The sequence below is a fragment of the Helianthus annuus genome, chromosome 4, assembly GCF_002127325.2.
Source record: "Helianthus annuus cultivar XRQ/B chromosome 4, HanXRQr2.0-SUNRISE, whole genome shotgun sequence".
Classification (NCBI taxonomy): domain Eukaryota; kingdom Viridiplantae; phylum Streptophyta; class Magnoliopsida; order Asterales; family Asteraceae; genus Helianthus; species Helianthus annuus.
Window position 1 is genome coordinate 203,362,097 of NC_035436.2, and position 72,089 is coordinate 203,434,185.

Consider the following 72,089-nt stretch of genomic DNA (forward strand, 5'->3'; position numbering starts at 1 on the left):
AATTCACACCATTCAAAAAAAAAATGCATATATAGACACACACACATTAATAAACCATTAATTCATGAATATATACACACACACACTAATAAACCATTGTATGACAATTATAGCAACGAATACAAAACATGATAATTAATAACTTTCCAAAAATCCTTCGTATCCGATACACAAGAATCATATACTACCAGTATCTCCAAAATTGATATGATTAAGAAACTACTTGTCGGTTAACCCTCAGCAGCACCATTAATTTAACCGAAAATGACAACCCACTAACTATCCCATCTCATCTCATCCCATCTAGATGATACCTACCTTCCCATAAAGTGTGAACCTCTTCAATCGGTTCACACGGTTTACAAAAACCAAAACAGAAGCCACCCCTTCATCCATCACAACACCAATTACCCTAAATTCATCCCCTTTTCTCCATCTTTCTCCCTCTGTTTTCAGTTCTTGTTCTTGTTCTTCACTGTTTCTTGTTTTTTTGTTGATCATACTGACCCAATTGTCTTTATTATGGTTAAAGATTGAAAAGGGTATCATAAATTAGCTTTCTTTTTTCTTGTTCTTCAGTTTCTTGATAATCTTGATTCTGATTCTTGACCCATATAAAAAAGCTGCCACTATGTGTTGTTAATTGTACCCAATTGTGTTAAAGATTGAAAAGGGTATCTTAAATTAGGTTTCTTTTTTCTTGTTCTTCAGTTTCTTGATAATCTTGATTCTGATTCTTGACCCATATAAGAAATCTGTCACTATGTGTTGTTAATTCTACCCAATTGTGTTAATTCGGGTTAAAGATTGAAAAGGGTGTCTTAAATTAGGTATCTTGGTGTTGGTGTGTTAGATGGATCGGCAGTTGGTTAGAGTTTCTCATCGGACGGTGTTGAACATCCGAGGTGGTCTTTTTACACTTGTGTTTGTTGTGTTTTGCTTTCACAATCTGACCCGGTACTGGGGCTCCATGGGTAAAACTCGGGTCGGGTTTGTTAGTAGCTCCGGGAGACTATCTATCAAGACTCCACCAGATTGTACTGGACTGAATCAGCATGAGGGTTTTGCAAGTGAATGTGAGTTCTTAATGGCTTACCCTCAATGTAATTCTGATGGGTTTTTTAATTACTTGAATTTCTTTTACTGTTCTTGTGAGAATTATGCTTCTGTTGGTTACATTGTGTTGGTTCTATGGCTGGCTGCTTTGTTTTATCTTTTGGGGAATACTGCTGCTGATTATTTCTGTTGTTCGCTCGAAAAGTTGTCGAATTTGTTGAGGTTGTCTGCTACGTTAGCTGGGGTGACCTTGCTTCCGTTAGGGAACGGTGCTCCGGATGTGTTTGCGAGTATCGCGGCGTTTGCGGGAACGGATAATGGGGATGTTGGGTTGAGTAGTATTCTGGGTGGTGCGATTTTCGTGACGTGTGTGGTTGTGGGGACGATTTCGATCTGTGTGGCGGATCAGGGAGTGAGTATTGATAAGAAGTGTTTTGTTAGAGATGTTTGTGTGCTTCTGTTGGCTGTTGTGTCGCTTGCGGTAATCTTGTTAATTGGGAATGTTAGTATAGGTGGGGCGGTCGCGTTTGTTTCGATCTATGTTGTTTACGCTACGTTAGTTGCTGCTAACGAGTTTTTTAGAAACAGAATGGGCGGTTTGAAGTTAGACGCTAGTGTCCCATTGTTATCTGTTACTCAATTAGACGGTCCCGAAAATCTTGAAAGTAAAGATCTCGAATCCGATGATATGTCGTCTTCCGCGTCTGATGACGTTCCACATTTGGTTGAATCCAAGGTTCCACATTGGATGTGGAGTTCGAATGTTGCGATATATTCGGAGGTTCATGGACACGGTTCAGAAGATGGCTCGAACCCTCTATGGGGATGGAACGAGGACGTGTCGTCGGTTCATGGAAATAAAGATTCATCCTTTTCGTGGTCCAAGTTGTTTTCATGGTTAGAATTACCACTAGTACTATCAAGACGGCTAACGATTCCCATGATCGAGGAAGAAAGATGGTCAAAAGGTTATGCGGTTGCCAGCGTTACATTTGCACCATTGCTTCTAGCGTTTCTTTGGAACACCCAACACGAGAGTCAAAGTCATGTAGTCACATGGCTTATCTACCTAGCCGCAGCGGTTCTTGGGTGTGCGCTTGGTGGTGTTGCATTCATATGCACCAGACCGGACCAACCACCTCAAAAGTGGTTGCTTCCATGGGTTCTTGGTGGTTTCTTTATGAGCATCGTCTGGTTCTACATGATAGCTAACGAGTTAGTTGCGTTATTAGTGGCGTTTGGTCTAATGTTCGGGATCAATCCATCGATTCTTGGATTAACTGTATTAGCATGGGGTAACTCGATGGGTGACTTAATGTCAAATGTTGCACTCGCGATCCATGGAGGTGAAGGTGTGCAGATAGCCATGTCTGGATGCTACGCCGGCCCTATGTTCAACACTCTTGTTGGTTTGGGGATTTGTATGTTAATTGGGTCGTGGTCAAACAGGCCCGAATCTTATACAATGTCTGGAGACGTCGGGCTTTTCATTAACATAGGATTTCTGGTACTCGCCTTGCTTTGGGCGCTAGTAATGCTGCCTAGAAACCGTATGCAACCAAACAAGTCGTTTGGGATAGGGCTTATGGTGATTTATGTGACGTTTCTTGGAACACGATTAGGGATGTCTATAGGTTCTGGATCACTTGACAATGCTACCTGATCAGACGTTCGTAACATATGACTTATTAACGGTCTCGCAAAGGTGTAGATTATGTTTATAGAGTTTAGGTTTGTATACATAATATTTGCTTACAAATAGGAGTCCATTTGTAGTTCCTTTGATTTGTATAGTTAAGTTGGATGGTTTTACCTTATAATAGACTACTAGTGATGTTTTACTTGTACTATTTTCTTAACTAAAATGAATATGTGATTGCATTTTTATAAAAAAAAAAAAATAATAATAAAATAAGATAAATAAGAACCAATCAAAATTAACCCAAAATCCACCAACCAATGAAAAATCGTCACCTCACCACAACTGCCTCACGCCAGTGGAGATCTCCCCGCCCTTGCCACCACGCCACCCTACGGGGCGGTGTTTCCGACGTGAAGATGAAAACCGAATTCATAATTCGATATGTGAAAGGGGATATTTCGCGATCTAAACTAATATAAATTTTACACAAAACTAATAATTAATACCAACTTTCATTTTACACTTCTTTCCTGTGAAAACCATCAACAAGATGTTGAAGCTTCAATAAACCAAAAGATTGGGCATATTTACTTTATGTTATCTTCTACCATCTACCACATAATAATAATAATAATATATTGATTCTATAAGTTATCTAAATTATTAGTGGTCCAAATTTCAAAACAATAACGACATGTGAAGTAAATACAAGACTGTGGATGACAATTAAATAAGAATAAGAAAAAAGACATTAAAGAGATCAAAATTATTGTCTTTCTTATAATCTATCTTCCTTGCCAATGAGCTAGTGGTGGAGTGGTAAGGGAGAGACCTTGTGTTCCAAGTGACCCAAGTTCAATTCCTGCCCCTAGCACTTAGTTTCTGCGGCACCTGGTGATGATGGGAGACTAGGCGAGTAGGCGGCGATCGCTAGTTCGATCCTTGAACTGAGCGGGTTTTACCTCACCGCACTGTCGTGCCTTCGGGCGAGTGTTCACGGGTTTCGGCCCTAGGTGAGGGTTTTCCCCGGTTCGGAAGGCGAGTGTATCCCGATGTGGTGAATTTCGCCAGTAGCCCATTTGGAGGATTCGTTGGCCGTTCAAAAAAAAAAAAAATCTATCTTCCTTAATTAAACAAATAAGAAAAAAGACATTTTAGGGATCAAAATTATTGTGTTTCTTAACCTTTCTTATAATCTATCTTCCTCTATTATATCACATTTTGGGGTGTTTGGGGTTGAGTTTTGAAAATAGATTATGCGTTTTGAATAATCAGAATCAGATTATTAGCTGTAACAAAACGTACTGCAGAAAGATAGTGTTTGGATTTGATTATGTTGTTTGATATCATAATAATCAGATAATCAACATTGTTTGGATTTGATTATGTTGTTTGATATCACAATAATCAGATAATCAACTATTTGAGTGTTTGGCAAGTATATATATTTCAAAAAAATAAATAAGTGAAAACGTAAAAAATCAGTTTTTGATTATCACGTTTTCCTGCAGCAAGGGGTGACCTACTTATGGATTATCACGTTTTGAACTCTACAAAACGTAAAAAATCACTTTTTATTAATCTTTTACCAAACACTCAAAATAGATTTTTTGCGATTTCAAAACACAATAATCAAATAATCAGGTTAAAAACGCAATCCCAAACACCCCAAATATCCAATTAGGATTTCACCTTTTGATTTGTTTTAAAGTTTCTCTTGGATTCATTGAATTATTGCCATTGTTTATATTCCTATATTAAGGTAGAAGTAAAAAACTATGGAAGTAAAATTGGATTGAGTTAATTTTCAAAAGAATAAAAAGTTAAAGAAATCGCAAAACAACAAAAGAATAAAACACCAACGACAATGATTTTTTTGTCCACGAGTTGATTGATAAGAGTGTCGGTGCTAAAACGAAAACTCAGAGCTTAAAATCCAAATCGGTGGGGCCCGGACTCTTAAAAAATCCAATATTTTACACTACATTTTTTACCGGAAATTTTCGGTAAAACTAACACTGTGAGCGAAAAACCAGTGGGGTCGGGACACCCCCAGGCCCAATAAAGCTTCGCCAGTGTTGATAAGCAGGCCCGCATGATATGTTGTATTGGTTTCGGTAAACTAAACAACTTCTTGACCACAACTACAACTTCGACAAATTGTTGTACCTGCCTAAATGAAGCGCCAATCTATATGTCTACCCTATGAAATGCGAATATGCAATTGGGACTCGATTTTGTTAGTATGTGGATCTATGGCCAAATGGCCAATCATGACTTATTCGTGTTTTTTTTTTTTTTTGCATGATTGTAGCAAAAGAAAATCACCAAGTATGAAGATATACATATACTTAAATAGATGGCTAATTTGAAAAATGGATGATAAGTATGAAAATTTACATATCAAAAGGGGCCATTTCCCCGCTCACGTGCGTCGCCCCCGTGTGGCGCGAAACAACATCAAGAGGCGGCCGTTTTTTCTCCCACCCACGCGTCGCGGAGGGAATCACTTGTTTTAAGCCCTCCAACCTCTTCGTATACTTATGTACTTCATTCTAGGCCAGTAGGCCTCGTTTAACACCTGTTTAACTTGCAAAACCTGATACAAAACAAACCGATACAATATAAGTACAATAAACCCATACAAAAAGACAAGATAAAACGCTAAAACATGTACAAAACTATTACAATTACAACGTGTTGTTACCAACACATCAGTTACCTGTTGGGATTGAAGCCAAAAAGTGATTGATGTAACTACATCAATCCAAAGATAACTAAGATTGATTGATTATTGTATATGACCTTTAGCCGTCTGGTTGTTGTCTCCGGTTGACACATCGCAAAAACAAACGTCATATCTTAAAATAATCTGATTTTAAGGTTTTTGCGCGTCTGGTGCTAGTAATGGTCGTGCCTGCTTCAAATGTGCCACGACGCTTGAATCTTTGTGGGTTGTACTTGGTGTTCTAAAGGACCCAAGTTTAATTCTTGCTCTCCTTATTATTTTTTGTGGCACCTAATGATGATGGGAGACTAGGTGAGTAGGCGGATATCGCTAGTTCAATCCTTGAACTGAGCGGGTTTTACCTCACCGCACTGTCGTGCCTTCGGGCGAGTGTTCACGCGCTTCAGCCCTAGGTGAGGGTTTTCTCCAGTTCGGAGGTGAGTGTATCCCGATGTGGTGAATTTCGACAGTACCCCATTTAGAGGATTATTAGTTCATCGTTAAAAAAAAAAAAACCACTTGTTTGTACCACCTTTTTCTGGAAAAACAAATGTGGTCAAGCGGCTTTTTTACCTTGCAACCACACAAGTCATTTTCGGTATGTTTTGTTGTAACTTGTATGTGATTTAATTTGAAGATATGTTTTCATCCATTTTTGTTTTATACTTTTATCTGCATTACGTGTAATTCACACATTCGAAAACAAGAAAGATATTTTGAGTAACAGACAACATCAACCGAAGGATTGGAATACGTGTAGCATATGTGTAATCCACACATAGTTTTTTTTTTTTTAAATTTTATTTATAAAACTGGTGTCAAATCGAGAGTAACTAATTTATGATTTTGCCATAGTTTGAGATAAGGATCTAGATTTTGGGTTCCACTAAATTTAAACACTCTTTATCGTACCTGTCTCTCTTTTTGTGTTCCAGAACAGGGAGATTTTTGAAAAATTACAATATATTAAAACCGATGGATGATTTTTCTTTTTCTTTTTTTTTTATTACTTGTAACATTGCTAATGAGTACCAAGTTTTCGGTCTCACTTTTGTATGTATATTACTTTTAATTAACTTTACATTTGGTCTTTCTGTTCAGAGCAAAGTTGGGGTCCTTTGAATTTCTATAATTTCACAAAAAAAAAATTAAAAAAAAAATAAAAAAAGCTATGCAAACAACAACTAAAAATACAAACTAAAAACCCTTCTTCTTTACCCGGCTTGAAACCAACAAAATTATAAAGTAGAGAGTTTACAGTTGACATATTAATATTTTTTTAAAAGTTACATGTTTTGTAAAAATATAATATATATTTAGATAAAATTTATTTTTCTAGCTTTAATTGGTGCAAGTTGGACACCAAATCATATGAAAAAAGATGCTTATGTGAAAAAATAAATTAATTAAAATATGTATTTGCAAGTTTGAGAACTGATATTTCCAGATTTTGTGTATAAAAATAAGTATAATGTGTCAAATTAATACTTATTGAACGATTAGACATTATTGATTGCGTTAATTGGAACAATTGGGCTTTGTGCCTCTCTTTAAAAATTGATAGCATTAATTGGGGCTTTTATTTAAAAACTGGTTTAATTTTTTTCACTAATTGGGCTAATCCACATACTGTATATAATTTTTTTTTTTTTAAATTGGAGGCCCTTATTTTATGTTTTGTGCCTAGCCTTAGAAGCCCATTGGGCCCGCCCTGGATAGTGTCAACTGTCATTGTGTGCAACTAGCAACTACATTTGATTAATACATGCACTTGTGTGTGTGTATATCTTACAGGATGTGATAGCTGGTGGAACTGAAACAGCCTCAACAACTGTGGAATGGAATGGGCAATGTCTGAGCTTATTAAACAACCTGATCTAATAAAGAAGGCGACCAACGAGCGGGACAGGGTGATTGGTAGAGAAAGATGGGTCCAAGAGACCGACTTCCCGAATCTCCCAATCATAATAGATGCAATACAAAAGGAAATCACGAGGCTGCACCCGGTGACCATCTTACTACTTTACTAGCACCGCATTTAGCAGTGGCGAAGCTTGAGATTTTCGACGGGGGGTCGAAAACGTATATACCCAAAATTTTCTATAGAACCAAGGGGTCGAAAACGTATAATTTCTATACGAAAACCACATAAAATGAATAGGTAAATGAACATAAACAAATGAATATAAATGAATGGACATAAACACAAGTAAATGAACCAACATAAACGGACATTCGCATACGTAACATATAGTGATTTGTCACGAGAATAGATATGTTGCGCCAGAATTGAAATCAGGTATGCGAGTATGGAAAATATATAAACAAGTAAATGTATAATTTAAGACAATACATACTAAATATGTTTTTACATATCTGTACATTTATAAATTCCGATGCATCGCCTGAGTCGGTATGCATGTTCTAACTGTTACCTAATTTAGTACCGTTGTTAACTACTCCGGTGAATTCATCCTAGTATTGCGGTTACTGCCTAAACCTGTCTTGTGGTGGACTTCGCCGGCGATGCCTCCTATCATGTTGATGATGGTGATGCCCATTGATGTCTTTCTTATCATCTTTATGCTCTTCCTTACTTGGACTCTCTGTGGGTGATTTCTTGCATTCGGTCGGGGCTGTGTACACAAAAGTTCCAACTGGCATGTCGTTAAATTCCGTTAAAGGCTTGAGGATGTCAACAATCATTCTCATGGTTGGCCTTGACTTTGGCCTATGGCTAAGGCAATCATACGCCAACTCAGCCGCCTTCTGGGCTCCAGTTTCTGAGTACTGGCCTTCGAGTCTTGGGTCCACTATTCTGTTGAGTTTTCTAGGAACCTTGAGATGTGGCCTAGCCCACTCTGCTAGGTTTTGCTCTCGGTTTGAGCGTGTTCTGTCCATTGATTTCCGACCAGTTAAAAGTTCAACAAGTACAACTCCAAAGCTGTAAACATCACTTGCTGCAGTCAGATGACCTGTCATGAGATATTCGGGAGCTGCGTAGCCATGTGTGCCCATTACTCGAGTCGAAACGTGTGTATCATCCCCCTCAGGGCCATCCTTTGCAAGACCAAAGTCTGAAAGTTTCGCAGTGTAGTCCTTCAAAATATACAAAAAAAAATAACAATAACTTCAGTACTAAGAACATACATTAAAATCATGGGCGGACCTAGCCTTTGGCCAGGGTGGGCGGCCGCACCCCTTGAAAAAAAAAATTTAGTGTATATTTTAGGTAAAAAACCCGATCGCACCCCTTGAAAATATGGTTAAACACCTCATCCGCACCCCCAGCAAAAAATTTCTACGTCCGCTATTTAAAATGTACTATACAAAGACTTGATACATATAACTAAGAGCTTACAGAGTCAAGTAGAATGTTGGATGCTTTAAAATCACGATATATGACCGGTTGTTTCGCTTCATGAAGAAATGCAAGCCCTTTTGCGGCTCCTAGAGCGATTTTCATCCGTGTGGACCATGGGACCGAGACCGAAAATCCTGTAAATCAAAGCCGGTGATAATTCATATATTTTCAACTTATTGTATAATCTTTTTTAAGATAAACAGTTATTGTATAACTATCATGAAAAATATAAAAAGAGTTAAATGTCATTTTAGGTCCTGTGGTTTGGGTTATTTTGCCAATTTAGTCCAAAGGTTTCATTTTTCTCCTGTGGGTCCAAAAAGGTTTCACTGTTGCCATTTTAGTCCACTGGGTTAACTGCATCCATTTTTTCTGTTAACCAGAAGAGCAATTCGGTCATTTTATATGTAATTCTGTTAACTAGAAAGGAAATTCGGCCATATAAAATGACCGAATCGCCCTTCTCGTTAACATAAATAATGGATGAAGTCAACCCGATGGACTAAAATGGCAACAATGAAACCTTTTTGGACCCACAGGCGAAAAATGAAACATTTGGACTAAACTGGTAAAATGGTCCAAACCACAGGGACTAAACTGGCATTTAACTCATATAAAAATAAACCGATTGACTGATTCATCCATTTACTAAAATAATCTTGAAGAAAGATTCAAATCTAATAAAAAAAAGTATGACTATATAATAACATGGAATCTTATTTGTCAAACTGAAAAAGTCTAAAGTGGGAAATTAACAAATCCTTGAATTTTTATAATCAAACATATATAATTATATATATTTGTATGTATACTAAAAAGCTGGAAATAAGTTGTGAATTAAATTTAGAAATATATTGAATAATTGGAACTCACTTCGAAAGAGTTGATTCTCTAAGCTGCCACGTGGCATGTACTCGTACACCAGTAGTCTATGTTCATCTTCAAAGCAGTATCCGATCAGCTTCACCAAATGTGGATGTCTTAATTGTCCAAGAAATACCACTTCTGTCTGTCAAATTATTCATGCAATTAATTTTTTATTAACATTTCACTTTAAATAAAATAATTTATAAAACGGGTCCTGTTCGCGAGTTGACGGGTTCAACCCGACCTGAACCCGAAAATCATATCATATATATGAACCCGAACACGACTCGAAGTTTTGTTGGTTGACCTGAACATGACACATTCAACCTGAATTTTTTTATTATTTTTTCTGAAATTAATATATTAAAATTAAAATTTACTTAAAAAACACAAATGTATATAACACAATTATATTTTAATTATAAAATCTTATGTTAATTTCACTTTATAAGTTATAATTATGGCATAAAATACACATCTCATTTAATTTATGACATAAAATATAGTGTAAAAAATATAATATAATATAATATAAATTTGTTAAATGGGTCAACTCGCCAACCCGACCCGTTAACCCAAACGGGTTCGGGGGTTCAACCTGAAATTGATCCGAATTCGTTTAGACTAAACCTAAACCCACGAATTTCGTGTTAGGTTCATGTCATGTTTTCGGGTTGTGTCAGAAATTCACACCCCTGCTTACCAGCCATTCTCTATGACCCTGTCCACCATCTAGGTTCAGGAGCTTAACAGCCACAGGTTGAGCCTTCAAACCGGGTCTAAGCTTGTCATCAATGAACCCTTTGTGAACCGGTCCAAACCCGCCTTCACCTAAGAAATTGCTTGATGAAAAGGACTGGGTGACGACTTTAAGCTCCGGGAGGGTGAAAACATAGAGGTTTGATCCGGCTAAAGAATTCGATAACTCCTCGGGTAGCATCGCGCTACTTAAATCGGTATACGAGACTCTCTTGGCAGACTTCTGTGATGCAAAGGGATGATCAGGCTTCTTTTCGGGTTTTCGTTTGTTCACAGGAACTGCTTCTTGAGTCATGAAACAATTAAACCAAGAAGATTTTGATGATTTCTTGATTGCCATCTTGAATTAGGAAAATTAAATAAAGTTTTAAAGAATAAATGAATGAAAAAATGATGGTTTATGGTGGTGAGTTTAGAGAGGAAAAAATGTATGAAATGAAGAAATGGTATGGAGGGTGGATTTATAAACAAATATGAAGTGGGGAAAGGAGGCCACGGCTATGAAGAATAGTCAACAAAGGTAACTACATATTTTATTTTTTTGTTTTTATGTGAAATGTGTTTTTTTGGATGTTGCAGATATAATATAATATAAATATAATATAATAATAGTCTACTTAATACCACTTCAACTTTAATGGTTTTGTAACCTTAAGGGTAAATTTTGACTCTTTTCTTTATTTTTTTTTATTTTTTTTAATGGTGTGAATTATTCGAGAATGTTGGGAGGTTTAGCATACGTTGTTTTGACTGGGTCTGTGTTAGAGAGCACCTTGCACAATAAATCTCCAATTTAAAACTCTCAATGAGAAACCCTTATTATCCAGACTCAAACTTAAGACCTGAAAAAAAAACTCACTCGAGTCCACCACTAGAGCAGCAGTGACGGTTAACTCGTTTCTTTACTAACATGTTGAAGGTGGAATGTTCTACAAATGTAAACCTTTTGATGTGAGTGGATACATACTTTACTAAGCGGAGTGGGGGTGGTATCACTTGCAAAAATTTTATCACTCACAAACATCCAATCAAGTTCCGTCATGTCATCAACCATTTTTCCATCACTCACATCTTTTTTTAGTAGCAATGGTCATCACTCACCACCACACCCAACAATTTCCCCCCAACCAACAATTACCCTCACAACCTCAAAATATCACGCGTTAAAAACATCACGGAAACTGAATTTGTGCATGCCCATCACTCGTGAACATTCTAGTGGCGATGGATGTTTGGTTTGTTTCACGCGTGATAAACGGTGCATCACGCACCACCCGGCCTCCTCTAAGTGGTAAATGGGTATTTATTAATTTGTTTGCACGTGGTGAATGATTTTTAAGGAAAAGAAGCCATCTAACACTTTTTTAACCATTAAAGATGTTATATACTTGATTTTTTTAACGGTAAATTTGGATTACTAACGAATTTTTTGAGTATTATCGCGTCATCAGCGGACCACTCAATCATATCCATCTGTACTAGGCAATAATGACTATACATAAATTCAAGAGAAAACATAAAACATATGAGAAAAACCCCCATTGTGAGAATCGAACCCAAGACCTGATGTTCCGTAAGCCTTAACAAATAGAGAGTAAGTTTATTGTACAAATGAGTCTTAACATACAAATTGACTTCACGTGAGAAGTGAATGAAGGAATTTTTTTTTATCTTATTAAGCATGTGTTTTTACAATAGTAGAGTTTAATTACTATAGAGTAATTATAATTACTTTAATTACTCTACTAGTAGAGTAGAGTAATTATAATTACTCTATAAAAATTACATAATTACTCTACTAGTATAAAATCAAGATTTTTTTTTTTTAATTTTGTAATTAAACATCATAGTTAAATAGTTAGAAAAAATCAAATTTCCTTTACTTCTCATGTTAAGGCCATTTTGTATCTTTTTTTGAAAGGTAAATTTCATTCAAAAAACACCACAAGCGGTCCTCAAAACAAAGACCCCCGGCAAAAAAAAAAAAAAAAAAAAAAAAACATTATATCAAATCCAACGTATATTTACACCAAACATTCCAATCTATACCTTCCAATCTAGATCCATACCGAATCCAAAAGTACTACGTCGATTTTATGTTTTCCATCACTTCAATCGCTCTACGAGACTTGCCTTTAAAAATACGAGCATTACGTTCATTCCATAACGCCCACATTGTAGTAAAAATGATACCTCTTAAAATGTATCTAAAAACTTATTTGTATTTGATCATTACAAAATATATATTAAAACAAGTTAAGACATGCTGAAACCAGCTTCAACTTGATTCAGTATTTTAATAAAATAGATTTAATAAGTTTATTAACATTATTTAATTAAGTCAACTAGAAATATAAAATAGTACATGAATTTTATTAGGCATTTATTAGTACCTTGCTCAAATATGAGAGTTGTTTAATTGGGAAACTTTCGTTTTGACTTGTTAATTTACTAATTTAAATAAATAAATAGGCGCATTTGAAGGATTATCGAGTGGGTAAAAAAGTTGGTCCAGAGAAAGCCGCCCATAAACTGTTTCCAAGCGATTTGTAATTGTGGCGCGTTTCAGAATCACTTAATTTGACCCAAGTTAAAAGGATATATAACAGGAAATGAGAAAAGTAGTTCTTTTTTTTTTTTTATGTAAAAGTAGAATCGGATGATTTTTCTCAGCGTTTTCTTAATCAAGCACATTGTCAAATGTTCAAATAGTAACATATCACTTACAGCCTTTTATATATAAACATAATGCATTGCATACATAGTGGCAAAGTTTGAACGAAAACTCAACAGGGGTCGGACTCTTAAAATTCACATCGATGGGGACCGGACTCTTAAAAATTCAATATTTTACGCTACAAAAATATTTTATTCGGAAATTCTCGTTAAAATTCAACATTGCGAGCGTAAAAAACGACAGGGGCCGAGGCAACCCCAGCCCCAAAGAAGCTCCACCAATGTGCATACATATATCTTACGAGTTATGATCATACCTTATAAATTAGTACCGGTGGTTGTGACACTTCTTACAACCTTGTAAGCCCAAAATTTTTTTGCCCACTTCCTTAATGCAAAAAAGTTAGTTAAAATACTTATTTACATGTAATTTTAGTCGTATTTTATCTTGAAATATCATTTTATGATTATTAAATCTTTACTATTACCTATTTAATATTTTATTTCTTTAACCCGTATTAATACACAAGTTTCTAACCGAATCAACTCGAATTCGAACATTTTTAATCGAATTCAAATCAAGTGGAATTTCAAATTTTTCGAATCCAAATCGAATTCTGAACACCACTAATAGTAGCCACTTGAAATTAACAGTTATCTTTTAAAGGAAGCCCAATTGTGTGTTAGAGCATTCACATTCTATCCATCAAATTCTGAGATAATGGTTTTCTGTTTTTATATTATAAAAAGTGGTTGTAAGTTGTTGTGAGTAGATGAGAGAGAAAAGTTACTTTTCATCTGTATATTTGAGGGGATAATGTTTTCTACTTTTCCCTTTATAATTTTTTAACATATTTTGAAAGTGATTGTGAGAGAAAAAGTAATGATAAGGGTATAAAAATATTATTTAATTAAAAGGAAAGAGAAAATATAGTTGTTTTTAATGTAATTATATGATAGAAAATAATAGATAGGAGATGAATACTCTTATATTATAAAAAATATTGAAGCTATATTGTGATGAAGTGAAACATCATGTGCAATTTATTAGTGTATTGAAGACACTCACACAGTGGTAGTATTTTAGTTATCTTACCCACATGGCTTAAACCACTACACTAAAGACTTGGTCCGCACTCGATCATAACTCGAAGCTTGTAAGTGGGGGAGATCGACAATGTCTAACAACATATCAAACGAGCATGAAAGATTGAAACTCATGGCTGAGAAAAGAATTCATACCCGTTTGGGTACGGGGTGTGGTTGTTTGTTTGACATTTTGCCCGTTTGGGTCAGAGTTGTGTTTTAGTGAAGTTTATTTTTCAAAAAAAAAAATGTAAATCCTAATATATTTAAACTCAATTAATTAGTTTAAGAGTGATTTTTATCTCAAAATAACACTTTTACTATATAGTATTTTCGATGACATGAAAACCTATGAAAGATTTAATATTATTTCTATTATTATGATTATGATTAGTACTAATATTTATTAAATTTTAAGTACGTGATTGCCACGTGTTTATCTTTAGTTACATTTCTATATAATTATACTCAAAACATAGTTGTGAATATTAGGGTATGCGGGGCACCCGCGGTAACTCCCTTCGGGGACCATAGTTGCCGCGCGGTATGGTGCTGCCAACCAAAGAGGGGAGGTAGAGAGAGGGAGGAAAACGGTGGGAGGCTACCGAAGAGAGGGGGAGGAGAGAGGGATGAGTGACCAATCAAAAGTTTTCCTTTTTTTTTTTTTTTAATAAAAAACCAAGTCACCTAAGAGGGGAGTGCCGCCATCAATTTAGGGTGTTAGAGGAGTTTAAGAGGGGAGTTGACATGGCACACGAGGATTTGTTTGGTGTAAGAGAGTGGACTCACCTCTTAGGTGAGCACCCCTTACACCCTTATAATTTTAATATACAATAGAACTAGGTTAGAACCCGTGTATTACACGGGTTGAACAAATGTAATTTTATATATCAAATAATATATATATATATATATGTATATATATATATATATATATATATATATATATATATATATATATATATATATATTTAAAAATCTCGTTTATTACACGGGTTAAATAAATGTAATTTTATATATCAAATAATAAAACAATATATATTTAAAAATCTCGTTTATTACATGGGTTGAATAAATGTAATTTTAATATTAAATAATAAAAAATATTGTATTTTTATGAACCCGTGTATAGTACGGGTTGAGTAAATTTAATTTTATATGTTAAATAATGAAAAAGGTTACATTTTTAAGAATCTCATGTGTTATACAGGTTGAGCACACGTAATTTTATATACCAAACAATAAAAAGTTATATCTTTATAAACCTTATGTATTATATGCATTGAATAAATCTAATTTTATATACTACATAATAAAAAAAGTTATATTTTTAAAAGCCACGTGTATTACACGAGTTGCATAAATGTAATTTTGTATAGTAAAAAATAAAAATGTTATATCTTTTAAAAACCTCGTTTATCACACGGCTTGAATGAATCTAATAAAAATTTATATCTTAAAAAAAACTAACGGATATACTCGATATACGATGGATGAGGTGATTACGGTGATGGTTCTTATAGATGTCACGTAAACATAGTTATTACCGTGTTTGAGTTGAGAGTTGAACACGAAAGTAAAATATAGAACCAATAAACATTGATTAATATTTTTGTTTACCCCTTATAAACATGTTTGAAATAGGCTCTATCATTAACTACTTTAGTTTAATAAAATAAATAAATCATTTACATTATATTAGTTTATATTTAGCGTACATAATTTGTTAATTTCAGAACAAATAATTTTGAAATCTAATAAATATTTTAATATATTAGATTGTCTCCTATTTATAAACCTTATGTATTATATGTATTGAATAAATCTAATTTTATATACTACATAATAAAAAAAAGTTATATTTTTGAAAACCTCGTGTATTACACGAGTTGCATAAATGTAATTTTGTATAGTAAAAAATAAAAATGTTATATCTTTAAAAAACTTCGTTTATCACACGGGTTGAATGAATCTAAAAAAAACTAATGGATATACTTGATATACGATGGATGGGGTGATTGCGGTGATGGTTCTTATAAATGTCACGTAAACATAGTTATTACCGTATTTGAGTTGAGAGTTGAACATGAAAATAAAAGTATAGAACCAATAAACATTGATTAATATTTTTATTTACCCCTTATAAACATTTTTGAAATAGGCTCTACCATTAACTAATTTAGTTTAATAAAATAAATAAATCATTTACATTATATTAATTTATATTTAGCGTACATAATTTGTTAATTTCAGAATAAATAATTTTGAAATCTGATAAATATTTTAAAATATTAGATTATCTCCTATACGAATTGTTTAAATTTATATTAAATTTAATTTTATAATTATCTTTTAATTGATATTAATTATCTTTAAAAAATAGACGGCTTCAATGAATGATATGTGTCCTCCCATTGGTTTCTTTTATTATATAGTATAGATATAGATATAGATGAGTTATAACTTATTTTTTTATTAAACCTAAATTACAACAATAAATTAAGATATAATTTAACTATTATATATAAATCAATTTAATTTAATTCAAAAGTATATATATTATTTTAAATTATCGGCAATTATACCTAACAATTTATTAGTATATACTTGTTAAATTATCATTAGCTACATTTATTATTATTATTATTATTATTATTATTATTATTATTATACCTAAATTACAACAATAAATTACGATATAATTTAACTATTATATATAAATCAATTTAATTTAAATCAAAAGTATATATATTATTTTAAATTATCGGCAACTATACCTAACAATTTATTAGTATATACTTTAAGTATGAAAATGTAGGAAATTACAAATGTAGACATCTTCAATGAATGACACGTGTACAAAATCAGGTTTCTTTTATTATATAGTATAGATTCCGAATGGTAACCAACGAGTGATTGAAGTACAAAGGTATTATCTATTATTATAATTACTTTTGAACATATTTTATGTTTCTATTATAATTTTTTAAAACGAATATTTTGTAAAATTTTTGAGTATTCAGTTTGATGTACTTATGTTTCTATTATAACTAGAATTACAACCCGCCGCAATGCGGCGGGGATTCTTTAGTTATAACTAAGTCGATTTAAGACGCGCACGTTATGTTGAACCTGTCAAACGGGAAAAAATAGACGATGTAAAAACGTTCACCCACACACGCACGTTGCGTCGTGTTAACTCGTAAAATTTAGAACGAAACATAAAAACGTTAAACCAAAGACGCACGTTCCGATGTGTTAAGTCACAAAATTTAGAACGAAGTATAAAGCAAAAAGTTTGCGGAAAACAAAAACTATAAAGGACCAAAGCTGAAAATAAAAAAATTTGTGAGGATAAATTGCAAAAGATAAAAAGTTTTGTGTTAAAAGTAAAAAAAAAAAACAAATAGTTTTGGGTTAAAAGTAATTTATAAAATACTTTTGGGTGAAAAGTAAAAAAAATAATTTTTTTTAAAAACCCCCAAAAGCCAAGGTTTTAACAACCATATGCATAACCATTTTTTGTTTAAAAAACCTCCAAAGCCAAGATTACCACACATAAGTAAAAAAAATCAAAGTGGTTAAATTGCAAAAGATGGAAATATTTGAATTAGAAGTGAAAAATCAAATTAATCAAAGTGGTTAAATCGTATAAGATAGAAACTTTTGAATTAGAAGAAAAATCAAATTAATCAAAATGGTTAAATTACCAAAGATTAAAACTTTATATTTAAATTGTCAAATATTAAAACTTTAGGGTTAAAAGAAAACAAAGATTAAACTTTAAACTTAAATTGTTAAAGATAAAAACTTTCGAGTTAAAAAGGAAAAATCTAGTTTTTTTTTTTTTTTAAAACTCCCTAAGCACATGTTACAACACATGTATGCATATTCAAGTTGCTTCTTTATATGTTAATAATTACTTTTGAACATATTTTATCTACGTTCGGATGTTAATTTTACATAAAGTTGTTTTGACATTAACCAATACCTGTAGTCATTTTTATGGTTTTCAATTCTTTCTTGATTGTTATACTACGTGTTAGCACTATAGCGAAATGAAATAATACCGACCTAACTCCTGCACGCATAGTGCGAGATATCACGCTAGTTATGACTACAAATTTTTACACAAGTTTTAGACGTTCTATCGTGTACATCATATCATTATCAGTAGTTGACTGGTCAAAGTAACAGTTACAAAATTATTTGGACATGCATAATAATAATAATATTTATTATATACCTAAGTAATACAATATACATACGCGTATACTACCGTTCTGAGGTGCACATTGTGTCTAGAATGATTTGATAAAGAAGAGAGAATAGGTAAGTGGGGTCGACACCTCACTTGTTGACTTCTCTTTTTGTTTATTTCAAAGTGAAACATAAAAAAGTCAAATAGGTTTTTGAAAACCATTTAATGTATTTCCATGGTTTTGGTTGAAGAAAGTCAAAGAACCCACACATTGGAGTAATTAACTATAACCATAAGTAGTCCTTCCATCTGCAGCGTAGTGATTGTGACATTCGGGTGAAGACTTGGCTTGGGATTCAACCTGGGTTCGAGTCTAACGGGGGGCGAGAGTTTACCTATTTCACGGGGTTCTCGCGCATCAGGGGTGTGCTACGCTTTCTAGCGATGGTCGAGTAGTCGGCCTTTGGATATAGCTCCGAAAGGATGAGTTTACACATGAAAAGCAGTTAGCCGTTAAAAAAAAAAACTATAACCATAAGTAATTATTACACTTTCTTATGGTGTTTTTATAATGTTCAAAACAAACAAAAAAAAAGACAAAGAATCTAGTTATAATAACCCCACTTAGATGGAAGAAGTCGATTTTTACCGGCACATTCATTTCTAAGAATACATATTGTGGCTCACCTAACAACTTGGATTCATCCTTTAATATTGTGACACATGACGCTGACTAGACGCCTCCTTATCATCTTGCCCACTCGCTCCTCCCCTCATTTGAGTCTGTTGTGGTTAACCTCTGCTCGCCCAAGCTACCATGCCCCCAAACACCCCCAAAACAACCGCTCACCCAAGCGACCGTGCTCACACTTCAACGCTCGTGCCCCCGCTCGCAGCACCCCGTTGTGGTGCTCATGAGCCACATAGACGACGACGTGACTCAAACTACCCTGCTCACGGTCCACAACATATCGTATAACACTCTCTCTCTCTCACATTAACATTACATCATTTTTTTCTTCTTTTGCTACACCATATATCTTTAAAGTGTCTCCAAAGTCCAACCTTGAAAATGATCATCTTTCTCATCCATTTCATTCCTAAATCTTTTTTTTTTTTGTTAAAAAATTAATAAGATAAAACTTTTAAATACAAAACAATTCCTTAATTAAAAAATTACAAGACTAACCTTATAAATGGCTTTCCCATCCATTTCATCCATATAACCATTTGTAAACAACTAAAAACCAATACATAAACATATAAATAAAACTTCTTTTATAAAGAAAATTACAAGACTAGATGAAGACACACACTAATTATATCTTAGTTTATAATGAGTTTGTAACACTCGAAATCAATCTCATATTGGGTATGGATAGAAAGGATACATAGTTAACCATGCTCTCTTGTGGTTAATTCAAGCATGTGTGACACTATGAGAAGATTAACAAATGCTACATTATTCAACTTGTCATAATAGTTATTTATCTAGTTATATAAAAATTAGTGAAAAATACAATGCAAATGCAAATTAAATATACAAATGAATGAATGAATATATACAGAGAGAGAGATAGATAAAGGAAGGTGTGGATGGTGAAAGGTTCAAAACCACTTTCAATCAAAAGTTCAAAACCAAAGGTGTACGGTAGAAGTAAACGTGTGTATCAAATAGTGACTAACAAATTGAGGGCTGACTTTTCCAAAGTCAAAGGTACGACTTGAACAGAAATGGATGGAAGTTCACAAAACTGAATTGCTTCTAGAATGTTTAAAAAAAGTCAAATGCACGTAATTAAGTTCACAAGTTTCGACGTAAAGTAGGAAACATAATAGATAAGAGTATGTGTTAGCGTAGAATCTGAATAACTGAAAGTAATCAAGAAATTGTAATCGAATAAGTTGACAAATTCAGTTATTGTTTTCATTGGTAACCAATCTCTATGGTTCAGTTATTATCATTAAATTTATATATTGTTTCATAAATATTGTATGTTATGTTAGGAAACTTTGTCGCATTTTTTTAAATGATGTATTACTCATTTCCTCAATCTCATTTAGGCTACTTGGTGTGGGGCAATGCCCTACCCATCTCAGCTGGGTGGCATCCCCACCTCCATCAAAGGAGGACGTTATCTGCTAGCCCCTTAACGGGCATGAAGGGTTTATTCAGACTAGAAGCTAAAAGAAATGTAAAGTGAGCAGCAGGTTCATCACGAGATGGAGTAGATGGATCCCCTTGAAATGCAATATCTTCGGGTGGCGTGTAGAGATAGACAAAATTCCTACCGCGTGGCTTTGAGGAGGATGAATATTCATATCGAAGACATAACTCGTCCGCTATGCAACTCTGAGGAGGAGTTGGTCGAAACGTGAGTTATTGGTGCAAGATCCCTAATATTTTCATTTCATGTATTTATACCTTAATTTCAATTATTTCTAAGCAAAAGTTTTAGCCCAAGTTTTGTTTTTACTATTAACTGAAATTAAATGAACCAAACCGAAACCGTCAATCTTATCGAATAAACCGAAGTGATTAACCGAAAACTGATTGGTTAATAAAATAGACTAACCGATAACTTTGGTTTTGGCTTCCGAATTCCGATTGAGGATAATAACTGAACCGACCGAACTATACACAACACAATGAAATGGATTACCCGAATACTTCGTTTTTTATGTACATCTATCGTAATAATGCTACAATAGATATTACATGAATAAGAAAACTACTAAAAACAAGTATCACAATGCAATGTGTCACTCCCGTTATATCGCACGGACATCCTGCTAGTATAGCATGATAAATAAACAGCAGGTAACCCTTACCCCACTTCTATAGGAACTGGATTGCTTAAAAGTTTACTAACTGTCATGGATAAAACCCCATGTCTCCACTTTTGTAGATATCCTTGAGTTAAAGAGTGCTAAAATTAAAGTTAGACTATAGGGTGGGGAAGACGGTAGTTTTAAAAGGATGTTCCTAGGATGTGGAAGATGGGCATATATATATATATATATGGAAGATGGACCTAGGATGTGGAAGATGGGCCTACATACATACATACGTATGTATGTATGTATGTATGTATGTATGTATGTATGTATGTATGTATGTATGTATGTATGTATGTATGTATGTATGTATGTATGTATGTATGTATGTATGTATGTATGTATGTATGTATGTATGTATGTATGTATGTATGTATGTATGTATGTATATGTGTGTGTATAAAGAAGAGAGAGAGAGAGAGAGAGGCATGGCGTGAACAGCGAGCAGACGACGTTGAGGACGGGGACGGCCCTAGGGGGCGTCGTGCCGGGGCGTCGCCGGCCCTAGGCCGCTCTCCACACCGAGTAGCCTTAAATTGAGTTATTTTTTGAAGTTTACACGGCTAGGATTTGATCTTGAAGACATCGGACTGTCATGATTCTATCTGCTGGTTATAAGCATCCACCTTCTATCACCATTGCCCAATATTCACTATCCCCCAATTTATTAAAATGTCACTATGCAATATGCAATAATATTAAGTAGAGTTGCATAAAAGTTTAAATCAAATAACAAAGAGCAAAATTCTTTTAACATCAAGTCAGTGGGAAAGAAAACAAAATATGTTACGATTGAGCAAGAACTAGTAGAAACAATATGCTTCGCTTCTAAATTCATTTCTTAAAGTTAGAAAGAAATGATGAAATTTCAAGTAGTATACTACACTAAGACTATTTGTAGTGATTTGGCGTCCCTCACAATATACGGTATTTAGCGCCTAAAGATTGTTGAAGTAATGAAGTATAAATGAGTGTTAACTTAATACACTCTGGCTAAGGGTTGTTTGTTTAACTTTTAATGGAGCTTTTAGTGGTTCATATTTCTTAATGGTTCAGCACTTAATGGTTCAAACTATTTGTTTCGCGAGCAGATGTATGAATGGTTAAAACATTTGCCTCTGAATGGTTAAGCATTATACTGAGTTTGATTGGTTAAGATCTCTAATCCGAATAGCCTCTGAACAGTTAAGCATTATACTAACTCTTAACGGTTCAGACATCTTACTGATTCAACACTTAATGGTTCAGATCTTTTACTGGTTCAACACTTAATTATTCAGAAGTTGTCAAACAACCCATAAATACTAAAACTTTTTAATGGTTCAGATCTTTTTTACTGGTTCAACACTTAACTATTCAAAAGTTGTCAAACAACCCATAAATAGTAGGTCTTTAATAACAAAAAGACAATTTTGAACTAACCTATATGATAATTAGTAGTAGGGATGAGTGTGGTAGTTGTACCGTACCGAACCGGTATCAGTATCGAAAATAAATACCGATACTGAAATTCGCCAAAACTGGGTAACAGTATTCAAATACTCGGTACAGTACGGTAAGGCACCGATATCGGTACGAGACCGGTATTTGAAGGTAAAATTTGATATTTTACAAGTACCGTACCGATACCGAAAGTACCGGTACCGAAAAAATTTGGTACGGAAAATTCGATACCGGGACCGATACGATACCGGTACCCAGTACCAAATGCTTCTAATATGGCTTTATAGCCTAGTGACATCTTAGGGTGGGATAAGGTTTTGGGACCAATCGGTCCTAGTTCGATTCCCACAAGGGGGGGGGGGTTTCCACATTTATTGGTTCCTCCTGAATTGGTGTATAGACATTATGCCTAGTGGAGATGAATATGATCGGGTGAGTTCGCTGGTGCCACGATAATACTCCAGTAGTCGGTCAGTGATCCAAATTTGCCGTAAAAAAATGAAAATAATTTAGGACTTAAACATTTGGCAGCTAAAAAAATTAAAAAAAACTAGGATTACGACCCGCCGCAATGCGGCGATTCTTTATTTATAACTAAGTCGATCTACGACCCACACGTTATGTTGAACCTGTCAAATGGGGCAAAAATAGACGATGTAAAAACGTTCACCCGCACCCACACGTTGCGTCGTGTTAACTCGCAAAATTTAAAACGAAACGTAAAAACGTTAAGCCAAAGACGCACGCTGTGATGTGTTAAGTCACAAAATTTAGAACCAAGCATAGAGCGCAAAATTTGCGGAAAATGAAAACTATAAAGGACCAAAGTTGAAAGTAAAAAAAGTTATGAGGATAGATTGTAAAAGATAAAAAGTTTTGGGTTAAAAGTAAAAAACAAATAGTTTTGGGTTAAAAGTAATTTATAAAATACTTTTGGGTGAAAAGTAAAAAAAAATCAATTTTTTTTTGGAAAACCACCAAAGCCAACGTTACGACAACCATATGCATAACAATTTTTTCTTTGAAAAATCCCCAAAGCACACCCCGCGTTGCGGCGGGGCGTAAAACGGTCTCAAATAGTACTAATGTCACACAACCGTCATCGACAACCAACACTGACTCGACCTATAATATGTGTATTGCGACGAACCTGTCAAACATGAAAAAATAGAGGTAAAAACGTTGAACCACACATGAACGTTGCGTCGTATTAACTCGAAAATTTTAGAACTATACGTAAAACAAAAATTTGCGAAAGATGAAAAGTATAAGTGATAAAAGTTGTGAAGTTAAATTGCAAATAATGAAAAATTTTTGGTTAAAGTTAAAAAAACAAATTATGTAGGGTTAAAATTGGAAAATGTACAAACCTTTGGGTCAAAACAAAAAAATCAAGTTTTTTTTTTTGAAAAACACACAAAGCACAACTTACAAGTCCTTATGCACAGAAAGTTTGCTATAGTTTATGTAGGTTTTAATTTTAATTAATATTGGATGAGACATGATTATTTGAACACTGAGTTTTGTGAAGCGATTTGGGGGTAAATGATAAGATCATAATAACAAACACCTGATCCTCACTCGATCATCTGAAGAAACCAAAATCAGGCGTTGAATCGGGTCATCTTCAACCCGACTAAAAGCAGCCGTTTAATTCTCTAATAATCATACATATCCCGATCGACTTCTTCATCATCAATCTATTGAAAACACCCTGCAAACTGGAAACCCTAGTTTACTTTCACAGATCATGTCTTCCGATCGACCCGCTGCTTCTCCAGAAGATAATTATTTGTAAGTATTCTCATAATGCTGACTGAATCATCCAGTTATGATTTTGTTTATTAAATTCTTCATAGGTTTTCTTTCATAAATATTTAGTGTATTAGACACCCAGATTAGGTTAAATTATCATGACAATTGTTTTGCTTTAGTGAATGCTTAGTGAATGATTAGGTTAAATGTTTATGACAATTACTCGTTTCGGTGCATACCCGAATCCGGATCGGTATATTGCATAGTTACATATGGAACTGTAGGGCTGCAAACGAACCGAACGATGTTCGTTTGTTAAGAAATATATGTGTCCGCGAACCGTTCATGAACACTTATCGAACGGGATTTTATGTTCGTGTTTGTTTGTTAAGGAATGAACCTGTTCGTGTTCGTTTGTGTTTGTTTGTTAATTTTAGGCAACGAACGTTGACGAACACAAATGAGCACAAACTAATGTTCAAGAACACAAATGGAAACAAATGAACGCAAACAATCATTTATGAACAGAATATATAATACATCGGCACTTATTAGATATTTAATTTTTCGGAATTTTAAAGTATATAAATAAATATAAAAACTAAAAACACTAATGAAGTATCGAACACAAACAAACACGTTACCGAACGTTCACGAACATAAACGAACACAACCTCTGTTCATGTTTGTTCATTTAACTAAACGAACGAAATTTCTTGTTCTTGTTCGTTCGTTTAGTAAACGAACGAACACAAACGAACTTCCCGCCGAACGGTTCATGAACTGTTCGCCGAACGTTTGGTTCGTTTGCAGCCCTATATGGAAGTCTTGTTGTTTCTATGTAGAAGACAGTTGATGCATCTTAGTATATAACTATAACTAATATAAAGCTAATGGTTTATGTTAACTTTTTTTTTTTATTATAGATTTCTTGATATATCAAATGAAGCGCCTTTAAGTGGGCACCGGAAACGTACAAGCATCGTTGGTAGCATTTTGTATTGTTTACTTTTGGCAAGTCTCTTTTCTTGTGTTTGTTTCTTCGCTACGATATTAAAGATTTTCGAACGCTTGTTTAGCTATGATTATGTATGATTTTAGTCAGGTTATGCTGCATTGGCGATTGGAGCTCCGTGGATATTCGAGTCTGAGAAATACTTGACGTTACAGATACTCTGCACCTGTGACATCATTTTGTTGATCATCACTGGTATTTTATTGTTTTTTTATGTTCTGTTTGATCCGGTAATGATACGCATTTCCGCTTTATTTAGTGTTCTGGTATCCTTTGTCAAGCCAAAATTACTTTTCGTGCAGGTATCTTCCAGCAATATATGGTTTACCAAGTCCAGAAAATTAGATTACAGGTAATGTTTTACGTTCTTTAGCTTTCATTGATCATCAGCAATTCATCATTATACTCAGTAAATCCCACTAATAGCAAAGCTAAGGTAGGGTCTTGGGAGGGTAAGATGTAGACAGCCTTACCCCTATCCCGTAGGAACAGAGAGGTTGCTTCCAGTGAGACCGTTGGCTCGATAGTAGTTTTGCATCAAGCCTTGGACATAAGGCACATAACACTCAGCAACAATCAGGACAAAGGCCGATTAGTGCATGTACCCCTTGTCTTTCGGCTGTCAACGCCACCACATGATGCATGATTAACCGTTTGCCGCTTTTAACGTTATTTTCACGAAATTAGTAAATTAACGTTAAAATTAGTGCAATTTCACTCAAGGTTTAAAAGAACGGAAACGAGTTTCGAGGCGTTTTCCCTTCGCCTCACGAGGCGTAAGCCTCGAGGCGAAACGAGGCGTAAGGCCGAGGCGGTATTAATAAATAAATATAAAATTATATATATTATAAAAATAATAATACTAAATAATTTCATCATCAGATTCATCAAAATCATCAAAAACACACTTAAAAAAGACATGAAATGCTTGAAATTAACACAAAAAGTCAAAAACATCAAAAACAACTATCAAAATCCCCTGAGGCGCAGCTTTCTTAGCGCCTCAGCCCCTCTGAGGCGTATATACATTAAAAACACCATGAGGCGCGCCTCAGACTCGTTTTTTGGCCGTTTCGCCTCGAGGCACGCCTCAAACATTTTTTAAAACCATGATTTCACTTTTGCCCCCCGAGGGCCCACACATATGCTATGCAGTTAATGCGGTAAAATATCGGATATCGGTCAAGGACCGATATTTGAGATATAGGTTATCTCGGTGAGATATCGGTGGGATATCGGTAATTTTAATATAATGCAAAATTTACATATATAGCAATTTAACAATAATAATTCAGTGATATATCGGTGATATATCGGTTATATCGGTCAAATATCGGTGAGATATCGGTCAAATATCGGTCAATATCGCCGATAATATCGGTACCGATATACTCACCGATATTTGACACCGATATTTTACTAGGGGACCGATATGACCGATATAACCGATATCTCACCGATATTAACTGCATAGCACATATGTACATTATATGCGCACACCGCAAGCGGGGCGTATTGCATGCATTTCTGTTTCCCTTTAGGTTTAATCATTTATGGACTTTATGTAATCCTGATATAAACAAGTGAATGATTCTACATTTCACACTTTGAAAACATATAACTGGAAAAGTTCTGAAAACATATAGATGTATTTTTCAAGATTTCAAACTACGTTGGGTATAAGTACAAAAAAATCCCTTTGAGAGCTGGAATCTATGTTTATCACTGGTGTGACTCGTAGAAGACGTGCTTATAGGATGGGATCATAACATTGATTTATATTATGTAGGGTTACTATATTTTCAGTCAAAAGTTAAAGCATATTGTTCGCTTGCCCTTTGCCAGTACATCATATGGTATGTGTATTTTCATTACAGTTTTCTGTTTCTTAGACAGGGAATGAATATTTCTGTTTTCAAAATAACTATTCAGTCGCAATCGTGTATTTAAAACTAGAGTTAACTTCCATTTTGCTCCTTGTGATTTGGTCATTTTAACGGTTTTGCCCCAATAGTTTAAAAATAGCCATTTTCCTCCCTGATTTTTCTAACTTATCGTCATATTGCTCCCCGCCTCTAACTCCATCCAAAAAATCCGTTAACTAGAAGGGTATTTTGGTAAATTTTATAGATAAAAGCAAGGGCATGTAAGTCTTTTCACCTAAATAAACCTATAACTTGTTTATTTACATGTATATAAGTAATTCTTTTCTGATCTCACATCTTTCCAACCACTCTTTCTACCGGCCACACCATCCACAACCATCCACCACCACCTGCAACTAGCACCTGCCGACCACGACTACCGCGACTTTTAACTAAACGTTTTAATTGAGTTAGAGCCAGGGAGTAAACTACCGAAATACCCCTACTTAGTCGAACGTTTTAACTGAGTTAGAGCTAGGGAGCAAACTGGCGACAAACTCGAAAGATCAGGGAGGAAAATGACTATTTTTAAACTATTGGAGCAAAACCGTTAAAATGACCAAACCACAGGGAGCAAAACGAAAGTTAACTCTTAAAACTATAAAAGGGTATTTAGTAAGCCTTTTATGAATTTGAATTTGCTACTTCAAAAGGCTAGGGAAACTGCATTTGTATTTGTTTATTGGCATCCAACAAAAAGTTAAATTCGTATCGTATTCAAGGTACCGGGGTGATGCTGCTAATTATGGTCTGGGAGCCAAATATTAGAATTCTTCCGATTCCTATGATACTCAGGTAACTTCTTTTCCGGTGTACGATATTGAAACTTCAATATTAATATTAGTCTAATTTGCGTCATTCTTAATCATTGTATATTAGCCTATGAATCCTACGGTTGAATTGATTGATACTCTTTGCTGACATTTCCTTAGCTCTTAATTTTCAGGATTATCATGGTGGTTGAAGCTATCCTTGCTGGTTCTTTCATGAGTGTATATATTGGTAAGTTATAATATCGCCTGCCTGCCCATGGCTTTATAGCCTAGTGGCATCTTAGGGGTGAGATAAGGCTTTGGGACCAATAGGTCCTGGGTTCGATTCCCACAAGGGGGGTTTTCCAATATTTATCGGGTTTCCTCCTGAATTGGTGTATGGGCATTATGCCTAGTGGAGATGGATATGATCGGGTGGTTCCGCTGGTGACACGATGATACTCCAGTGGTCCGTCAGTGATCCAAATTTGCCTTTCAAAAAAAACAATATCGCCTGCCTAAGAATGAAGTTGATTGTGGTGGAGGTGTATCCTACTTTTGGTTCTCATAGTTTTATTACCATGATACCATCTTCTTAGTTCTGTATGCATATATGAGATTTCAAGTTTATTTGCCAGTGAAATCCACTTGAAACATCTTTCATGTTTGGACACAAATTAATTACAGTTCAGTGTTGTATGGTGTGCAAAAAACCGAATTAATCGACCCATAACCGAATTAACCGATAAAACCGAACCATATAAAAAACCAGTGGGTTGGTAATTGGTTAATTGTTTTTGTGAAAACCGAAAGTAGCGGGTTAGTTATGGTTATCAATGTTTCTATAACCGCCATAACCGAACCGACATGTAGTATAATCTTTGTCGGATATGGACTTTTCACCATTTTTACACCATTTGATGTTTTTGATTGAACGTTTGTTAAAATTTATGGGTTATATCATGTCATTTTGGTTTAATGTTTGTTTGAATTTATGGATTATATCATATCGTTTTGTTTAAATATTCGGTAATAATGGATATTAATAGTATAGATTATATGTACTCTTTAATACTATGTAAAATACTAATATATAAAAATGTGTAATAACAATTTATTGCACGCTCAAAAAAACTTTTTGAGCTATTTTTAGCTAAGCCTAAATTCATGGTTAATCGACCCATAACCGACCCGCTATAACCTTCAAAACCGATTAACTGAGACCGCCATAACCGATCGGTTATGGTTATGGTTATCCATTAACCGACATCGCAGTTATGGTTATGATGATTATAAGTTTATGGCAGTCTAAGTAGCACTGGAACGGGTACGGGATCGGGGTACGGGGACCATACGGGAACGAGGAACGGTAAAACTCAAAATTCCAAGATACGGGTACGGCAATAAAAAATATAAAAAAATAAAAATACATTAAACAAATTCCAAAAATACTACATCTTCCAATGGTAATTAATTATCAATAATCAAATCATTTTCAAATTCCGGTTCATCTAGTGAGAGATCGGCAATCGATAGAGAATTAGAGATGATGAGACTTGAGAGTTTAGAGATTAGAGAAGCCGAATATGATAGGTCTATTTATTTAATGACCGGTTGTGGAATTTGAAAGGGTAAAAACCCTAAAAACAAATGGAAACGGGCTGGATACTTCTACCAGATACGTCCCCGACATGGAAACATTTAGGAAACGTCCCCGACGAATACCCATGGAGTTTCCGTCCCCGACAAGTACCCGAGACGGGTACGGCCACATAAATGGAGTCCCCGTGCTACATAGATGGCAGTTCATTATATGAATTAATCAAGTATTCGACGCTTGGTAACGCTTGCAGGTAATGTACACCAATACAACACGTTGGAATCCCAGCCCGATGTTTTGAAGTCTTTGTACTCTCCCCTTCAACCGTCAAGCTCTCTAGAAGGGTTAAGGTATCACACTACCTCATTAATCCTCAATTAACTTGCTTGATTAGTTAGCGTAAGAAACTACTGATTACTGAGAGATGTTGCGTATCACAGGTATAATAATGATGGTGGACGGTTATCTGATCAGCAGATGGCTTTGCTACAGTATCAGAGAGAGAATCTTAATTTTCTGAGTGAGGAGGTAATAATAATTATTGATGAAAAAAATAATCACCAATTGTAATATTCAGAGAATTGGGTTAGATTGGTGATTTTGTGTAGGCCTGTAAATGAACCGAACGAACATGAACATAGGCATGTTCGTGTTCGTTCATTTAACTTTAACCGAACACGAACACGAACATATAATCGAACACATTTTTTTTGTTCGTGTTCGTTCATTAAGAAATGGGGCATGTTCGTGTTCGTTTATGTTCGTTCGTTTAAAGCCTAAACGAACAGTTCACGAACATAAACGAACATAAAAAAATTACTAAACATATTTGAATAAACATAAATTAACATGATTGAAGAAACAAGTCTAATATATTACATTTCATCCGAAAACACATCTAAATAAGGGTTCCTAGATATACTAATTAGTTATATTTATATAACTAGTTAGAAAACCTAATATTTATATAAATAGAACTATTTATGTATTTAATAAAATTTAAACGAACATAAACGAACGTTCACGAACATAAAAGAATGTTAACGAACATAAATGAACGAACACAAGGTGTGTTCATGTTCGTTCATTTAATTAAACGAACAATTTTTTGTTCTTGTTCGTTCGTTTATTAAATAAACGAACATAAACGAACTTCCCGCCAAACAAGTTCATGAACGTTCGGTTCGTTTACAGGCCTAATTTTATGTGCTTTTCTTGATTAAAAATATTCATAAGACCATTTATATCGCTGTAGATTCTTCGACTGCAAGAATGTTTAAGCAAATATGAGAAAGCTGGTGATGGGATGGCACCTCAGGTAGAATACGATTTTATAACATTTTTAGTTTTATGGCATTTCTAATTCGTTGTTTTCTGTAGGTTGATCTTGCTCATCTGTTAGCAGCTCGTGATCAAGAGCTACGAACACTTTCAGCTGAGGTAATAGTGTAATGATCGTATCAGCTGGTTTTGTTGTTTACTATATGATAGGCAGTTACGCACCCTTTAAATTATATTTTGGAATATAAGTTTGTATAAAAATTGCATAAATAGTTTAATTTGTATCTGCAGATGAATCAACTACAATCTGAATTACGTCTCGCTCGATCCCTGGTTGCTGAGAAAGAGACTGAAATCCAGGGTGTTCGTAACACGAACAATCAGGTATTTCTGATACCGTCAAATGTCAACTAAAGATTGTTACGTATAATTGACCCGGTATAATAATTAGATAAACATACATAGGGGCTGTTTGTTTACCTCTTAATGAGGCTCTTAATGGTTCAGACCTCTCTTACTGGTTCAGCACTTAATGGTTCAGACTGTTTGTTTCACGAGCAGATGTCTGAATGGTTCAGACATTTGCCTCTAAATGGTTAAGATTTATACAGAGTCTGAATGGTTAAGACCTCTAATCTGAATTGGTCAGACATTTGCCTCTGAACGGTTAAGCATTATACTGGCTCTTAATGGTTCACCTCTTACTGGTTCAGCACTTAATGGTTCAGACCTCTTACTTACTGGTTCAGCACTTAACCATTCAGATGTTGCCAAACAGCCCCATAGTTATCTATACTTATGTTCTAAAGCTTTCTGTTGGTAATGAAACATAGTATATGGAGGAAAACGAAAGGCTGCGAGCCATACTAGGAGAATGGAGTACCAGAGCCGCAAAGGTATTTTTTCTGCAACACATTTTAATATTTATTGATAAATACGCTTGTGAAACATTTCTTTTGTAGCTTGAACGAGCACTTGAGGCTGAGCGGATGTCAAAACTCGAATTGCACAAGAAGATTTCAACATCAAGAACCCAACAAAGCTGAAAAAAATAGCAAAATCTGTGGAATATTTTGAACATTTGCTCTTGATACAGATACAAACACGAAACAGTTTTTGGTTCATTTTACAGTAGGTTGTTTCGTTTAAAAACATGCAACTGAAAACATAGTTATAGAAAGCTTGAGTATAACTGTGTAGATAAAAGAGGAGATAGCCGCCGTAACACACTCGTCTAACCTGAAACAGTACGAAACTCAAAAGATACAGATCGAGAAATGTGTTTCGAGATTATAGATAGGCTAAAACCATTCTGGAAATCCATAAGCTTGTATAAGTGACAATAGGACAGGTATGGATGAGTTTTAAAAGTTTTCACAGGTTCTGAGCGGGTATGGTTTACGTGACACCCATCCGATTACTTGAAACCGTTTATCCACATTAAAACCGAATATATTAGTATATTATATAATTTTAATAAAAAATAAACAAACGATATGTTAAAGTTGTTAAAAGGTTGAAGTTCTTCTTCTTGTTATTGTTGTTGTCATCGTCGTTGTTATGGTTACGACATAGTTGTTAAAATGTAGTCGATTATCTTTATATATAATAAAGCAACAAAGGTTGGGACACTTGTCCCCTTCACATTCATTTGAGACACATGTCAACCACTCCTTTTATTTGCTACCGTGTTCATCATCTAGACTATCCACGCCTCCTTATTCCCCTGAACCGGGTTTTTTTTTGTGTTCCATCTTCCTAACCCTAATAATTGCCCCAAAATTTCAGTCGTTTCTCTATCTTGCCTTTCTTCTTTGTTCTCAATCGATTGTAAGATGTTTCTCCTACATCAAAGATCTACTTTTTTCCTCATCTTCATCGCAATCTAATAGCTATCTGGAGGTTCGATTTCTGTTGATTGACATCGATTTATTTGGGGTAAAATCATTGCAAGCTTGTGTTTCACAAAAAAGATATATTCTCTAGGGTTTTCACACAATCCAAAAGGACCCGCTGTCGCATACCACCTCTTTGATCCTGTTCTTCATGTAAGATTTCTTTCATCTCAGATCTATTAATCTCATTACAAAGGATGATAATTTTGGTGTTGTTGAAGAACTTAATTGATCGATTATGATGAATTTCATATGATTTGCTTTATCGAGGATGAATTTTGTGATGTTTTTGAACTTAATCGCATCAGATTTGGTGAATTTTATATGATTTGTGCTAGCTTTGATGAGTTTTGTGATGTTTATGAACTTCATCGCCTCAGATTTGTGCGTTTTTTAGTTTTATTTATGTATGACGTGGTATTCTTCACATCTAATTGTTGTGTTGTTAGTTTGTATAATTAGAAACTGTGGTTACACCTACTGATGATAATACATATTTAGCCAAAACTCTTTCAGGTGAACTTGGATGCGTTTACAATGTTTCATTTGAGTCAGATTGCAGGTTTTTTTCTCAGCCAAAACTCTTTTTTTACATGATAACTTGGGTTGGACATATTTAATGATATACTATGTAATTATTTCCTATATTTGAGTGCAGAATTATCGTTGAACTTGCAATTTCGTGTGAGAAACCGGGCTCACGAGTGTTTGAAAGATTCATAGTGGGCTATCATCCACGGTCATGGGAAATTGTAAGATAATATATAATATATTATACTCCCTTTCTGCACCATTAGTTGGAAGTCACATTAAAAAAATATTATTTAAACTTAATCGCATCAGATTTGGTGAATTTTATATGATTTGCGCTAGCAATTTTATGACATTTTTATAGTTGTGGGTCTGATATTATTGTACCTTTCGTTCTTATGGTAGTTATGGATTAATGTTTCAGGTTTTGATTAATTATGCAAGGTCGTCTAAAGAGGCATAAGAAGTTTGTAAAGAGGTGAATTTAAGAAGTACAAAAGCGGTTAACCGAATATCTTTTTGGTATTTAAAATTAACAGATACATAAGTTGTAACGGGTTATACATGTATGATTTTTGTGACTATAGATTCATTATAACCCATGCTGATTGATTACTATTACTTTTTCCGTCTAGGTGAACTTGGATGCGTTTGCAATGTTTCATTTGAGTCAGATTGCAGGTGTTTTCTTAGCTCAAACTCTTTTTTTTTCTACATGATAACTTGAGCTAGACATATTAATGATATAGTATGTAATTATTTCCTATAGTTGAGTGCAGAATTATCATGGAACTTGCAATTCCGTGAGAGAAACCGGGCTCACGAGTGTGTGAAAGATTCACAGTGGGCTATCATCCACGGTCATGAGAAATTGTAAGTTAATATATAATATATAATACTCCCTTTCTGCACCATTAGTTGTAAGTCACATTAGCAAAATAGTATTTATCATTAATCCACTACTAATGACTCATAGGTATACAACGTTATGACTCAATGCGGTTACGAAAAAGCTTACAAGGACTACAGGTCTTGCCCCCTGTCTAAGTCAAATATATGGATGAACATTTGCTATAATCCATATTTCATAAATATTATTATTACTTTCCATGTTTTTTTTCTAGAAAATTGTTACCTTTTTTTATTGCAGCTTTGACACGGACCAGAGTCGTGTATCTCTTTGTATATGACTGCAGTTGCTTCTCTTTCTCATTTACTTCAAAAACCAACTGTTACGGTATGTTCGTGTACATAAACTAATTTTGTTTAAATTGATTAGCTTCAATTTCACGATAGTTTTCTTTTTTGTATTTTTACTAGGTTTCTCCCAAGACCGGGTTGGAGGTTACTTTGTCTAACTCCGCTGCAACAGGGAGTCCACTGACAACTTTGTCTCCACCGTTGTTGAATATCGATCACAAATGTACAAAATCTTCTATTGCTATATTTTAGAGGTTAAAACGGGTTATTACGGGTCGAGGCGTGGGTCGAGGCGTGTTTCCCAGACACTTCTCTTAAAGTATAATCATTTATAAACAAACTGTGTGTAAAATAATAATGTAATATAGGAGCCCTTGTGCATTAAAAGCTCACTTTTGGCGAATCTTGATCCATATGACCAATTTGATCCATTTTAGCTGTATTTTTATTTGACCCTTTTGACCCGTTCAAGATAACGCACAACCCGAGTTTGGTGAATTTTATATGATTTGCGCCAGCAATTTTATGACGTTTTTATGGTTGTGGGTCTGATATTATTGTACCTTTCGTTCTTATGGCAGTTATGGCTTAATGTTTCAAGACGTGATGGCCTCAAAGTTGTTATTCTGAATAGTGATGGTAATCTTTCAAATATAACATCAAATGTTGTATACAAAGAAGTTTTTAGAAATTTGTAATGTAATTTTATAATTTTTTTTTACACTTTCATTTCAAATTACTTAGTTTGTTATTTATTTACTTATTTTTGTTATTTTATTTTAGATTAGCATTAATTTATGTTATTTCATAGCTCATACTCTAAATACACATTTCATAGGAACATTTTAAAAGATGGAGACGTCGACTTATATTCCTGAACAATTTACTAAACTAAAACTTGTGTTCATAAAATAGAAAATGGAAAATGGAACTGACAAGTGTCAAAACATTATTATTTTAAATTACTTGGTTTCATATTATTTTGATTTTTTTTTTAAATTCATACATCATATTTATTAATATGTTTTAAATTTAACCTTTTTAAACCCGTGTGTCACACGGGATATAAGCTAGTTTACTATATATTCGGTTTTGAGGTGAGTTTAAGATAGGTTTTTTTTTTTTTTAAATTTCACAAGTACAGGGCCAAAAATGTAATTTCTTTTTAAACCTAAATCCATCACCCTCTGCTTTCTCTGTCTACAACCTTCAAAACAAACCATCAACTACCACTCACACCGTTACTCACCTCCACCGTGTAATGCTCATAAATAGATATAAAACTAAGATGTATCAACCAGTACCCATCACTATATGCCCTTCAACGAAACCTTTTATGTATCGACCTGTGTGTAATGAAATAAATTAAACTGAACATATTAGCTGAACTCATACTACAGTTGGGTAGATCATAAACAAAAAACAAAAAAAAAAGCTAAATGGGTTTAAACTGCCATCGCACTGCAGCTAAATGAAGTGGTTACCGGTTTCAGCCTTTCACGTTTTTGGGATACACGCATACCTCAAACAGAAAAAAACAAGGAAATTCAAAGTAACTAACAGAAACCATGAATCAAATGAAAATTCCAATAATACTAAGACTACCTAGGACACGATTATATTCGGTTTCATAAATTTGTAAAATTAGCATATGATGATATTTTGTTTACAAAATATAATGGAGAGGGATAAGAGGAAACAGAGGAAGTAGACATGAAACTAAGAACACTTGGAAGGTGATGTTCACATGTTTCTTATCAATAAGCAAAAAGGATAAATATGTTAAAAATAGGCATATGACTATAATACTCCAGAGCATATAAGTATAATTCATCAAAACGGAAGTTAAAGATACCGTAATAGGCCTATATTATATAATTCTACAATTTGTTTTACATGTAAATCTTTACTTTTATAAAGTTAAAGATTAAAAAGAAATTACATTTCAGGCCCTGTACTTGTGAAATTTCAAAAAAGAAAAAAAAAAAACTCATCAAATGGTTGTTTCTAACCCAGTTAGGCATTTGAATGAAAATGGCAAAAAGTTACAAACGTGGGGGGCTATTTGGTACAAAAAAAATCAGTTTGGACGAAAATGACAGACATGCCCAAACCTCATGGACGATTTTGGCAATTAACTCTAATTATTATTTAGTTTAATCTCCTTCTCATTTATAATATTATTTATTTGAATTAATTATATTTGAACGTTTTGTGTAGTTTGGTATCAAATAGATTTTACGAAACTTTTTATGATTTAGTACAGATATAAAATTAGATTTATTATAGATATAACTTTTATTATTAGATATATAAAATTAGATTTATTCAATTCGTACAATACACGGGGTTTTTTAAGGATATATATTTTTTATAATTTAGTACAGAAAATTACATTTATTCAAACCGTGTAATGCGCATATTTTTAAAGATGTAATTTTTTTATTATTTGGTATATAAAATTACATTTATTCAACCCGTGTTATAAATGAGGTTTTTTAAAGATGTATTATTTTATTATTTGGTAAACAATTGTACATTTATTCAACCCATGTAATACACGTGGTTTTAAAGATATAACTTTTTTATTTGGTATACACAATTACATTTATTCAACCCGTACAATATGGTTCTTATAGATATAACTTTTTATTATATAATATATAAAATTATATTTATTCAACCCGTATAATAAATGAGGTTTTTGAAGATATATTATTTTATTATTTAGTATATAAAATTTATTTATTTAACCCCGTGTAATACACGGGGTTATAATCTAGTTTACTATATATTCGGTTTTGAGGTGAGTTTAAGATATGGTTTTGATTAATAACTATTCCAATGGGTAATTTTTATTCGCCTAAAAGGGTAAATGGGTATACCCGCAAACTTCATTTAAGTAACTCAATTTTACGTAATTCAAAAGAATTTTAGAACAATCTATATCTATCTATACTATATAATAAAAGAAACCTGTTTTGGGACATTTGTCACTTTCTGGTGTTTTCTCACCTTATTTTCCTATTTATCTCTTATATTAAATAATAATAATTTTAAACAAAATATTAGATAAGTATAAATATTTAGATAAGAATAAACACTAATATAGTAATATTATAATTTATACTTAAAAGACTTAAAAGGCTCTAACTACTTGTATACATCAACAAATATCTTTTTGATTTACGTAGCTTATTATTTGATATGGTACAATCATAATTAAAACACTGTCAAATTCAAACACCCGTCTAAGTCTTTGTTATGGTTTTTTATCATTGTAATATGTGGGTTCATATTCTTTTATGCATTTATAAATGAACTGAACTAATACTAATAGAATTCCCGCTCCATATTAATCATTTTATACAAAGCAGTAATACAAAATACACAGTTAGCCATACAAAACAATAATACGAAATGGATGCTATACAAAAGAAAATAGGAAAATATTATAATATACATAAAAGACTTAAAGGGTTGCAACTACTTAGGCTATAGGGTGTGGTCATGACCCTCATGATCACCATGATCTTCCACGTCAGCGCCATGTCACCCACCTCTAATCCACCATTCAAAACCACTACCTTAAGGGTATGGTTACGACCCAAACCACTATCTCCTTATTTATTTTAATTTATTTTTGTCTAAAGAAAAAGAAAATGAAATCTTGGAAAATTGAAAAAAGGACCATGATTGTCATGGTTTAGTCCATGCAAACTATGGTGGATCAGACAAGTGGGTGGTGCAACCTTTCATTCATGTTTCTATGTGGCAAATCATGACTCAACCATAATCCACACACACTTCAGCCTTATATACATAAACAAATGCCTTTTTGAGTTAAGTAGCATATTATTTGATATGGCACAATCATAATTAAAACAATGCCAAATTCAAACAATCGACTAAGTCTTTGTTATGGTTTTTATCGTTATAATATATGTGTTCATATTCTTTTATGCATTCGGTTTTTCTTTTACGATTGTTATAGTTATAGCGAGTGACGGTATCATAACGAACCGAACTAATACTAATAGAACTCCCGTTGCCTATTAATTAAATTATTCGAAGCAATCATACAAAATACACAGTTAGTCATACAAAACAATAATACGAAATAGAAGCTATACAAAAGCAAATACGAATGAAAATCGTTTTCGAACACGTGTCACTTCGTTGTGCTTTCTCACCTTATTTTCCTATTTATCTCTCATATTAAATAATAATAATTTTATACAAAATACTAAATATGAATAAATATTTAGATAAGGCTAAACGGTTGTTTTTATTATAATAATATTAAACAATAATAATAATAATAATTTTAAATAAAAAATTAGATAAGAATATAAATAATAGAAAATAATAATAATAGAAAATAATAATAATAATTTTAAACAAAAAACTATATATAAAAACGTGGGGATCGATCTCCACCTTTTTGTATCATAAACTCTCTTGAATACAAGTTTAAGACGAGTGTCTCATGAATGAAATAAACAAATAAGCATGAAGGTGTATAAAACTAACTAAAATAATTGTATCTCATAATTTGGATGTATCATAAAAACGGGATTCAACCCCATGCAATACATGCGTTTTTAACCTAATAATAAATAAAAAACAAAGTAAAATGTTATAATAAGTAAATAGTACATCAAAGTTTATTTTTAAAGATAAATCTTGACGACTTTATGTGTTAACATACGACATTATATTTATTCGACACATGTAATATACGAATTTTTTAAAGATATATCTTTTTTTACTATTTATTATATAAAATTACATTTATGCAAAATAAGAAAATAAAGTAAAATGTTATAATAAGTAAGTGTTTGTTTTTAAAAGATAAATCTTGATGACTATTTGTGTTAATATATGACATTATATTTTATTCAACACGTGCAATATTTGAGTTTTTTTTAAAGACATATCTTTTTTATTATTTATTATATAAAATCACATTTATGCAACCCGTGTAATACACGGGGTTCTAATCTAGTATAACATAACTGATACTTGAGTGCTTTTAAAATTTAAAGATAGAAAATCTAGAAAGATTGATGAGTTTATCAGAGACATATATACCTGTCTCTGTTAAACCACCTCGGCTAGGGGTGTTCAGAACTATCCGTATCTGAAAATTCGATCCGAAATATCCGATATCCGAATCCAAAATATCCGATATCCGGATCCAAAATATCCGATATCCGAATCCAAAATATCCGAAAATTCGGATATCCGAAATTTTCAAAAATCTAATTTTTATTTTTTTCGGATATCCGAAAATATCCCGAGTATTCGAAAATATCTTAAATATCCGAAAAATATCCGAAAACTTATGTTTAGATATCCGAAACTATCCGAAATATCCAGTTTCGAATATGAAAAAATAATAAAAAATAAAAATTAAATAAAAAGTTGGATTTTCGGATATCCGATTCACTATCCGATCGGATATCCGAATTTTCGGATATCCGAAATTTCGGATGCGGATTCGGATAGTGAAATCTGGTATCCGAAATTCTTCGGATATCCGGTTTTGAACACCCGTACCTCGGTTATCCCTACAGTTTGTGCCCTTCCTGTGGATGAAGGGCACAAGATTAGTGATAGTTAGAGGTGTCACGTAAACACTTATTGCTTTGGTTTTAATGAAGAAAACTCGTTAAATGAATGAATTTTTTTTTGAATGACAAGGAACGACGTGCCAACCACCGTGACACCGGACACTGTGGCCAAGGTCGACTATTCGACCGCCGCAAACCCCTGTAAAACCTTGCCTCCCATCCAAGACAAACCGGCGCCGCCCATATTCGCCCTTCACCTGGTTGCCGCATAAAATCATGGGGAGAGTGAGAGTCGAACCTGGGTCACAAGTAACACCAAGTCTTTCCTCAACCACTCTACCACTACCTCATTGGCATTAAATGAATGAAATTACGATTTTGGTCCCTGTGGTTATATCACTTTTACCCTTTTAGCCCAAAAAAGAATTTTTTAACATCCGAGCCCCCAACTTCTTTTTTTCCAACCCTTTTGGCTCCTAACACCAACCCCATCCGTTAATGTTAGGGGCCAAAAGTGTTAGAACAAAAGACGTTAGTGGCCAAAATGGTTAGAAAAATACGTTGGGGGCTCAGATGTTAAAAAAATTTTTTTTAACTAAAAGGGTAAAAGTGATATTAATCACATGGGCTAAAATTGTAATTTACTCTAACAGATAAAGATAAGATGTGAATATTTAAGAGATAGGTGGAAGGCCAAAGGTAAGAAGTTGTGGGTGGAACCAATAAATGTAAATAATCATCACGTTATGATCCGGGGACGGTTTCATCTTTACAATAGGAAGAGTGACTATTTTTAGTAAAATAGTGATATATGTAGCGTCTACAATGCACCACATTTTCTAAACTAAGTAAAGTTTAATATAGGCTCGGTCATCAACTTTGTGATAGTGGCCCATTTCAATGTTTTAGCCCAGAAGAAGATATCATACCATTCACATTTCATGCAATCTTTTTTTTTTTGAACGGCCAACAGAAAAAAAAATTTATTACCAAACTAGCAAGATGCTAGACACCAAATTTACAAACACCAAATACAATTCACAATTAATCCAAGCCAGCTACATAACAAAACTAAAATTCCTCCACTCATTCCAAGACCAACTCGAAGCTTTTTGCCTATTTTTAATCCACAAGTACGACATAGATTTTGTTTCTTCTATCACCCTTGACATGTTTGGGTCAACCTGTCGGAATATGACCTCGTTTCTCAACCTCCAAATACTCCAAATCACCACTTGAAAAATGGCATTAATAATCTTCTTTTTTCTCTTCGACCCCGAGACAGCGTAGCGAATATCCAATACGTCCTTAAGGCTAAACATGATCAAAGGAGCGATTTTGCACCATTGTGCAATCCCGAGCCAAATTGCCTGTGAAAAGTGGCAAGCCACAAATAAATGCTCACTGGATTCGGAGTGTTCGTTACACAGTGGACATCCAGAACTCCCAATATCTATATTCCGAGCCGCCAATGCCGATTTAGTTGGCAACCGTTCTGACAATGCTCGCCACGAAACAATACCCACTTTTTTTGGCACCAAGTTATTCCAAAAAAATGAGAATTCGGGAACGGACCTGTTAAAGGTTGCCGCTGCATTTTTTATGGCAGCCACCGAGAAACCATAGGTAGGCATCGGTTTCCATATCCACACATCTGGCCCAGCACGCGGACGAAACAGGTTAAGCATGTCAATAAGGTTTTGTAGCTCATATACTTCATCATCTAAATTCAAGGATCTTTTCCATAACCACATGAAGCTGGCACCCCAAGATTCCCAAACTACCCTTTGTGAAACTCTACACAATTTATCAACTTCAAGAGCAAATAAAAGTGGAAACATGATATAAAGAGGCTGTGTACCAATCCAGTAATCCAACCAAAACAATGCCTTTGATTCAGAGCCCACTTCACACCAAATGAGATCGGGGAGACTTATACCAACTGAATTAAGGGGCGTTTGGACGCTAACTATTTGTTTCCACGGACCGGGAACGGAAATTCTTGCTGGGATAGGAGACCATGATCTCTCACTATGATGAACCGACCATATGACTCTTCTCCAAAGACCGTCTTTATCCGTTTTAAACCGCCACCACCATTTCGACAACATTGCTAAATTGGCATCACGGAGTGAACCAAATCCAAGACCACCATATTCAATAGGGGCGATAACCTTTTCCCATGCCATCCAACTCGTGTATGAGTTTTCATCCGATCCGCTCCAAAAGAAAGATCTTCTAATCCTTTCCAACTCATCGATTACCTTCGCCGGTGCTTTGTACAACGAGAAAAAATACGTTGGTAAAGAGTTCAACACTGATTTAATCAATGTGATTCGACCACCGTAAGATAAACTTTTGGCCTTCCAAATGGACAACCGGGACTTAAAAATATCAATCACCGATTTCCAGTTACGAATAAGATTCATGTTCGCACCTACGGTCAATCCCAAATGTTTGAACGGAAGCGATCCTTTTTTACTATTCATACAATCCGCCATTAACTCGACCTCTTCATCATTTATCCCCACACCGAACACGGAGCACTTAGCTAGATTCACTTTTAAGCCCGAGACCAAGAAAAAACATCTTAGAATTCTACGCAGATTTAGTGCATTTCCAAATGACCATTTACCGAGGAAAATGACATCGTCCGCATAGATAAGATGTGAAAGGAGTGGACCGTCGTTCGTGCACCTAAGGCCTTCGAAAATACCTTCGGATATAGCCTTTTTCATGATTCCTGTGAGTGCCTCCATAGCTATAACAAATAAGAACGGGGACAACGGGTCCCCTTGACGTAATCCACGAGCGTACTTGAATTCCATCGTCGGTGACCCATTTACCAGTACCGAGGCCCTTGCCGAATCAAGAGTAGCCATGATCCATTTTCGCCACTTAACAGGGAAATTCATTTGTATCATCACGGATTCCAAGAAATTCCAATTTAACGAGTCATACGCTTTATTAATGTCTACTTTAAAAATCATACCCGTTTTTTTCGCCTTTTTCATCCATGCTATGGCTTCGTTCAGGATTAGGGGGCCATCCGTAATATTCCTCCCGGCCAAAAACGCTGATTGTTCTTCCGAAATTAGCCTCCCGATAACCATTTTTAATCGATTAACCAACACTTTAGAAATTGCTTTATTAATAACACCGATCAAACTGATAGGACGGAAGTCCGCAGGAGAAGCCGGGTCTTTAACTTTCGGTATCAAAGCCAAAAAGGATGACGTACAGCATCTGCTAATGGACTCTTTGGTGAAGAATTCCTGAAATATCCTGATAAAGTCATTTTGAAAAAGATCCCAATTCCTCTTTATGAACTTAAAGTTGAAACCGTCTGGTCCAGGCGCACGGTCCCCCACGCAATCCCAGATAGCTTTCTTAATTTCCTGGTTAGAAAACGGTGCAACCAATGAGCTTGCTTCAGATTCTGTGAGAGACGCCAGATGATTGCAAATAATGGGAGGCCTAGAAGACATAGGTTCCACGAATTGTTGAGAAAAGAACTCGAAAAAATTTTCTTTGATCTCCACCGGGTTAGTCACCCAAACTCCATCAATGAGAAGGCCATTGACACGATTATTACTAATATTCGAGTTTATAATATTGTGATAATAGGCTGAATTTTCATCTCCTTCGATTGCCCACCTAACCCGAGATTTCTGTCTTGCATCCATTTGTTTCCGTCGATCCAAATCCAAAACGACATTGATACAATCAGCTCTTTCCGTAAGTTCTTCGTCGCCCAAAGCCCTCTCCTCCGCAATTATTTCAAGGCATTGGATCCTATTCTTTTTTTCCAGATACACACCATTGGTCCGCTCCCGCTCCCATTTCAGCCAAACCTTGATGTTGTTTTTAAGCCATCTCAACTTTACTGATAAAGCCACATCTGCCGGACCATTGAAAGTGAAATTGTGACAAATATGATGTACCATCTCCATAAAACCCGGAAGCTCCAACCATGAATTAAAGCATCTAAACGGTATGTGCCCGAAATCCGTTGGTGTTGTAGAGAGTAATATTGGTCTATGGTCTGAAGCATCACGGTTCAGGACCTGAACTGAAGCTGTTGGCCACCTCTCCATAAAACCTAGACAGACAAGGAATCGGTCTAACTTGCTCAACTTATCTCCACGATCGGATATATAAGTGAACTTACCACCCCCCATATTATATTCGCTAAGACCCGCTGACAGAATAAAGTGATTGAAAGCCTCCGCATTAGCTGCAACAAATTCCGAATTACATCTTTCCGACACATCTCTAACCTCGTTGAAGTCGCCCATAAATACCCACAATCCTTGTATGGAGTTTTTAATTTCCACCAGATTTGCCCAGATACTTCTTCGAACACCAGGATCATTAGATGCATATACATTGACCAAATTGATTCGAGTTCCCGATTGACACATAAAGCCCGATACGATTAGGTAGAATCGATTTTTTACCACATTATCACAAGAGAACACAGCCGGGTTCCAAAGGCAGGCCAGGCCCCCAGATCGACCCTCTGCATTTACTAGTTCCAATCTATATACTGACCGCCCCCAGAAACAATTAAACATAAATTTCGCCGATTCATCCACTTTGGTTTCTTGGATAGCTAAAAAATGTATCCCGTATGTCGTCTTCAAACCCCTAACCCAGTCACTTTTACGGGAATCCCGTATACCCCTAATATTGATAGATAGAAAATTCATTGGGCACAATTTTTAGCACCTTCTCCAAGAATACTAACCTTAGTTGCTTCCTCGAAACCATTCAGATTGATGCCAATCTTTGATCCGACCGACACCGTTGCTCGAATCTCCTCCCTAATACTGAGGTCCTCCAGGATCGCTGCTCCCTGTACAGCTCCACTCTGATCCCTATGTAGATTTTTATCCGAAAACCGCTGATTGGATTCCACTTGCGGCGATCTCGACCCAGGGTTATCCTTGTCAACCGATCTCCTAGACACTGAGCACCTTGGGGAGGAGACAGGGCGATTAAGGTCGAAGGATGTATCCCCAGACTCAAAGTCGTGATTGAAATTTCTCATAGGAGGTCCTTGCATAGACCCAGTTGATGGTGGGCTTCGACCTTCTCTGGATCTTTTACCAAGCCCAATTGCAGGAGATGAGCCCACAACTTTATTATTATCCAAAAAAGCATTCCTTCTCTCTTCCAGAATTTGTGGGCCACCACCAGACAATTCAGCCGCCACACTGTCATTACCCATGCAATTATTATCCTCATGCATTGTACCATCCCCATGCACCTCTTGGTTTACCGGATCTGGATCCCGAACAGACTCGCCAACCCCGGGAGACTTTACGTGTTTTGACTGTCCAACTTCTCCCGGAGAAGCATTCTCCGGTGACTTCCTAACAGCCGGCAAGGAATGACATCCCCCGTCTGGAGCCGACTTCAGTCTCTCCGGCGACGAACATTCACCTTCCTCTAGTTCCTCCCCCATCCTATTATCTTCCATCTCGTCTTCCTCATTAATTTCATTATCCCCTTCATTCTCGCCATCAAAGGAACCACCGTCCGATTCTTCCGAATTGTTACCATCACCTCCGTTCCGTGACAGTACACTCTCCATATCCGGTTTCCAACCTGAACTATCCTCCGACACCCAAATAACAAAACTTCTGTTTTTCCATTTTAGAACAACCGATTCATCTATCCGTCTACCGTAAGGGACCAGGACTAGGACCGAACCTTCCGAGTTATCCGAATCCATCCATGAAAAGGATGAACCCTGGACTATTGATCCGAAAAGGCCCCCGATCTGGTCAAAAATCTCGTTATCTCTAAGAAGCACCGGGATACCGGTGACCCGGAGATTAACAATACGCTCCATTGGAAGATCTTCACCATTCCAAACATGGAATCTGCTGAAAACGCTATTCAGGCACTCCGAGTGATCATTCAAAATCCTCCTGACCATGCCCGGGTCCCCTAGGGTCAGTAACACACTCAAACCACCAACGTATGATAGGCCGAAATTCTCTATACCCCCAATATTTAGCAGATAGTTCAATCTATATAGAGTCCTTAAATCCTTAACAACTCCATGAATCGACCGACCCATGCAATGCAACGGGTATTTTGCTCCTTTATTTTCCACCGTAATAGTCTTCGAACCCATATTACTGGCAAGATTATCCTTATGAAACAAGCTAGCATACGAGACGCCTTCCTTAACCATACCTTCCCCAGATATATCTCTATGAACCTGTGGTTTTTCCTGCACACTACCTTTTGGTCTCCACATTTTCTCTCCCATAATCTTTGAAGTATATATGAACTGTTTGTGGTTTTTGTCGTATTTTGCGAGTGAAACTGACACCTTAGCTTCATAAATTTTAACTGTGTTCATCGCCCCTAGGGTTTGGTTTACATTCTCCACACCCACGTATCGAATAAAACCGAAGCAATTTCCACGTTTATCTTTTTTCCTTGCTACGTATGCATCTGACACACATCCAAACTCCTGAAATGCTTGCCTTAAAATCTCCTTTGTTGTACGTTCCGGAATATTTTGCACAAGGAATGTGATCTCTATCCCATTTCCTCGACCTCTCTTATTCTTTTGGTAGTTCACATCAATCCATGGGCCACCACCGTCGTCATACCCATCTGCCCCCATACTCGTACCACCATCCATCGATACACAGCAACACCCCCCTAACCCTCCAGAAAAAGAACAAACGAAGCAATGGCACCACAACCCTAAGGGTGTTAATGGAATTCGAACCGATCTAGCTGAACTATACTCAGATAGCCGCGATCGATATCAGACCCACTAAGCCCCGAAGAAATCTAGGAACCACTGCGGGAAGTGAGGGAAGAGGAGGATGCAATTTCGAGAAACGAAGAAGTAAAAACGGCCAGGTGGGGAAGACGCAAGGTCAAGATAGGATGGAAGGTACAGACCGGGATTTCAGGGAGAAAGCCGGGACCTCACACACTATGTCGACGTTGCAATCTCCGGTTAACACACCGGCGACGTTTCTTTAAGAATGATGATCATATCATAACCTTATTTTTAGCCCTAAACTATCTGTGATGTCATTTCACTAACAAGTAGGGCTCCCGGGTTTTAAACAGTGGAAAGTGATACATTTCATGCAATCTTACTTGTTTGGATACACATTTACTTAGTTTAGAAAATGTGGTGCATTGTAGACGCAACATATATCACTATTTTACTAAAAATAGTCACTCTTCCTATTGTGAAGATGAAACCGTCCCCGGATCATAAGGTGATGATTATTTACATTTATTGGTACCACCCACAACTTCTTACCTTCGGCCTTCCACCTATCTCTTAAATATTCACATCTTATCTATTATTTCATTCATTTAATTAGTTTTCTTCATTAAAACCAAAATAATAAGTGCTTACGTGCCGTTTAAAAAAAATAAATGTTTACGTGACACCTCTAACTATCACTAATCTTATGCCCTTCATACATAGGAAGGGCATTGTAGGGATAGCCGACGTGGTGTGTCTCTGATAAACCCATTAATCTTTCTAGATTTTCTATCTTTAAAAACACTCTAGTATCAGTTATGTTATATTGTTCTAATATTCTTTTGATTTAGGTAAAATTGAGTTACTTAAATGAAATAGTATGAAAGTATTTTATATATATATTTCTTTTTAGTAAACTGCCAAAATGGTCCCTGATGTTTGGTTACGTTTGCCACTTTAGTTTAAAACTCAAAACTTTTGAATCTGGGTCCCTATGGTTTCAATTTTGTTGCCATTTTCATCCAAAAACAAAATCTGGTCAGATTTTTCATTTAATATCCAATTTGTTTTTTTTTTTGGTCTTTTCCCTCCCTTTTAACGAAGGACAAAATAGTCAGATTTTTTTAATTTATTATAATAAAACGTTAAAAGATCATTTTGCCTTTCATTAAAAAGAAGAAAAAAAGACAAGAAACGGGATGTTAACTGAAAAATCCCTGACCAGATTTTGATTTTGGATGAAAATGACAACAAAATTAAAACCACAGTGACTTAGATTCAAAAAGTTTGAATTTTGAACTAAAGTGCCAAAAGTGACCAATTCTCAAGGACCGGCAGTTTACTTTTTTTTTTCAAAGTTGTATATTGTTATAAGTTAAAACTAAGAGAAACCATATGTAGCTTAAAACCTTTTTTAGGTCATCCAAACCATCAAAATATGTGAGGGGTAGTTTTTATATTATAAAGGGTATAAAAAATGATTGTGAGTGGAAGAGAGAGAAAATGTTACTGTTCATCTGTATATTTGGGGGGACACTGTTCACCCAATATAATTTTTTTAATACATATTGAAAGTGGTTGTGAGTGAAGGAGAGAGAAAAATGTAATGATAATATTATTTAATTGAAAAGAAGAGAGAAAAAGTATTTGTTTTTAGTGAAAATATATTGATATATGAGTTGTTTTTTAGTGAAATGTTTATATAATTTATTGTATTGGATGAGAATACTCTTAGAACAATCATAAAACTTTAATATTGTTATATGAAAATTTCCCAGCTTTAAATATACGACTTCGTTCTACTCTCATTCTATGATCTTAAAACAAACATAGCCAAAGAATTGATTTCTTAGGCCATGTGTAGTCATAAAGCCCCCAAATGGGCGTTATGCGCCATGTGGCATGCCACGTCACCCCGGGGCTTTATGGGGCTTGAGGCCGTAGTCATAAAGCCCTACCTCATCATAACCAAAGTGTAAAATGCAGGGACCAAAGTGTAAAATGCAGGGACCAAAGTGTTTTAATGCAGGGACCAAATTGTAAAATGCAGGGACCAAAGTGGAAATCTCCTTCTTCCTCGCGCCGCGAAATTTTTCACGGGGGTTTTCTTTTTTTTGCTCATGGCGCCCCTGGGGGCGGTGTGGGGGGCTCCATATGGGCGCTATGCCCTTGTTCGCGCTCCACTACAGGTAACCTTATGGGTGTGTTCAATCAATTACATGCCCACCTAAATAAAATATTTATTATTTATTGTATTTGTTAAGGAAAAATGCTATTTAAGGTTAAAGTTAAAAGTTAAACTGTGTATGGGTGGTTGGTGATATTTAATGGTTATATAGTAAGAGCGTAATGACCATAAATAGAAATAAAACCTAGTTGAGTAAAATTTTTTGGTGTAGATTAACAATCGAAGCTTTAGTGCATATTAAACCAAGATATGCATTTATAAAATGGATATATACAGAGAAAGTGTAAAATACAATAGCCCTTAACGTACGATCAGTACACGATAAAAAAAATAACATGCGTAATTTGTTAATACAACATGCATGATTAGTGTTCGTTTTCAATTAGTCTGGGATTGATCAATTTCGTCTAATTCGTTTCAATTTTCTTTTCGTTTCAGTTTAAGTTGGCCATTGTTCGGTCAATTTCATCGAATTGTGTTCAAACTCATCTTTGATTTTTAAAATTTTCATAAAAATGACGACTCGAACAATGACTGTAGAACAGGGAATGCAGAACCACGTCGAAGCTTTGGAAAAGTTAATAAGAATTTTGGAAAAACCTTTTTTAAGGCCAGATTCTCTAAGTTCTCACTAATATAAATTTTCATTTTACCCTAACCCTATATATTTTATTACTATAAATAAGCAACAAAAATATGCATTGGAACTTGTACATTGTGCTTTGGGGTTTTTTCAAAAAAAAAAAAAAACTTGATTTTTTACTTTTAACCCAAAGGTTTTTACCTTTTGCAATTTTAACCCTACATAATTTGTTTTTTTAACTTTAACCCAAAACTTTTGCAATTTAACTTCACAAATTTTGTCACTTATACTTTTCATCTTTGGCAAATTTTCGGTTTACGTATAGTTCTAAATTTTTCGAGTTAATACGACGCAACGTACGAGTGTGTTTCAATTTTTTTATGTTTTGTTTCAAATTTTGCAAGTTAACACGGCGGAACGTGCATGTGTAGTTCAACTTTTTTACCTATATTTTTTCGTGTTTGACAGGTTCGTCGCAACACGCAGATCCTAGGTCGAGTTAGTGTTGGTGGTCGATAACGGTTGTGTGACATTATTACTATTTGACACCGTTTTACGCCCTGCCGCAACACGGGGTGTGCTTTGGGGGTTTTCCAAAGAAAAAATGGTTATGCATATGTTGTCGTAACCTTGGCTTTGGGGGTTTTTCAAAAAAAATGATTTTTTTTTTACTTTTCACCCAAAAGTATTTCATGAATTAATTTTTACCCAAAACTATTTGTTTTTTTTACTTTTAACCCAAAACTTTTTATCTTTTGCAATCTATCCTCACAACTTTTTTTACTTTCAACTTTGGTCCTTTATAGTTTTCATTTTCCGCAAATTCTTCGCTTTATGCTTGGTTCTAAATTTTGTGACTTAACACATCGCAACGTGCGTCTTTGTTTTAAAGTTTTTACGTTTCGTTCTAAATTTTGCGATTTAACACGAAGCAACGTGCGTGTGTGGGTGAACGTTTTTACGTTTCGTTCTAAATTTTGCGAGTTAACACGACGCAACGTGCGTCGGTGGGTGAACGTTTTTACATCGTCTATTTCTTCCCCGTTTGACAGGTTTAACATAACATGTGGATCCTAGATCGACTTCATCGTCTATTTCTTCCCCGTTTGACAGGAGAGGACGGATTATTCACATTTCATTTGATGGTCAGAGGCGAATTGAAAGCTAAGCAGTGGTAATTCTAAAGATTCCCGGGGGAAAAATAGAGATGTCTCCTACGTTACCCATAATATGTGGAAGTATCAACGTAATTTCATAGAGTCATTCGGTCCATCTGATTTGATTCGTTCTCAATAGCCATGAGATGATCATCTTAGGGTGATCCTTTTGTCGACGGATGCTCCTATTACACTCGTAACATAACGTGTGGATCCTAGATCAACTTAGTTATAACTAAAGAATTCCCGCCGCATTGCGGCGGGTCTCAATCCTAGTTGCTAAAAAGAAGTAATACCTTAATATATTATTTAGTCTAAATTAGATCATATATTCATAATTTAAGCTCAAGTGATATATATTAATGATATATTTAATTACAACCAGGGCGGAACCATGGTATTATGAGCCGTAGCACGGGCTACGGCTCAACCCCGTGCTACGGCTCAACCCATATTCGTAGTGTTTTTTTTCCGGTTTTATATAAAGGATACCCCTAAAAAATACGCGGATACCTCTTCCGGTTTTATATAAAGGATACCACTAAAAAAATACGCAGATACCTCTAAAAAATAGGATACTTGATATTACTAAAATCCCATTTTTTTATAAGCCCAAACATTTTTCAACCCGAAAACTTGTAGAATAATTATGCCCTAATGATAAAATAAGCCAAATTTAACAATAATAAAATTGAAAAGAGACCCTGAATAATTTTAATAAAGTTAACCCAAGATCTAGAACGATATTATAGTTGAATAAGTGATCTTGCTCGTCTTATGGTGGAAACCGGAACACATGGTTCTTGTCCTTTGGTTTATCGGGTAGTGAACCAGAACACATATTTATTATCATTTTTTCTAATTGCACGGTAATTTTTTTCAGGATACCACTAAGTTAATGGGCTAGCTCTGTCACTGATTACAACCATGTGAACCACCACAATAATAGCCAAAATTAGTATGAAACCAAAACCGCCAATGAGGTAGTGGAGGAGTGGTTGGGGAAAACTTGGTGTTCCTTGTGAACCAGGTTTGACTCTCACTCTCTCCATTATTTTCTGCGGCATCCAGGCGAAGGGCGAATACGGGTGACGCCGATTCGTCTTGGATGAGAGGCGAGGTTTTACCGATTATTTCATTGTTGTGCCTTCGGGCGGGTGAAGGTCGGGTTTCCGCGCATCTAGAAGAGCCAAGGGGCTAACAGCAGTCGAGTAGTCGTCCTTGACCATAACGTCTGGTGTCACGGTGTCGTTCGTTAACGTTAAAAAAAAGCAGTGTTTTCAGACCCGGACCGGACCGGACCGACCGGTCGGACTGGGAACCGGAGGTTGAGCCAGTCCGGGTCATGGTATCGGGCCGGAAATGCATTGAACCGGAGTTGAACCGGCGACCCGACGGTTGGACCGGGAAACCGGCCGGTTGGACCGGATTTTGGAAGGGTTGGGCCGGTTTTTTATATATTTTTTCAGATTTAACCCTATTAATTTTTATAATATTTACGATACCTTCCCGTTCTTACGATCGGTCTAACCGGTCGGACCATTAAACCTGTAAGAAAACCGATTCAAAGTCCGGTCCGGTTCTGAAAATTTATTGAAAAAAGTATGAAACCAAAACAGCTTCCTAGATTTAATGAGTTGATGACCAAACCCATGTGGTCCCACCGCTCTAGTTCTCATTTCTTTCCTACGTGGAACTCTCTTTCTCTGCCACCTCACAAATCACCTTCCACGTCACCCATTAAATCATCAACTTTTCATTATAATGACGTGTGCTAGGTCCCTCTAGATACTTCCGTTACTTAACGGAATAAAATTCTTACTAACGGAATAAAATTCTTACTTCATTTTTATTCATTCGATGCATATGTGATATTATATTTTTACATAATTAACGTAAAACTAATTACTCTTTTCCAATGTTTTTATTTCTTCATAAAAAATATTATAAGCTAGCAATTGTTGTTTATAGTAAAATATTATAAGCTAGCAATTGTTGTTTATAGTAAATCCTCAAACATTATTAATCACCTAATAATTCGTAACGTAAAAACTTATAACGATTTTCCAATGTTTTTATTTCTTCATAAAAAAATATTATAAGCTAGCAATTGTTATTTATAGTAAATCCTCACACATTAATCACCTAACTATTAGTATTTAAATTACCATATATTTAATTTAAAGTTAGGCAACGTGTAAAAAAGTGAATTCGTACCAAATGTAAGAAAAGATTTTGGTTAAGGAATCTAATTGTTGAGATTAAATGGTCAACAAATATAGAATTCACGTGATACAAAACAAGTGAAACAAGTGAGGAAAGAACAAAATATGAAGATCCAATATTAGTGATTTATAAACCCACTTTCTCAGTATTTTCAAATGGCTATAACTTTTTTCATACGGTAATATTTAAAACAAAAGTTACACTGTATTCACTAGTATTGTATTCTCTTTAATTTGAGTAGACTATTGCTACAGTTTTCTTATTTTTTATAAATATTTTAGAAGTTATAACCTTACATGATTTTGTAACATTACGTGATTATGTTCCAATATTTACGTAATTTAGTCATATGCATTTTATTCTTGAAACAAGTGTAACGTTACGTGATTATGTATTAGTACGCAATTACGTAATAATAGTTGACTATGTATTTACGTGATTACGATAATTTTGAATACTCATGACGTGATTACGTGATTTCATTATACTTATGTGAAAACTCACTAAATGATTACGTAATTACGTACTAACCATAAGTGTAATAAAAAAACAAAACATATAATACATAATATTTTACGGAATACCTAATATTTCAGGTCTAATCATGTATTAAATATGAATATAGAGAAAGTGTTCTGTACAAATGCCCTTATCGTACATTACGTACGCTACAATCTCAGCCGTCAGATCATCCTCCCGCATTTTAAAATCACATGTTGTTTTTTTATAACAATTTTGCATGTGATAATTTTTGATGAATTCGCATGTTGTTTTTTTGTACCAATTTCGCATGTGATAATTTTTGATAAAATAGCATGTTGTTTTTTAATACAATTTCACATGTGATAATTTTTGATGAATTCGCATGTTGTTTTTTGTACCAATTTCGCATGTGATAATTTTGATGAAACAGCATGTTGTTTTTTTTGTAACAATTTCGCATGTGGTAATTTTGATGAAATCGCATGTTAAAAAACCACATGCGAAATTGTTATAAAAAACAACATGCGAATTCAATGCGGGAAGATGATCGAACGACTGAGATTGTAGCGTACGTAATGTACGATAAGGGCATTTGTACATTAACCTAACCCTATAAATATAATACATAACATTAACCAATCAACCTATAATAACTACCCACATAAGGTTGTGTATTACAGATTTAAGCACATAACAAAGTATAAATAATTAAGTTCTTATCACGTAATAATTTATACTTAATGTGTAATCACGTATCCGTATCCTGTAAAAAATATTAAGAAAACTACAGAAATGACATATTCAAATTAAAGAGAATGAAATGCTCGTTCGGTGTAATTTAAAAAAATATATTAACGTATGAAAAGTTATAGTTATTTAAAAATTATGAGGAAAATGAATTTATGAGTCAACAATATTAAATATTTTTAAAATACATTTGTCTTTGAATGTCTTCTACACTTCATACGAAGTGGCTCTCTAATACAATAACCATTTCTTATAAAGTTAAACGCGGGATCTCTCTCTCTCTCTCTCTCTATATATATATATATATATATATAGTGGAGGGTTCAAATGAGAAGAATTTTTTTGTAAGAATAAAAAAGAACAAACTTCAACCAATAATAATGTTTCATTTTACTTCATTTAATTTTTGTATTTAATATGGGTGTAAGGGTATATTGGTAAAATTAGATAGATCATTAATTCTTAGTCTTCCTTTTTAATAGCTCACTAAATTAAGTTTGTAACTTATTTAAAAATATATATATATTTTCAAAGAAGAAAAAAATTAATTTAAAGTGTAGGATAAATTATGAGGTGTGTAGGATGAATTACGAATTGTGTAGGATAAATTTCAGTATGTGTAGGATAAATTTCAAAAACGTGTAGGATAAATTTTGATGTGTCTAAGCAAAAATTTTAGTGTGTAGGATGATACTCTTTATGACTAATTAATTAGTCAAAAATAATAATAAATGAGATGAGAGAAAAACTATTTAATGTTTTACAATTGTACCCTTTATTCTTTTTCTTCTCAATTTAATTTTCTTCTCAAATGAACCACCCTATATATATATATATATATATATATATATATATATATATATATATATATATATATTTCTCTTACTATACATTCTTATTTCCTGAGCGCTAACCTTTTATTTTATAAAAACTCCTAGCTAGCAAAAAACTAGCCAAAGCAAGAAATATAATAAATGTTATATAAATTAATTGACTTAATTGTATGCTAGATAAACAAACTAATGAACAATATACATAAATTAATAATAACAATGCTTGATAGGTGTTATTAATAGAGATGCAAATCAGTCGGGTTAAGTCTGAGCTCGACTAGGCTCGAGCTTGAACTTATTTAATTTGTGAAAGTTCAAGCTTTAGCTCAGATTAATTTAAGCTTTGCTTCTATAACTCAAGCTCAACTTGTCGGGTAGTTTTTCACGCTCGAGCTCGGCTCGTTTATTATTTATAATAATTATAATTATTATTTTCTATATTAGTTATTTTTTATAGTTTATAAATGGTAAGCTATTATTTTCTAAATATCTCGAAGCAGCCTCTCTATTCCTATGAGAGTAGAGGTAAGGTTGTCTACATCTTACCCTCCTCAGACCCTACATTAGCTTTGCTATTAGTGGGATTTATTGAGTACGATGATGATATTTAATATATTAATTAAAAATTATATACAAAGTGGGCTTTAGTCTTGCGAGCCGGCTCGACCTCGGGCTCAGGTGCGTTTAAGATTTAGTCCATTTCAAGCTCTTTTTTAAGTCGAGATCAAGTAGCTCGCGATTGGTAGGCTTGTTTGCATACTTAGGTGTTAAGTAACAAAAATTAAAAACCGAACCATTCATATTTTCATATCTTTCTAGTTTTTATACTTCCAGCTCATGTATTTCATATTTTATATCTCCATTTCATGTATTTATATCTTAATTTCATGTATTTATAAGCAAAAGTTTTAGCCCAAGTTTGGTTTTGCTATTAACCAAAATAAAAAAAAGCAAGCAAACAAAAAACCGTCAATCTAAGCAAATAAACCAAGCTGATTAAACAAAAATTGATGTCACACCCCAACCGATGGCGGAAACATCGAGGCGGGACGAAATAGATTGCAAGAGACTTCATAACACTACTTGTGACAATATTTTAGGTTCAATATTTCATTTCATAACGAAAAGTAAAGTACAATGTTCGGAAGCAAATTACGACAAGAAGTAACATGAAATCAAAATACAACAAGTACGAAATTTAAAAATGCGTTTCTAGTCATCCTACTAGATTTCGTTCATCATCATCATCTTCACCATCATCAATTTCCTGCAACACGTATTAAAGTACATGTCAACACATAAAGTATTGGCGAGCATACAAGTTTGAGTACTAGCATAAGTATGAACATTTTAAACAAATCCACATGGCATAATAGTAAACTAAAACTAACATAACAATACTAGCATGCAACTTATATTTGTCAACTCAAAGTTTCCCGCTAGCGTAATCTTATCGTAGCAATGATAAGACCGTTTTATTTAACTTAACATGGCCTCAAGAATACGGGCGGTGCATTAATCCTATAGCGCTATACATTGAGGAGTTGTTGAGATTGGAACACCGAAGCTACCCTACATTGAGGAAACGAAGGTGTGTGAGTATTCGGATTTATTGGATACTTCGGATTCAGAATTAAGTATAAAAAATATATGTATACGAAAAATATATCTCGTCTAAATACTCGTTGTGACACTAAGTTTTTATGTGTTTTCATGGGTCTTAACTTGCCCATTAGAATCACAAACGAGGAGTTTAGAACAAAGATAATATAGCCTAAGTTCATAACATTTAACCATAATCCGGTTAGTATCATGAGTTCGGCTAAATATATATTTTATATTATATAGTATAGGTCCATCATGTATTATCATGTAGTGTCATATAAGTCAAGCATGGAGGTATGATTAACCTCATTGTATGATTCACCAAAGCATAAGGTTATCAACGTAGTTGATAACCCGGTTGGTCATGAATAATAAGAACTATAAACTAACTAATTGCCAAGTAGCCAAGTAAGATAAACCCGGGTGTTCCATACCCATCATGGTAAATGTTGGAGGTGCGGCGGCATTGTGTTACTTTGAGTCTTGGAAGCTACTTGGATGAATATAAAAAAAACAAGCAAGTGAGGTAGTGGAACTAGTTTGGAAAGCCAAGGCTCCCACGGTTCACACTTTCACCAAAACACAAGTTTCACCGTATTGAAGATGGTGAGCTTGGATGGTCTCAACACTTGTAGGTTGTCTAAAACCTTGTGAAAACAGAAAGTTTAGAGGTTTTTAGACTTTAAACTTGGTGGAGAACAACCACACACAAGCCCCACAATAAAGTTTAATGAAAGCAGAAAATTAAACCCACTTTGGACACCAAAATCAGAGTTGTACCACCTTGTTACACCTTGGTGAACATTGGGTAACAAACCTTGATGCTGTCTAAGTGTTTTGAAGCAAGAAAACTCAAAGAATAAATAGTAGAAGTGAGCTAGAACTCACTTTGAACTCCAAAGATATTCTGCCCAAAATCAGAATTTATGGATGATTTGAAGTGTTTTGAGAGTGATTAAGTGTTTGGAATGTGTTTAGGAGATGGTAATGGGTTGTATTTATAGTTGGGATTAGGGTTTGGGTGTTAAATGAGGTGGTTGGGGGTTGAAAGGGGGAAATGGGGTCAAAATTCGCATGTTTTGAAAGATTCTGCCAGGTCTGGTCATTTTGCACGGTCGTGCGGATCAATTGCACGGGTGTATCGTAGGGTGGTGCACATCAGGTGCGCGGTCATGCGGATCGCAGTATGCATGGCCATGCTCCTCAGTTGCATGGTCGTGCACCATCTGTAGAATTTACCAAACTTTATAGAATTTGCAGTTTGACCCCTAGAGTTTGATAATTCCATTATTTTATGCTAGAAACTCATAATTAAGCATGTTTTTAGGTATTCCAAGTGTATCAAAGTAGTGTATGAGTATAATGCACGTATAATTGATAATTTCAAGCATCAGTTTTTGCGTATAAACATGTATTTGAGATTGTAGCATATAATACAAGTATGTAACATGTATAAGTATAAAAATGAATTCCATCATGATCAAAATCTCGGATTACAAGATTGGAAAGGAAATACGAATATATTACGAATACAAATTTCCAAAAATATAAATACGATTACAAGTTTCTGAATAAGGAAGGTACAGAAATGCGAAGCGTTACAATTGATTGGTTAATAAAATAGACTAACCTATGACTTCAATTTCAACTCCGGTTGAGGATAAAAACCAAAACAACCCAACCATACATACTTTAACAGTATCTGTGTTTCTTGCCGCATTACACGGACACCTTTTTAGTATTTTTACAATATTCCATATTTTTTCTCAATTTAAAAATAAATAAGGAAACTTCTACATGGAATTTCACACAACACCAAATAATAAAGCATTAGTTAAATGTGAGTTTAAAAATAGGGCCCCAAAGTCATCATGGTAGAGCATAGGAAGAAGACTAGAGAGATCCCCAAATTGACTTAAGAAAATCAGATTAGGCTTAGTTTGATAGAGTTGTATCTTTCCGATATCCTGGTCTTGGACAAGAGTTTGTATAGACTTATGATTAAGGTTGGAGACTTTTAGAGGCTTAAATAGACTTTGCATGTTACTTTATACATTTATTTATGTCTATATATTGTTATTTATGATTTTATTTTTCTTTTTCATCACTTTCTTGGTTGGTGGTTCTTTATTTATTTTAATACTATTTGTTTGTGTGTTGTTAGTTTGGAGCCAAGAGTCTCTTTGAAAACATTCTTTTTATCCTCGGCGATATAGGGATATGGTAAGGTTTGCCTACATCACGCCTTCCCCAAACTCTATCAATAGCTTTGCTACGATGGAGATTTACTAGTTTCGGTTATTATTATTATTGTTGTTTTATTATTTCAAATATAATATTAAAATATTGCACTTTAAGTTGCAATAACCTTCAAGAGAAAGTTATACGTAAATTATAGGACTACACACGTTTTTTAACATGTTAGCATGTTAGATTACTTTAAGTTATATGTATCTGTTATTCAGTTTATCATATAGTTTCTATTAAAAAAACTCGTCATATGTGTTTACTTTTAGCTATATGTACCAATTATTCAGTTTATCATATAATTTCTGTTAAAAAACTCGTCACAACTTCACATGATTGTCGCCCCATCACTTTAGTGACCACCAGAGACCACATAGACCACCATCGTTTCCTCCCTGCCATACCACCACTCACTTAAACTCAATGCCAACCTCTCTTCTAGTCAGGGCCGACCCAAGGGTAAGCCAAATGAGGCTTGAGCCTTGGGCCACCAAAACTATAAGGCCTCCACAATTTGATGAAACTATAGTCCATTTATAAAAGATTTAGGGGGTGGGTCATCAACAGATTAATGGTTGATAGTGTAGTGGTTTTGTGTATGTATGGATGTTGGTGAGATCCAGGTTCGAATCCCTGGTTCGGCATTTTTTTTCTTGTTTTTAAACTTTAAAACAATCTTTCAAATAATTACACTTGGGCCCTTCATGTTTAACTTTCAATTACATACATTTTTTTGGGGGGAAAGGCCACAAGATTTTACTTCGCCTTAGGCCACCAAAATGGTTGAGCCGGCCCTGCTTCTAGTTCTTCAAACAGCATACACGAGCATCCGTCTTATAACCACCCTAACTCTCACCCATCTATCCTTATCATTAAATAATTGCTATTAGAAAAAGAGTAAATTACAAGTTTTGTCCTTCATGTTTACACCAAATTGCAAGCGCTGTCCTTTCACGTAAAAGTTGACAAGTTTTGTACTTTATGTTTCAAAATCTTGCACGTTTTGTCCTTTGAGCCTAACTCAGTCAGATTTTTTGGTTAAATATGGTCATGTGCCTTGCACATGAGGGCACACTTGTCATTTCACCTTCCAGGGGTTATTTTGTAAATATTTATTATTGAGGGAGGTTATTATATTATCTCTATAACTCTCTACCACTACCACCTCCCACCACCTCAGTTACCCGTCACCCACCCACCTCCCACAACCACCACCACCACAAACCACCATTAACCCACCATAGAAACAACTAGCTCTTACACCTAGCAAGAAACAACATATATCAGGAGATAAAAAAGATCCAGTAGACTCATCTAGACTTATGCATTCAAATCAACAACAATATCTCAACAGATTCATTGATTTAGGTCAAAACTATGCAAGGTCAGTATATCAAACATGATTACAGTGAATATTGATAATTATAACAAAATCAATCATCAATTTAATAGTAAATAACCTAGGGCAAACACTAATTGGCGAGTTACTTTGATTCCTATATACAAAAACCTGTTCATAACCAATAGTAACAAGTTCGCTCTATGGAGAATCGACGACGGTGGTTCACGACGACGGTGGTACACGGCGAGAGTCACTGCCTCCCCTGCAACCACAACTTCCCCGGCCGCACCTATAACTTCGCCGGATCTGGGACCGCAATCCATTTCTTTTCAAACCCCAATCATAACTTTGCCGGTGATATCCATCCGGTGATCCACCAAACCCAAACCATAACTCCAACGGCGGCGCAACGACGGACTTCCCCTTGCACTCTCTTAGGTTACCCCTTGCACTCCACCGTCGCCCCTAAAACAACAACCACACCACCTCCATCCGTCGGATCACCACCATCACCGTCATGCCGGATCACCACCATCACCGGCGCCATCTTAGAAGAGAGAGAGAGAGGGAGAGAGTTTAGTTTAGAGAGAGAGAATGTGCAGATTTTCATTTCATACATCCTGAAGAGAGAGAGAGAGAGAGAGAGAGAGAGAGAGAGTTTTGTTTAGAGAGAGAGTGAGAATGTGCAGATTTTCATTTCATATCCTTTTAAATTTTAAATTTTAGACAATAGTCCTTCTAATATAAATTGTTTTACACAATGGTCCTTGGAAGGTGAAATGACAAGTATGCCCTTATGTGCAAGGCACATGACCATATTTAACCAAAAAATCTGACTGAGTTAGGCTCAAAGGACAAAACGTTCAAGATTTTGAAACATAAAGTATAAAACTTGTCAACTTTTGCGTTAAAGGACAGCGCCTGCAATTTGGTGTAAACATAAAGGACAAAACTTGTAATTTACTCTTAAAAAAACTCATCACAACTTCACATCACTGTCGCCCCATCACTCTAGTGACCACCACAGACCACAATTGTTTCCTCCCCGCCAGACTGCCACTCACTTAAACTCATTGTCACCCTCGCTTCTAGTCCTTCAAACATCATACACACGCATCCATCTTATAACCACCCTAACTTTCACCCATCCATCCTTATCGTTTAAGTTGCCGACCATCAGCATGTTGTGGTAAAAAGAAGCGTTGTCGACTGTCTATATTAATTTAATTGAAGACAATTATGCCAAAAGTAGATCTATATTAATCCCAGACCGTAAATTTGAAAATCCAGATTGATATTGATACCAATCCCCCCTACCAAGGTATGATTGCATGCACATGAATAATGAGGATCATGCCTAGATCTCAAATGACTAACGGAAAATCACAATACCAAACCATAAAGTAGGGATGTTCAAAAAAATCTGTATCCTAAACCGAATCCGAAATATCTGAAAATCCGTATCTGAAATATCCGAAATTCTGAATATCCGAAAATTCGGATATCCGAAAACCGGATAATCCGAATTTTCAGATTCGGATATGAATTTCAAAATTTTCGGATAATCCGATTATCCGATATCCGAAAATTATTTTTTTTATAAATATATATAGTATATGAGCATTATATTTAGTTTGAAATATAATAAAAATAGTAAAAAAAATAGTAAATAATCGGACTCAGATGTGGATTTATGAATGTTTTTAGTTTTCAATGTTGGAAATTTGAAAAATCGAATATAAGTTTAGTTTTAATCTATGCATGAAAAGGATTTTTTGTATTTTTTTTATAAATTCGGATATCTGTTTGGATATCCGAAAACCGGATAATCCGATCTTGAACACCCCTACCATAAAGTGCCTCAGATAAACTCATGAACACTGAGAACATATAAATGTATTAGTTTTTCATATGATGGACTACAACCAAATAGAGAATCGGAAATCAAAAGGGAGAAAATCACTGATGAAGAGAGAGGATAAATGATTAAGGGTGGTGATTTTTGGTCCGAGGTTAGGAATTTAGGGTTGCCCTTATCCACGGGTTTCTAAAATTGATTACCCCTGTATGTGGTTTGCTCGTGGAGAAAGAAATGGATTGGAGGAGAGAGAACGTGAGCTGTCATGAGGTATGGGATTGGATATCCATCCCATCCATCGTTGTATATGCTCTAAAAGTCCACCATCGACTTTTGGTTTATATCATAGCTTCCCAGGATAAATCTTCATCATCAAAATTGTTGTTTCAATAATTTCATCTTAGATTAGCGCACATGCCACCTCAACATTTCCATTGTTAACCCACCCCATCTTGTTATTGAGGGGTGCCAATGATCGTATGCCCTTTTCGGGCGCTAGCACAATAAGAGGGAAAGAGCCATGTAGGGCCACTATTTCTCCAACCAATCACATAATTTTATTTTTCTTTTTTAAAATTTTGTTTTTGTTATTAGTTGTTTTATTATTCCACTTTACCTAGTTTTTAGGTATTTAGTTATTGCTCAAATTCCTATGTGGCAGTGACGTGACGGTGATATGATAATGACTTAGTTATTCCACAACACATAATCTTATAAGTTTGGATATGTCTTGTGAGTTGCGATTTTAATTTTAGAGAATAGGTAAACTTGTTTACTTGTTTATAAATAATCATAATGGTAACTAACATATATTAGATAACATTCTAAAATTTTCTTTATAATATCTTATCATTATAATTATTACCATCTATTATTCACTTCATTTCTTAATAGGAAGACTCACATATGTAATTTTTTTTCTATATGATATTGAAAGGCATATGAACATCTATTTATATAATATGAAAGATGAAGGTCGGTGGTAATAAGACAAACAAATTCTCTAATTTACAAAACCAACCCTTATACTTTTGAAAACCTTCAAATAACTTTATAAATTGTCATTTCAACCCTTTTAACTTTGAAAATATCATTTTGAACCCCTCAAGTTTCTTAAGTTTCAAGTTTACCCTAAAACTAATTTCTTAAGTTTTTATTTTCATGGACCTGTTGGTATAAAATTCATGTTCGTCTACGCTTTAGCATAATTTTGTCCGAAAATGAACCAGGTCAATTATAAAATGTTTTTTTATGTATGTTTTGAGTTGGACTACGATTTGACGTAAATTCTATTTGGAAACAAATCGGGTCAAATGTAATACGTTTTGATTCGAATGTATAAATCTAAGTTATCATATGATTTGACATAAATTTAGCTCGGAAACAAGTCTGGTTGATTGTAGTCTATATGTTATCATTTCGCATATGACGCCGCCGCAACGCGCGGCGGGTAAAAGAACTAGTATATGATAAAATCAAAACTGAATGAACAGTGTTTTGATTTTATCATATAATACTTTATATTCATTTATTAGGGGTATGGGATGAGGGTTGGGGCATGAGTTGGGTACAAATGCCCAAGTCACCACCTTGGGTGGGCTTGGGTTTCTGCGTGACCCTTGGGCGGGAGTTTCAGCCCGGGCATTGTGCATGCCTAGCGGTCCTCCGTGGCCGGCTCTCATTGGCTGGGTTGGCTAGGCCATAGCGGCTAGGTTTAAATTTTAAAAAATAACCGTTTGGCTTTGATATATGATAAAAACAAAACTGAATGAACAATGTTTTTTTTAATTCTTTATTATGTGATTTTTTTTATATTGAGCAATACCTTATATTCATTTATTAGACTACTAGTCTAAGTTCCTGTGTGTTACACGGGTGGCTAATAAGAAAAATAACTACTTTAACATTGTTGACATAAATATTTTAATTATATATACGTTGAAATATTAACGAAAATGATAGAGAGTACACCAAATAATTGAAATACATGAATAGAAACAAAATAAATATTAAGGGGGTGTTTGGGAGTGCTTATTTTAGTGACTTGTTAGTTTATTGACTTTTTAAAAAGTTAAAAAGTGTTTAGATCAAACTATTTTGTGAGGGGAAAAGTCAATAAGTCACTCTATTGTGACTTATTAACTTTTCCAAAAAGTTATAAGTTGTTTTGAAAAGCTAAACCAAACATGGCCTAATATCATAAACATATTAATATTGAATTGATACGGATTTGTTGATGCATCGTTTAACACCTAAAATTACAAAAGGAAAAATGGAAACATGCAAGAGCACTCAATTCAATGACCATAGAAACTTTATCACATCAACCTACCTTTGACTCTTTGACTACTACATACCCGACTACACACTGAATTCAATGACCATAGAAACAACACCCTTGTATTTCAATAACCTTAAAAAGTAAGAATTTAAAAGCACAACCACAAAGACACCATTATCATAATTGCAACCCCAAACCCATATTATAGCTGCTGCATGTTTTCAATAAAAGAAAGTCAAAGTACACTAAAAGGAAGTAAAACTTTAAGATGTAAAAACATAAATACAATAACAAAAGCTTTTCTTGCTACTGCCGCTGATGGTGGTGGTAGAAGAGCTTATTCCCATTGATGCCATCATACTCACCACCAGGTCCTTACCCTTTGCAAATCAATCCTTGGTCTACAAAATAGCCATAACAAACTCAGTTTCCAGTAAATAAAATACAAATATAATCTAAAAAACATGTTGACAACCCTTTGAATGAGGTGAATCATGTGGGTCGTAAACATTGATCCTTTAGCCTATTTAGTGACATATGTTGGCTGCACATCTGGAAGCTCCTTATGCACATCTTGCACAAATCGTATGCCTATGGGTTCTTTTCAAAGAGATTTTTTTCCATTTTTATGTTTCCCGGTAAAGTTATTTTATACAGGAACGACCTTAAGGTCCCTCAGTTATGAGTTTTTAACTTCTCGCTATGCAAATTACACATGAACTAAATGTAAAGTTAGATATTACTATTAATAATGTTGTTTTTATGATTATACTTACAACATCAAATATTTATAATTTTTAAAAAAGAAAGAAGGGCAACAGGTTTATGCTGGTCATCTTGGCTTGGCCCGTTTCAACCCTACTGAAAATGGCAAGTTTCGATCCAAAGTGATTTTGAGCCATGACATGATATGGTTAAAAGAGAGTAAAATGGAAAAAAATGAACCTTGGAATGTTGATGTTGTCATCAAACGGTATAAAATAAGAAAAATTGGTGGACATCATCCACCCTATAGTGTTCCTCCACACTGGCAGTGATATGATGGCCATTTTGAGTTTGAGAATTTCAGTAGCACCCTTTTGTGGTAAGAGAACAGTGCGTCTAACTTCAAATGCAGCTCTCTGTTTGTATTGAAAGTATTTTTAAAGGAACAGACCAATCATAAACAAAATCCATAAGCTTATTATCCGTAGTCTTTTCCAGTTTCCTTGTATATAATAAATTTTTATATTTCATCGAGTCAATCAATATCTGAGACAATTTTTAATCCAGAAAGATCATGACTTACTTTCTTAACGGGGGATTTTGTAAGAACTGGATCTTTGCAAAAACTTCTTCCAAAGCTGTTAGATGATGGTTGGCTTCTTCCAACTATAAAAATAATGAATCAAAAGATATGATTGTAATTAATATTACTCAAGCATAGCCGGTAAATTTCTAAATTATAGCCACCAGCATTTGTTTTCTCCTTGAGCAGAATATTCAAAAAGATATGATGACCGAGCCTAATTAAGCCTAAAAGATATGATGCTGCAAAATCTAATATTTGTTTAAACGAATGGTGAACGAAGCATTAGAGATCAGATCATACCTCCATGATTGAATACTAATGCACTATGTAGATAAAGAAAAAGAATTTGGAAAGTGTCTGGCTAAGCTTCTAAAATTCGGAGCATTATATCTTTTTGGCTTAAATTGCAATGAAAGAGGACATATCATGGAGTAGTTTGCAAAATGTGAACATGAGGCCAAGTTATACTTTAGAGTTGGTCTCATAGTCACAGATATGAAAGTGAAAAGGCCAAATTAGTTTAAAGTCTTGAAAATGCAACAGTAGACAGTACACAACATAATGAAAACAAATAACATTGAGTTATTAAGAAATGTTAAAGAGTTTGTGGTGGGTGTGTGAGTTTGATGTTTAAAAAAATTAACGTGTTCATAAAGCATCTTTGGCAAATCATACAAATGCCTTCCATTAAAGGTCAAAATAGTAAGAGCAACAATATGCTGATCAAAATAATCACAAACCCATATGATGACCAAAATTATCAACATAAAAAATTACCAAAAACATTATTATTTTTATATATTAGAGAATTAAAGTCTATTAAAAATTACAAAATTAATGAATTACTCATACCTTGTCTTTCCTAATGAGCTTGCATCCTTTAAGAGCACCAGTGTTGAAATATTTGTAGAAGTAGGGGTTCAGTTACCTGAGGGCTGTTTCTGGTACAGGACAGAAGTAGCCTAAGTGATTTCTAGCAAGCATAGAGAAATATATCTTTGAAAGAAACGCCAAATTTATGGCAAAAGTTAAGGATTATTAACACTTTATTTATATATAAGTATTCATAAAGAAGAGATAAAAAGCATTTGTGGGTCAACCTAACCCAGTACTAAAAATGAATCGTCTAACCTGAACTCGATTTGACCGACGACCCATTAGCAAACCCACCCAACCATGGGTAAATAAGCCATTTTGACCGGTTTTCAAAGATCCAAATGTACATGTAACATTAGAACTAACTCAAAACTCTTGTATAAGCACAAACGAAAAGAAACAAATGATAAGAAGTAGCACATATTTTATTAGAATTAACCAGTTTTGAATGGTGATTAAGAAAGACACAGTTTTGAATGGTGATTAAGAAAGACACTGGAGGTAATAATTTTGACCCATTACGTATGAATGGTGGATTTGGGTTGTTTTCTATCCGAAGCAGGTCAAATAAAAAAGATAAAACTTAAAAGTTCATTTAGCAAGCATCACCAACATCAGGAGTCTACAATGTTATAATCCATAGTTAAATATAACTTTATTGGTAAATATGTGAAGAAGTATTTAGTGTCAAACCGGCTCATACTGACCCATAGCTAAATATAAAAAAAAAAAAAATCTAAGCAACCCATCCATTTTACTGTGTGTCGATGAATGGTGGATTTGGGTTGTTTTCTATCCGAAGCAGGTCAAATAAAAAAGATAAAACTTAAAAGTTCATTTAGCAAGCATCACCAACATCAGGAGTCTACAATGTTATAATCCATAGTTAAATATAACTTTATTGGTAAATATGTGAAGAAGTATTTAGTGTCAAACCGGCTCATACTGACCCATAGCTAAATATAAACAAAAAAAAAATCTAAGCAACCCATCCATTTTACTGTGTGTCGAGATATAGATTTCGTACGTGCACATCATCAAGAACATTGCTTAATATTGTTAAAAAAAAGGAAGAATCGTATGTTCACTATGGAGTCATTTGGTAAGAAATTCAAACTCTAATCGACCCATTTGAGTATTCACTAAATAGAGCCTCCTATAGTAGATGAGAGAATTCATAGCTCCACTACCATGGTATTTTGCCTCCAGATATTTTGTAAGTGTTAGTGCACGGAATGTCTGTTGACTTCGTCTACATCAAGTCTTAGGTCAATATAGGTCAACATAGGGTTTAGAATGACGAAATCGTGAAATATGTTGACAGGTTCGCTTATATGAACATTTGTTCATAGGTTCGCTCCTAGGGTCTTACAGGTTCGCTTATCAGTCAATAGATTAGATAGGTTCGCTTATTAGGCTTTATATGGTTCGCTTTTGTGGTAAGTGGGCTGGTTCGCTTTTTGTGGCAGTCCACATAAGCGAACCTACCCACACTATATATAGTCTGATGTTGTCATTTCAGTAGTAACATTTTTGGAGCGAACCTAGGTCATTGGTTGTGGGACGATACGCTGTCAAATTGTAATCATAAAGCAATAAAAGAGAAGAAATTAGAAAGGAATAGCTGTTGTAACCTTGTATACTCTGTTTCCGCCTTTGTATATGAGGATGAGCTACCTTGACTGACGTTTTAGGGTCAAACAACGGTCCAACAAGTGGTATCAGAGCTCAGGACGAGGAGTTCATACTACTACAGCTTAGATCTACAAAAATCTCTGATTTCTACTCTCTTTCTTGCATACTTTTTCGATTTGAAGTAGTTCCTACGGTTGAAATTGTCTGAAATTTGAGTATAACGTGTAAAACACACTAATAACAAACCCTAGAAAGTTTCAGGCTAAAATTCGGACTAAAAATGGTCAAAATCGGGTAAAAACTGTGGTCCGCTTTTACGGACATCGCGAGTTTTTGGTTCGATTTTAGTGTATTATCTGGTCCGCTCGAACGGACATAACTGGTTCGTTTATCTGAACATATTCTGGTCCGCTCATCCGGACAAATTCAGGTTCGCTCATTCGGACAATACCTGGTCCGCTTATTCGGACAATATACTTTCGCTTATTTGAACATTACTTGATTCGATTGAGTGATTCGCTTATATGTACATTACAGATTTGCTTATCTGTCTTTCATAGATAGATCCGCTTTTGTGTCACTGTTTTTGAAAAACTTCGAAAATTTTTCTAAGTGTTGGTTGAATTTTCAGGTAATTCACAAACAAAAATTTGGCGAAAATGTTTGATGAACAAGAAAACAAGAATCTTGAAAATCTGAATAACTGGAAAAAGGAAGCTTGGAATGAAACGAGATATGATAAAGAGGTTTATATAAAAAGATACGAAAATTTCTTGAGTATGAAGGATGAATCGATGGAGATGTTAAAAGAAAGGTTTTGGAAATTAATCATCAAGTTAGAAAAACATAAGATATATCATTCAACGGATGAAAGAATTTTGAAATTTGTTGATGCTTTACCTTTGGAATGGGATAACTTCGTGAATGGACTGAAACGGGATTCTAGGTTATTACGTTTTGATTTGAGAAGTTTCATCAATACAATAACAAATCATCAGTTTCATGAAAATGCAGATAAAAGGAAGTTATTGGATGAAATAAAAGAAGAATCAGGAAAGATAGATTTGAATGTAATCATTGAAATAAGAAAACGAATCGATGTGTGTCTTGCAGCAAAGAATAATATGAGATACGATATTAAGAGGGGTTGTTATATTGATGAAAGTTCGAATCCTCTTGATTTTGTTAAAATTTTTTGTGCAGGTACATACAAGATGGAAACAAAGAAAGAAGTTGATGATGGAAAGATGAATGGAAATTGCTCGAAATGCGAAAATCAGAATCAGACAATGTCAAACTTCTGAAGGATGTAGAGAGTTTGACATTGGAAAACAAAAATTTGAAGATCGAGAAGAAGGCTGATAATGAACAGATTCTGGAGTTACGCTTGAACTGTGAAAAACTGAAATCTGAGAATGATAAACTGTTAAATGATTTGAACAGTTTAACATCTGAAAACAAAATTTTGAAAGAAAATGAAAAAGGTTTTGAAAACAAAAGAAAATCTTCAGAAAATGAAGATTTCTGGATTAAACTGGAAAACAAAAATCTAAAAGAGAATGAAACAAGATTTCAAGAACAGTTAAAAGTCTTGGAAAATGAAAAATCTGTTCTTGAAAATCTTAAAATTGAAAATGAAAATTCTATCAAGTCTCATCTTGAAAGAATATCTCAGTTTGAAAATGAAGCTGAGAATTCAAGAGTCAAGATTGATGAACTTGAAAAGAAGTTGAAAGGTTTTGTTACTTCATCAGACAGGTTAAATTTTCCTTGTCCAAAACCAATCAACTCTGTTCCAATAAGTGACAAGGTCACAAATTTTGACAAAGTCAAAATTGAAGATTGTGATGACAAATCTGATGATGAAAAAGAAGAAAAAAGAAAAACATTTTTGAAATTAAATGAAATGTTTAAAAATACTGTTTTACATTCTACTGAGAAAGGTGAATGCTCAACGCAAAAACCTGTAAAGAAGAGTGTGGAACAGAAACAAAAAGATAAAAAATCGGAAAATTTTCAAAAAGAAAATAAAAGCTCATCAGATCAATCATCCAATCACAATAAAAAATCACAAAAATTTAAAAATGAAAACTTACAAAATGTTGGTAATAAGTGGTGCAGGTTTGACCACAGTGCTTCAAAGCCAAATCCAACATTGAGGAGGAGTGCAGATTACCACAAAGCCAGACAGTGTTATGATCTGAGCGTTTGGGGTGAAGGTGATTTATGGTATGATAACAGAGTGTGTTACTCTTGTGGAGTTAGAGGTCACATTGCTGTTAACTGCCAGAATTGGAGTTATGAAATGCGAAGATGCTATAATTGCAATATCAGAGGACACATTGCCAGAGATTGCTCAAGGAGATCGATGGGAAGATCGAGGGTTGAATCTCAAAGAACGGCAAAGAAGACAGTCAATGTCAAGCCCAAAGAACAGAAGGTTCAAGAACCTAAAGTTCAGGAAGTAAAAGTAAAACTTTCTCAGGGGCAAAAAGACAGACTGCGAAAGAAGAGGAAGAAGGCCAGAGAATATCTGGAAAGGATTTTGTCCTCGGGTTCACCCGACAAATCGAATAAGAGTGCTGATGAATTGCTTCACTTGACTGCAAAGTCAAGCAAGCCGAGTTCGTCAGATACAAATCTGAGGACAAAAGAACAGATAAAGAAGAAGGTAAAATTTGGTGGCAATGAATTTGTTTCTTCGGAAACGAAGGAGCCACATGTCGGCGATGAATCTGACTCGTCAAAGTCAGACAAGCCACATTCAGGCATTGATTCTGGTTCGTCAAAACCAGAAGAGCCATGTTTTGAGGTAAAATTGTCAAAAACACCCAAGGCTGGTCAGGCTTGGGTGGATCTTTTCAAATGAAAAATCCTGACTTGCCGGAGTTCCCAGGTTGGTAAGTGTGGAACAGGTATCGGCATCTTTCTTGAGAAATTCACAGGTTGGTAACTGTGATATTTCGAATTACAAAAGACTAATCAAGGACATTAAGTTGTACTTGATTTCTCTTTCCGACAAGTGATAAAATATGGGGTTCTTTCATTGTAAAAAAAAAAAAAAAAAGAATGTAACAAAGTGATGATCTTGCCCCTACCCGAATTTGTGAAATGACACACAAAACTAATTTTCCGGAAAAACCATTTTGAATAAAACAAAGTTAAGTGTTTTGAAATCTAAATGGGAAAATAGTTTGTTGTCAGGGGGAGTTCTGATTGTTTATACCAAATGAATGGCGATTTGAAGTGATTCGATATCAGTTTGTCATTTTATTTGTACAGTTTTCAAATTTTCCTTGAAAATCAAAATTGAAACATATTTTGATTTTAGGGGGAGAAAATTTTTTTAAAAAAATTAGAAAATTTGAAAATTCCAAAAACATTGAAAAAGCAAAAATGAGTTTTGTTGATAAAAGAGGAAATGATAGTACATCAGTGGACTATCACAGCACGCTAAGGAAATGAATTGTCAAATGTGATAAACGGTCTCACTGATGATGTGTCGATAGGTTTTCGCACATTTAGTAAATTTATTTGGGATACAAACTTAAAATTTCAAACTGGTGAAATTCGTGGGGAACACTACTTGGATATATAGGTAACCCCTGAAATCTCGTTTGAAAGGTCTCGTATTCTGATATACTAGGTTTTCATACTCTATGATGTCTGGGATATTATTCCGGGACTTCTGCTGAACGGTAGTTCTGACCTAGTCCTTGGCTAATACTTTATCCAAAATGCTTGAAATATAGCATAAAGCCCTTAGCTGGTTAGACAATAAAATTGATAA

At 34.7% G+C, this 72,089-nt stretch overlaps 3 protein-coding genes and 1 long non-coding RNA gene across 4 annotated transcripts; 3 read left to right on the forward strand and 1 right to left on the reverse strand.

The window, feature by feature from the left end:
* The first annotated feature begins 286 nt into the window (after positions 1-286).
* On the forward strand, positions 287-2,903 carry LOC110938051 (cation/calcium exchanger 4). Its single transcript, XM_022180522.2, has one exon. It carries the CDS (start codon positions 854-856, stop codon positions 2,717-2,719), a length of 1,866 nt encoding a protein of 621 aa, XP_022036214.1. The 5' UTR covers positions 287-853; the 3' UTR covers positions 2,720-2,903.
* A 4,840-nt stretch (positions 2,904-7,743) lies between these two features.
* On the reverse strand, positions 7,744-10,850 carry LOC110938052 (serine/threonine-protein kinase RIPK). The gene is made up of 4 exons (XM_022180523.2): positions 10,361-10,850; positions 9,664-9,799; positions 8,788-8,924; positions 7,744-8,525 (listed from the first exon to the last, which is right to left on the reverse strand). The coding sequence occupies exons 1-4, from the start codon at positions 10,754-10,756 to the stop codon at positions 7,914-7,916; spliced, it is 1,281 nt and encodes a 426-aa protein (XP_022036215.1). The 5' UTR covers positions 10,757-10,850; the 3' UTR covers positions 7,744-7,913.
* A 13,302-nt stretch (positions 10,851-24,152) lies between these two features.
* On the forward strand, positions 24,153-32,291 carry LOC110938054 (protein FIP1). The gene is made up of 14 exons (XM_022180524.2): positions 24,153-24,454; positions 25,342-25,429; positions 25,517-25,625; positions 25,733-25,782; positions 27,220-27,286; positions 28,078-28,150; positions 28,302-28,357; positions 29,961-30,057; positions 30,148-30,235; positions 30,963-31,025; positions 31,088-31,147; positions 31,280-31,372; positions 31,822-31,884; positions 31,951-32,291. Exons 1-14 carry the CDS (start codon positions 24,411-24,413, stop codon positions 32,032-32,034), a joined length of 1,035 nt encoding a protein of 344 aa, XP_022036216.1. The 5' UTR covers positions 24,153-24,410; the 3' UTR covers positions 32,035-32,291.
* Positions 32,292-34,047: 1,756 nt separating this feature from the next.
* On the forward strand, positions 34,048-34,653 carry LOC110935311. The gene is made up of 4 exons (XR_002589037.2): positions 34,048-34,095; positions 34,184-34,287; positions 34,391-34,443; positions 34,565-34,653. It is a non-coding gene; the product is annotated as an uncharacterized LOC110935311 (long non-coding RNA).
* Positions 34,654-72,089: the final 37,436 nt, after the last annotated feature.

Bases quoted from the DNA above. Each gene is read 5' to 3' on its own strand.
- LOC110938051 (XM_022180522.2), top strand. From the start codon at position 854: ATGGATCGGCAGTTGGTTAGAGTTTCTCATCGGACGGTGTTGAACATC.
- LOC110938052 (XM_022180523.2), bottom strand. From the start codon at position 10,756: ATGGCAATCAAGAAATCATCAAAATCTTCTTGGTTTAATTGTTTCATG. The intron at 9,800-10,360 runs GTAAGCAGGGGT...ATAATTTGACAG, and splicing joins AGGGTCATAGAGAATGGCTG to ACAGAAGTGGTATTTCTTGG. The intron at 8,925-9,663 runs GTGAGTTCCAAT...TTTGATTTACAG, and splicing joins AGAGAATCAACTCTTTCGAA to GATTTTCGGTCTCGGTCCCA.
- LOC110938054 (XM_022180524.2), top strand. From the start codon at position 24,411: ATGTCTTCCGATCGACCCGCTGCTTCTCCAGAAGATAATTATTT. The intron at 28,358-29,960 runs GTAAGTTATAAT...TAACGCTTGCAG, and splicing joins TTTCATGAGTGTATATATTG to GTAATGTACACCAATACAAC. The intron at 30,236-30,962 runs GTAATAATAATT...ATATCGCTGTAG, and splicing joins TTAATTTTCTGAGTGAGGAG to ATTCTTCGACTGCAAGAATG.